This window comes from Eleutherodactylus coqui, chromosome 9 (genome assembly GCF_035609145.1).
Source record: "Eleutherodactylus coqui strain aEleCoq1 chromosome 9, aEleCoq1.hap1, whole genome shotgun sequence".
NCBI lineage: Eukaryota > Metazoa > Chordata > Amphibia > Anura > Eleutherodactylidae > Eleutherodactylus > Eleutherodactylus coqui.
The window spans coordinates 62,301,706-62,373,794 of NC_089845.1; the positions used below are offsets into that span (position 1 = coordinate 62,301,706).

General features: G+C 47.5%; 1 pseudogene; it reads right to left on the reverse strand.

The window, feature by feature from the left end:
- Positions 1–21,724: 21,724 nt before the first annotated feature.
- On the reverse strand, positions 21,725–24,228 carry LOC136578788 (uncharacterized; annotated as a pseudogene).
- Positions 24,229–72,089: the final 47,861 nt, after the last annotated feature.

The window sequence follows — 72,089 nt, forward strand, 5'->3', positions numbered from 1 at the left end:
CAACAAGATGGTGCCTGATGAGCATCTGACAGGAGACTGCACTGCATGGAAGTAGCTGCAATGCACACATTATAGCAGCTACTGTGGGAGGCGCTGTTGCTGCTGGGGGGCCGCTGTGGGGGGCTCTGTGGCTGCTGGGGAGCCACTGTGGGGGGCGCTGTCGCTGCTGGGGGAGGCGCTGTTGCTGCTGGGGGCACTGTCACTGCTGGGGGTCCACTGTTACTGCTGGGGATCCGCTGTCACTGCTGGTGGGTGCTGTCGCTGCTGGGGGCACTGTCACTGCTGGGGGTCCACTGTCTCTGCTGGGGGGCACTGTCGCTGCTGGGGGGCTGCTGTGGGGGCACTGTCACTGCTGGGGACCCGCTGTGGGGGGTGCTGTCGCTGCTGGGGGGCTTGTTGGAGAGACTGATGAATCTCCTATTGGGCCCTTGAGCCAGGATTGGGCTACCTCTCAAGCAACAGGGCCCATAGCATTTCTTGCACATGTGTATATATATATATGATATGGGTGTAATATTTATGTATGTACCATATATCTGTAATATGGGTGTAATATGTACATCCGCATCATTTGCACTATGTGTGAATGTGCCCTACCACTGAGTTTAGTTTAATTGTAGTTACTGCAGTGCAGTGAAATCTATGAAAAAAGTGCAGCATTTCCACACCAACATTTGTAACAAAGAACACACAATTTGGTGTCCTTTTTACTGCTGGATTTTCTATAGATTGGCAGAAAATCCTCTGCAGATGTGCTTCGCGCGGCCGTACCTTATGTGTGAAAATGTATTCAGGTGTGTCAGCTATATGCTGTTTTTGATGGATTGTTTTTTTTTGCCCTACATACTGGTAGTGAATATATTTCTGTTCTGACAGAGAAGCATATGTTATCACATCTATGTAGATTGGTTCTGGTATAATATCTAAGCAGTAAGCTATGTTCTATTACAGTTAGAGATGAGCGAGCACCAAAATGCTCGGGTGCTCATTACTCGGGACGAAATTATCGCGATGCTCGAGGGTTCGTTTCGAGTAACGAACCCCATTGAAGTCAATGGGCGACCCGAGCATTTTTGTATTTCGCCGATGCTCGCTAAGGTTTTCATGTGTGAAAATCTGGGCAATTCAATAAAGTGATGGGAACGACACAGCAATGGACAGGGCAGGCGAGGGGCTACATGTTGGGCTGCATCTCAAGTTCACAGGTCCCACTATTAAGCCACAATACCGGCAAGAGTGGGCCCCCCCCCCCTCCCAACAACTTTTACTTCTGAAAAGCCCTCATTAGCAATGCATACCTTAGCTAAGCACCACACTACCTCCAACAAAGCACAATCACTGCCTGCATGACACTCCGCTGCCACTTCTCCTGGGTTACATGCTGCCCAACCCCCCCCCCCCCCCGCACGACAGTGTCCACAGCGTACACCAAATTGTCCCTGCCCAGCCTTCAGCTGCCCTCATGCCACGCCACCCTCATGTCTATTTATAAGTGCGTCTGCCACAGGAAAAGCAGGCACACACTGCAGAGGGTTGGCATGGCTAGGCAGCGACCCCCCCATAAAAGGGGCGGGCCGATAGTCCACAATGCTGTACAGAAGCAATGAGAAATCCAATCCTGTGCCACCTCCATCTCGAGCTGCACACGTGGGCATAGCAATGGGGAACCTATGTGCCACACACTATTCATTCTGTCAAGGTGTCTGCATGCCCCAGTCAGACTGCGGTTTTTTATAAATAGTCACAGGCAGGTACAACTCCGCAATGGGAATTCCGTGTGCACCCACAGCATGGGTGGCTCCCTGGAACCCACCCGCTGTACATAAATGTATCCCATTGCAGTGCCCTGGACAGCAGAGCTAACGTCAGATGAAATGCAGGTGGGCTTCGGCCCACACTGCATGCCCCAGTCAGACTGGGGTTCTTTACAAGTGGACAGATGTAGTAACAACTCCATGTGGACCCACAGCATGGGTGGGTGCCAGGAAGCCACCGGCGGTACATAAAAATACCCCATTGCATTGCCCAACACAGCTGAGGTAGTAATGTCGTGCTTAATACAGGTGGGCTTCGGCCCACACTGCATGCCCCAGTCTGACTGGGGTTCTTTACAAGTGGACAGATGTAGTAACAACTCCCTGTGGACCCACAGCATGGGTGGGTGCCAGGAAGCCACCGGCGGTACATAAAAATACCCCATTGCATTGCCCAACACAGCTGAGGTAGTAATGTCGTGCTTAATACAGGTGGGCTTCGGCCCACACTGCATGCCCCAGTCTGACTGGGGTTCTTTACAAGTGGACAGATGTAGGTTAAACTCCGTGTGCACCTACAGCATGGGTGGCTCCCTGGAACCCACCGGCGGTACATAAAAATATCCCATTGCATTGCCCAACACAGCTGAGGTAGTAATGTCGTGCTTAATACAGGTGGGCTTCGGCCCACACTGCATGCCCCAGTCTGACTGGGGTTCTTTACAAGTGGACAGATGTAGGTTAAACTCCGTGTGCACCTACAGCATGGGTGGCTCCCTGGAACCCACCGGCGGTACATAAAAATATCCCATTGCATTGCCCAACATAGCTGAGGTAGTAATGTCGTGCTTAATACAGGTGGGCTTCGGCCCACACTGCATGCCCCAGTCTGACTGGGGTTCTTTACAAGTGGACAGATGTAGGTTAAACTCCGTGTGCACCTACAGCATGGGTGGCTCCCTGGAACCCACCGGCGGTACATAAAAATATCCCATTGCATTGCCCAACACAGCTGAGGTAGTAATGTCGTGCTTCATACAGGTGGGCTTCGGCCCACACTGCATGCCCCAGTCAGACTGGGGTTCTTTACAAGTGGACAGATGTAGTAACAACTCCCTGTGGACCCACAGCATGGGTGGGTGCCAGGAAGCCACCGGCGGTACATAAAAATATCCCATTGCATTGCCCAACACAGCTGAGGTAGTAATGTCGTGCTTAATGCAGGTGGGCTTCGGCCCACACTGCATGCCCCAGTCAGACTGGTAATATGTACCTTAACAGTAACCTCGTTGGTGGTAATGTGGTGGTGACTGCGGACCGGGTAGCGCGGTTTTATGTAGTTGGTTTTCGGAATGTGGCCCAGGATTAAGTGGGCCGTGGCGGGGGGATGGTGGTGGTGCTCTCTTGTTGTGTCGTTAAAGGTGAAATTCTTGGACTGCCACCAGACGGACCAATGCAAAGGTATTTGCCAAGAATGTTTTCATTGTTGGAGGAGGAGGGGGATGTTTTGGAGGCACTATGTGTCCTCTACACGTGTCCGTGGTTATATGCACCTTAACAGTAACAGCGTTGGTGGGAAATGGCCTCGCCGCCATCATGTCTTTGTGAAGCCTCTGTTTCCACACCCCAGTGACATACCATTAGCAGCGGTATAGGCAGAGCCCAGAATTATTAACATTTCAGCGGTAGCATTAGGGACAGGCCCCACTAACATATCACTAGCAGCAGTATAGGGGGAGCGCAGTCTTAGTTCCATTTCAGTAATAATAGCACTCAAGACAGGCCCCAGTAACATTCCCATTGCAGCAGTTTAGGGAGATAACAGTCTCTTTCACATTTCAGTAGCTGCAGTATAGACAAGGCCCCAGTTACATTTATGTAGCTAAAGTGTAGGCCAACCCCACACACCTTACTGTACCTTGAGTGCAGGCGAAGAACATAGAAATTACTATGATTACACTGTAGGTGAGGGCCCAAAAAAATTGGTGTACCAACAGTAGTAATGTACCTCAGAAAAAATTGGCCATACCCAACCAAGATGGCAGGTGAAACCCATTAATCGCTTTGGTTAATGTGGCTTAAGTGGTAACTAGGCCTGGAGGCAACCCAGTTTAACGAAAAATTGGTTCAAGTTAAAGTTTCAACGCTTTTAAGAGCATTGAAACGTATAAAAATTGTTTAGAAAAATTATATGAGTGAGCCTTGTGGCCCTAAGAAAAATTGCCCGTTCTGCGTGATTACGTGAGGTTTCAGGAGGAGGAGCAGGAGGAGGAGGAATATTATACACAGATTGATGAAGCAGAAATGTCCCCGTTTTGGATGGTGAGAGAGAGCGATGCTTCCATCCGCGGGTGCAGCCTACGTATTGTTTAGGTATCGCTGCTGTCCGCTGGTGGAGAAGAGAAGTCTGGGGAAATCCAGGCTTTGTTCATCTTGATGAGTGTTAGCCTGTCGGCACTGTCGGTTGACAGGCGGGTACGCTTATCTGTGATGATTCCCCCAGCCGCACTAAACACCCTCTCTGACAAGACGCTAGCCGCAGGACAAGCAAGCACCTCCAGGGCATACAGCGCGAGTTCAGGCCACGTGTCCAGATTCGACACCCAGTAGTTGTAGGTGGCAGAGGCGTCACGGAGGACGGTCGTGCGATCGGCTACGTACTCCCTCACCATCCTTTTACAGTGCTCCCGCCGACTCAGCCTTGACTGGGGAGTGGTGACACAGTCTTGCTGGGGAGCCATGAAGCTGTCCAGGGCCTTAAAGACTGTTGCACTGCCTGTGCTGTACATGCTGCTCGATCTACGCACCTCCCCTGCTACCTGGCCCTCGGAACTGCGCCTTCTGCCACTAGCGCTGTCGGATGGGAATTTTACCATCAGCTTGTCCGCCAGGGTCCTGTGGTATAGCAACACTCTCGAACCCCTTTCCTCTTCGGGAATGAGAGTGGAAAGGTTCTCCTTATACCGTGGGTCGAGCAGTGTGTACACCCTGTAATCCGTAGTGGCCAGAATGCGTGTAACACGAGGGTCACGAGAAAGGCATCCTAACATGAAGTCAGCCATGTGTGCCAGGGTACCTGTACGCAACACATGGCTGTCTTCACTAGGAAGATCACTTTCAGGATCCTCCTCCTCCTCCTCCTCAGGCCATACACGCTGAAAGAATGACAGGCAAGCAGCATGGGTACCGTCAGCAGTGGGCCAAGCTGTCTCTTCCCCCTCCTCCTCATCCTCCTCATGCTCCTCCTCCTCCTCCTCAACGCGCTGAGATATAGACAGGAGGGTGCTCTGACTATCCAGCGACATACTGTCTTCCCCTGCCTCCGTTTCCGAGCGCAAAGCATCTGCCTTTATGCTTTGCAGGGAACTTCTCAAGATGCATAGCAGAGGAATGGTGACGCTAATGATTGCAGCATCGCCGCTCACCACCTGGGTAGACTGCTCAAAGTTTCCAAGGACCTGGCAGATGTCTGCCAAACAGGCCCACTCTTCTGAAAATAATTGAGGAAGCTGACTCCCACTGCGCCGCCCATGTTGGAGTTGGTATTCCACTATAGCTCTACGCTGCTCATAGAGCCTGGCCAACATGTGGAGCGTAGAGTTCCACCGTGTGGGCACGTCGCACAGCAGTCGGTGCACTGGCAGATTAAACCGATGTTGCAGGGTCCGCAGGGTGGCAGCGTCCGTGTGGGACTTGCGGAAATGTGCGCAGAGGCGGCGCACCTTTACGAGCAGGTCTGACAAGCGTGGGTAGCTTTTCAGAAAGCGCTGAACCACCAAATTAAAGACGTGGGCCAGGCATGGCACGTGCGTGAGGCTGCCGAGCTGCAGAGCCGCCACCAGGTTACGGCCATTGTCACACACGACCATGCCCGGTTGGAGGCTCAGCGGCGCAAGCCAGCGGTCGGTCTGCTCTGTCAGACCCTGCAGCAGTTTGTGGGCCGTGTGCCTCTTATCTCCTAAGCTGAGTAGTTTCAGCACAGCCTGCTGACGCTTGCCCACCGCTGTGCTGCCACGACGCGCGACACAGACTGCTGGCGACGCGCTGCTGCTACTGACACATCTTGATTGCGAGACAGAGGTTGCATTGGAGGAGGAGGAGGGTGCTTTAGTGGAGGAAGCATACACCGCCGCAGATACCACCACCGAGCTGGGGCCCGCAATTCTGGTGGTGGGTAGGACGTGAGCAGTCCCAGGCTCTGACTCTGTCCCAGCCTCCACTAAATTCACCCAATGTGCCCTCAGGGAGATGTAGTGGCCCTGCCCGCCTGTGCTTGTCCACGTGTCCGTTGTTAGGTGGACCTTGGCAGTAACCGCGTTGGTGAGGGCGCGTACAATGTTGCGGGAGACGTGGTCGTGCAGGGCTGGGATGGCACATCGGGAAAAGTAGTGGCGACTGGGAACTGAGTAGCGCGGTGCCGCCGCCACCATCATGCTTTTGAAAGCCTCCGTTTCCACAACCCTATACAGCAGCATCTCAAGGCTGATAAATTTGGCTATGTGGACGGTTAACGCTTGAGCGTGCGGGTGCGTGGCGGCGTACTTGCGCTTGCGCTCCAACACTTGCGCTAGCGACGGCTGGACGGTGCGCTGAGAGACATTGGTGGATGGGGCCGAGGACAGCGGAGGTGAGGGTGTGGGTGCAGGCCAGGAGACGGTAGTGCCTGTGTCCTGAGAGGGGGGTTGGATCTCAGTGGCAGGTTGGGGCACAGGGGGAGAGGCAGCGGTGCAAACCGGAGGCGGTGAACGGCCTTCGTCCCACCTTGTGGGGTGCTTGGCCATCATATGTCTGCGCATGCTGGTGGTGGTGAGGCTGTTGGTGGTGGCTCCCCGGCTGATCTTGGCGCGACAAAGGTTGCACACCACTGTTCGTCGGTCGTCAGGCGTCTCTGTGAAAAACTGCCAGACCTTAGAGCACCTTGGCCTCTGCAGGGTGGCATGGCGCGAGGGTGCGCTTTGGGAAACAGTTGGTGGATTATTCGGTCTGGCCCTGCCTCTACCCCTGGCCACCGCACTGCCTCTTGCAACCTGCCCTGCTGCTGCCCTTGCCTCCTCCTCTGAAGACCTGTCCTGAGTAGGCGTTGCAAACCAGGTGGGGTCAGTCACCTCATCGTCCTGCTGCTCTTCCTCAGAATCCTCTGTGCGCTCCTCCCTCGGACTTACTGCCCTTACTACTACCTCACCGATAGACAACTGTGTCTCATCGTCATCGTCCTCCTCACCCACTGAAAGGTCTTGAGACAGTTGCCGGAAGTCCCCAGCCTCATCCCCCGGACCCTGGCACTTTCCAATGGTTGGGCATCAGTGACGATAAACTCCTCTGGTGGGAGAGGAACCACTGCTGCCCAATCTAAGCAGGGGCCCGAGAACAGTTCCTGGGAGTCTTCCCGCTCCTGAGCATGTGTCATTGTAGTGGAGTGAGGAGGCTGGGAGGAAGGAGGAGCAGCAGACAGAGGATTCGGATTTGCAGCAGTGGACGGCGCAGAACTGTGGGTGGACGATAGGTTGCTCGAAGCACTTTCTGCCATCCACGACAGGACCTGCTCACACTGATCATTTTCTAATAAAGGTCTCCCGCGTGGACCCATTAATTGTGCGATGAATGTGGGGACGCCAGAAACGTGCCTCTCTCCTAATCGCGCAGCAGTCGGCTGCGATACACCTGGATCAGGAGTTCGGCCTGTGCCCACACCCTCACTTGGCCCTCCGCATCCTCGGCCGCGTCCACGTCCTCTAGGTCTACCCCTACCCCTCAGCATGCTGTATTACCAGTGATTTGATTTCCCAGCCAGGAAATAAATTGGCGCAAGCCTGCTGTTAAACTTAGCTGGCTGCGTATGATTTTTGTTTAAGTTCTCCACCCAGCACACACGTACCCAGAACGCTGAGGACTGTCAGAGGCAGGCCAAATAGAATTTTTTCCCTTTTTTTTAAAGGAAAGGCCCACTGCGTATATTCAATCAATAATAAATGTGTTGTGGCCCTGCAGTGTGTCACAGAACTGCAGTGTTGCAGAGTTATTAACTACAGCAGAGCGGTGATTTCGCAGGCAGGAAATAAATTGGCGCAAGCCTGCAGGCCAAATAGAATTATTTCCCTTTTTTTTAAAGGAAAGGCCCACTGCGTATATTCAATCAATAATAAATGTGTTGTGGCCCTGCAAATGTGTCACAGAACTGCAGTGTTGCAGAGTTATTAACTACAGCAGAGCGGTGATTTCCCAGGCAGGAAATAAATTGGCGCAAGCCTGCTGTTAAACTTAGCTGGCTGCGTATGATTTTTTTTACGTTCTCCACCCAGCACACACGTACCCAGAATGCTGAGGACTGTCAGAGGCAGGCCAAATAGAATTTTTTTCCTTTTTTTTAAAGGAAAGGCCCACTGACTATATTCAATTAATAATAAATGTGTTGTAGCCCTGCAATGTGTCACAGAACTGCAGTGTTGCAGAGTTATTAACTACAGCAGAGCGGTGATTTCCCAGGCAGGAAATAAATTGGCGCAAGCCTGCAGGCCAAATAGAATTTTTTCCCTTTTTTTTAAAGGAAAGGCCCACTGCGTATATTCAATCAATAATAAATGTGTTGTGGCCCTGCAAATGTGTCACAGAACTGCAGTGTTGCAGAGTTATTAACTACAGCAGAGCGGTGATTTCCCAGGCAGGAAATAAATTGGCGCAAGCCTGCTGTTAAACTTAGCTGGCTGCGTATAATTTTTTTTACGTTCTCCACCCAGCACACACGTACCCAGAACGCTGAGGACTGTCAGAGGCAGGCCAAATAGAATTTTTTCCCTTTTTTTTAAAGGAAAGGCCAACTGACTATATTCAATCAATAATAAATGTGTTGTGGCCCTGCAATGTGTCACAGAACTGCAGTGTTGCAGAGTTATTAACTACAGCAGAGCGGGGATTTCCCAGGCAGGAAATAAATTGGCGCAAGCCTGCAGGCCAAATAGAATTTTTGCCCTTTTTTTTTTAAAGGAAAGGCCCACTGCGTATATTCAATCAATAAAATATGTCTTCTGGCCCTGCCTACACAATTCTGTCCCTGGAGTATTACTGCAGGGCGCAATGCTCTGCACGGCCGATTTGGAAAAAAAAAATGTGCAACACTGCTAACAGCAGCCTCCACAGTACTGCACACTGTTAGATGTGGCCCTAAGAAGGACCGTTGGGGTTCTTGAAGCCTACACTAACTCCTAACGCTCTCCCTATAGCAGCTCCGGCACCAACAGCACTGTCCCTCAGCTATCTCACAAGGCATCTGTGGCGAGCCGCGGGAGGGGCCGACTTTTATACTCGGGTGACATCTGCTCTCCCCAGCCACTCACTGCAGGGGGGTGGTATAGGGCTGGAACATCACAGGGGGAAGTTGTAATGCCTTCCCTGTCTTTCAATTGGCCAGAAAAGCGCGCTAACGTCTCAGAGATGAAAGTGAAAGTAACCCGAACATCGCGTGGTACTCGTTACGAGTAACGAGCATCCCGAACACGCTAATATTCGCCCGAGCATCAAGCTCGGACGAGTACGTTCGCTCATCTCTAATTACAGTATCTCTGCAATATGCTTCATTCTGTTACACCATCTATGTAGTAAGCTTACATTATACAGTTGCCCTAGGAATACTCCAGGATATATATTATTTTGATAGTGCTGACTTATTAATTTCCACATAGGCTTTTGGAAGTTGGCCATCCAGGCTATGTTTAGTGTGTATCTGCACAATTACACACATAATTGATGACTGCTGGTCACATTTTATTGCTACCACCATTTGCCACTTTATTTTAAATATAATTCGATGTTGTCTTTGTCTCTTTTGAATAATAAAGTATTTATATAATATTTTAGGGTATATGACCCATAGGCATTTTTTGCATTTGACAATTAGAATTGTTTGTAGTAAGCTTGGCTCTGATACTGTATTTAGGCAGTAAGCTTGGTTCTGGTACTATATCTATGAAGATATCTTGGTTTTATTACTATATCTACGTAGTAAGCTTGCTTCTCTTACCTTATTGGTGGATATGTGTTTTGCCACCCTCTGCTCTCATTTAAATTTCCTGTTGGCTCTATTGACCAATGTTTAAGTGACATAGAAGAAAAGCTATGCTTTGAGACATTGTGGACTGCTTGCTTTAAAGGGTTTTTTGGGGACTAAAATATTGATGACCTATTCTTAGGATCAGTCATAAATATCAAGTTGAAACTGAGACCTCCGTCAATCAGGTGATTTAAGAGGCCATGCCTTTTCTCATCACATTCATCAGTCACACGACATGAGAGCAGTTAAGGCCATATTTAAAGGGGTTGTCCCGCGCCGAAACGTTTTTCTGGTTTTTTTTGCATAGGCCCCCTGTTCAGCGCAGGACAAACCCAAGGGGTGTGATGAAATAAAAAAAAAATGTTACTTACCCGAATCCCCTATCTGCAGCTTCTTCGTTCTTTTCCTCTAAGATGGCCGCCGGGATCTTCACCCACGATGCACCACGGGTCTTCTCCCATGGTGCACCGTGGGCTCTGTGCGGTCCATTGCCGATTCCAGCCTCCTGATTGGCTGGAATCGGCACAAGTGACAGGGCGGAGCTACGCGACGATGCGTAGAAGGGGGCGGAGCCAGAACTCCGCTCGTGCCCGGACCGACCAGAAGGGAGAAGACCCTTCTGCGCAAGCGCGTCTAATCGGGCGATTAGACGCTGAAATTAGACGGAGCCATGGAGACGAGGACGCCAGCAACGGAGTGGGTAAGTGAATAACTTCTGTATGGCTCATATTTAATGCACGATGTATATTACAAAGTGCATTAATATGGCCATACAGAAGTGTATAACCCCACTTGCTTTCGGGGGACAACCCCTTTAAGGGATTGTTTAGAGAATTAGAGAAAAAAGAGTGGAGCATTTTGTCGTATTTACTGTGTGTTTGTCGCACATGGGTTTACTATAATTCGCCTAAGATTTTCTTCTTTTTTGGCGTTTTCTGATAGTTTATTGATAGCAAATGTGGCAAGAACCAACCACAACTTTTCAAGCAATTTACTCTAACTGTGACTGAGATATCGAAGGTAGCGAAACCATGGAAATAGATCAGCCCAGAATGCTCTCAACTGCCAATTTGGTTTTATAATTTCTGATAATTTGCTGATTTTCAGAACGATTTTCAATTATTGGTACTGCAAGCTCTTCACTCAACTATCTCAAGAAAAGCTGTCTTTGGTTAGTTTTCTTTGGGATCATTTTAGCGTTTTCGTAATAAATAATGTGCGTGGCTTAACTCGCAATGTCGACAATGTTGTAAAAAAAGGCTAATGGTCATGTATTTGTACACTGATGCGTGGTATATCTACCTAACATTGATAAAATTGGAACTATTGTTGGAATATTGAAGACGAATAGACCGTATATTCCCAAAATAAGATAGGTCCCTAAATGCAACCTCCCTTACCAACCTCCCTTACCAACCTCCCTTACTAACCTCCCTTACTAACCTCCCTTACTAACCTCCCTTACCAACCTCCCTTACTAGCCTCCCTTACTAGCCTCCCTTACCAACCTCCCTTACTAGCCTCCCTTACCAACCTCCCTTACTAGCCTCCCTTACCAACCTCCCTTACCAACCTCCCTTACTAACCTCCCTTACTAACCTCCCTTACTTAGTTGTAATATCATAATGAAAAAAGAAAGATTTTAAAAGCTTGTTTCAGTAAAAACGGAAGAAAACTATTACAATAAATACCTGTATTTCTGTCAGAGAACATGTTTTTTTACGCACGAAAATTTGAAATACAATGAATGGCCATTAATCACAGTCCTCTCACAGTGAGAGTGTATGCGTGACCCACGAATTCTGTTTACATGTTCTAGAGCAGCTGTGATGTGCGTGGGTACCCTGGGCGCGAAACAACGTTGCTAAGTCCGGGTGTTTACATAAGGGTTAAAGAAGCATCATGAGTAGAGATGAGCAAGCATACTCGGGAAGAGCAATTACTCAAGCGAGTATTGTCCTTAGCGAGTACCTGCCCGCTCGGAAGAAAAGATTCAGGTGCCGGCAGGGGGCGGGGAGCGGTGGGGGAGAGCGGTGGGGAGATCTTCCTCACACTCCCCCCCCCCCCCCCCCCTGCGCTCACCCCTGCTCACTCCCGCAACTCACTGCTCACCCGCGCCGGCACCCGAATCTTTTCTTCTGAGCGGGCAGGTACTCACTAAGGACAATACTCGCTCGAGTAATTGCCCTTAGCGAGTATGCTTGCTCATCTCTAATCATGAGGTGCACTAGGGGATTGCTATCAGTAAATAGGATGCGGGATGGGACTTTGGATGTGCAGGAGGTTATTTGTTTTTTTCTCTCCTTTACTTTAAAGCCATGGAGTAAATGATTTATTTGTTAATATAGTAACCTGAAATGTAAGAGGTATATCAAATCACAGCAAAAGAGCGAAGATATTAAAATATCTTCAAGACCTTAATATCTGAATGCAAAGGAAAACAAGAAATTAGAGACTAAATGGTTATGAGAAGCAATTAAGAAGGACATTGGAAAACATAAGAGGTTTCATTATGTTTATTAATAACGATTTGTGGTATGAAATTATTTCTAAGGAGCTTGATAAGGAAAATTGGAAAAGAGAGTAATAAAAGAGTATTTAATGAAAGTGGCAGATGAAACCGTCATGATATACAATATCTATGCACCAAACAAAATGGCTAAAAAATGTTCATCGATGATATAATTAACTTGGTAATATAAGATTGTTCAAAACCACATTAAAATCTCCTGCTAATGTTCCGTGTTTATATAAATAACTTAACAGGAGCAAAATGGGACAAGATGACAATGCAGAAGAAAATCTAATTAATCTAATGGATCATATACTGTTGAATGACATACAGAGAATTCTTTCTGAATAATAAACACTATTTTAATATTGAGATGAATACACTACAAATAACTTCAGTTATTTAGACAATACTTTCCTTTTCTCGGAAAGCTGCCAATGTAGTAATTAGGCGGAGAATCATATCCTGTCTTTCCAATAATAAGAAAAGATTTCAGAGGAATTAAACATTAAATTCAGATTATACTGTAGATTAACATATATACTAAACAAGGATCAACGGAGTGCAAAAGGAAAACTAGAATGCTGAATAAAAAGTTTATATGAGTGTTACCTTAATAAAATGGCATCATGTTCTAAAAACAGACAAGCTTAGGGGAATTTTTGATGCTAGCTTTTTTGGCAGCTGTTCTTCCCTTCTCCAGTGTCAAGATGCAACAAATTTACAAAATATTACACAATGTTGGTAAATGTGTTGCCTTTTTAACTATGGCTAGTTATGGAAAGACACTCTGTATGCCACTCATCTACTAGAGTCAGGTTGCGCAGTAGGGTCGCCCAAAAAACCTAACTTTCAACTATAAAGTACAACATTTTTTTTTCCTTTTAACAAACCTTTATTTTTGACAGTTTTAGGTTTTTACGCCTACGACAAGGTTGTGCTAAAAAAACATGACTTTTCAGACTTTTCACTAATGATGAAGAAGAAAAACAACTGTTGCTTCAAGTCGTGGAGGCAAATTGCAAAGCTGTTCCAGAACAGCTTACCAAGAAGTCAGCTGTCCAGTCCTTAAGCACTGACAGACAAGTATGTGTGTCATACTTTTGACGATTTTCATATATTTGGAGGTATTTTTATAAAAACAGCCCAAATGTGTAGATTGCCAGAACAAATGCCATTGTCAATACTTAATGTTTTAAAGTATAGTGGTTCTTTTGCGAAAGCTAATTGTTAATATCAATGCTGTATCTTGTGTAATTGGAAATTTTATGCTTAAGTGCCATTTCTCATAATATACATCAGTTTTGAGCCCCATCTTGAAGTTTGAATTTAACCCCTTGAGTGGCATGCCCGGAAATTTTCCGGGACGAGCTCCACTGCTCATAGCGTCATAGCCCGGAAGATTTCCGGGCTATGTATCACTATGGGAGCTGCAGAGCACAATGCCACAAGCTGTGACAGTGTGCCCTGCCTGCACAGACCCACAGAGAACAAAGCAAGGGCTTTAAAAAACCAGCAGAAGATATTGCCGGCATATCGGCAATGTCCTGCTTTGTTTACAGGTTGCCATAGAGACCATCGGCTTGTCAGAAGCAAGCCGATGGTCTCTGTGACAGGGAGAGCTGGTTCTTGGCTATCAGAGGACAGCTAGGTACCTGCTCTTACAGCAGAGATCAGAGAAAACCTCCGATCTCTGCTGTGTTAACCCTTTACATGCTGCAGTCTATGTGACTGCAGCATGTAAAGGGCTGTCACTGCAGCATGTAAAGGGCTGTCACCATCAGACCCCCGGAATGTGATCAGGGGGTCCTGATGGGTCCCTGTGGAAGTCCCCTAAAGGGACAAAAAAAAAAAAAAAGTTTAAAAAAAAAAAAAGTTAAAAAATTATTTAAAAAAAAAATTATAAAAACACTTGTCTCCCTTTACTTTGTAAAAAAATCAAAAATACAATCACACATGTGGTATCCATGCGTCGTAATGACCCAGAGAAGGAAGTTAATACATTATTTAACCCCTTAATGACATGGCCCCTTTTTTTCTTTTTTCCCCATTTCTTTTTTTCCTCCCTCCTGTTTAAAAAATCACAACTTGTCCCGTAAAAAACAAGCCCTTATATGGCCATGTCAATGGAAAAATGAAAAAGTTATGGCTCTTGAGACGCAACTGCAAAATTAGTTGAAATTCAATGATTAGACCATTTTAAAAAACCTGCCCTGGTGAGCACGACAGGGTGCTAGGAAACCCGCCACTCAAGGGGTTAAAGCTAAAACTTTACTCTAACATTACTATTAGCAGCCGTAACAAATTGGGAAGGTGTTTTGTTGTATAGCTGCCACTTTATATGCCATTTTTGTGGCATATCTCTATGGGCCACCCTATTGCACAGATAGGAATCCAAGAAAAAGATCTATCACCCATAAAATTACGTTGTTTTTGTTTTTTTTGAGACATATTAAAATCCCAACCAAAAGGACATACAATGGGGTGACAAGCTGACATTGTTTCAAATTGTCAAAGCAGCTCTTAGTCATAGCATAAGAACATGGCGCACCTTCTCAGTTTAGGAGGAAACATACAACCAATAAACAAACAAAAAAGTATTCACGTGACTAAGCAGAAAAAATGGGAGAGAAAAGGGAGATTGATTAAAAATTACCAGCATGGAGCAGAAGGGAATAGACATCACTTTGGAATTCAAAATTATACATATCTAAGCACAAAATGTCTAAATCTATCTTTAAAGGAATTATTCAATCGTGGCAAAAAAATAATCAATCTTACCCTCTAATGCAAACCCCAACCCCCCCCCCCATATTTATGCCAACAATTTTACTACCATTGATGGGCTTTGTTGATCCGATAGGAATTTGGCACACGTTTGGATGTATACATGTAGGTGATCTCCTCAGAGTAGAATCTATACCTTCTTTCTAGTCCCTACAAGAATACTTACCATCTATAAAGCTTTCAGCGTTAAATTATCAACATTTTAAATTGATCAGTCTTTCATTTCTGATAGCTTACAAGGTTTCCAGCCACCTAACAAGGTATGAGACTGCCCTTTTATCAAACTCGCCACTCAAAAAATAATAATTTCGGGCTCCAATGCCAAATTCTTATCAAAAGGGGCTACTAAGAAACCATGTTTTATGTCTAAGTGGGAAAGAGAGCTTGATAGGGAATTCTCTGCATATAAAACAAACCAACTCTTATCTAGATCACATGGTTTTTCAAGATGTGGGTCCATCCAAGAAAATTCATACAAAATAATCACTAGCAAAAATGCACCAGGACATCTCAATTGGCGGTGTGGATATGAAAAATAACAATGCTCCATATATGGTGGAGTTGCCCCACCATTAAAAAATTCTGGGCTTAGATTGAACTCAAGGTGAATGAGATTTGTAAAATGCATTTGACTCTCACCCCCGAGCTAGTGCTACTGAACTTATCTAAATTGGACTGCCATTGAGCAAAAAACACCTGTATACGCACCTCATTAGTACAGCAAAACTACTGACACCCATGAAATGGTTAACTAAAGATGCACCCACAATATCAGAGTGGACACTCAGAGTGTCTCAGATTAATCTCTCCCAGAAGAAATGTCCAGCTGGGAGACCTGGTCTCAGGATTCATTGCTTAAATTATGGTCACCTTGGTTGATGTGGAAACATGCAACTCCTTCAGGGTCTGATGGTTCGCAAGGGGAAGCCACACATGGCACAGAGTATAGTAAATAGGATGTAAATCAGCTATGACAATTATTCTTGTTAAAACTTCTTTTTTCCCTGTAAACATCTGTGACGTATGTTTATTGAAGTTTGTGATAGTTTTGTAAAGTCGATTATAATAATTATCTATGTCTGTACAACTATATTGAAAAGTCACGTGATGCACTTTTCTGTTATGTATATCTTTGTTGGTCACTAATAAAATGTGATTTGATAAAAAAAAAATACCAGCATGTATGTGTAAAAAATGCACAAGAACTGCAGAAACATTCCTAGATTCCCCACTTGGTATAGATATGACGTCTGATATGTGTTTTTAAACTGCAAGCTATCCAGCCAACATTCTGACCGTATTGGTCCATCTGCCACCTGGCTCATGCATCCTGGGTCATTTAAATGTCGGCATTCCAAATGTGATGGGTGTCACAAATATAGATTGTGACAAAAAGTTGAAAACTGACCAAAAATTCTAAAGAAATATGCTTAACACAAAAATGTGATTTATATAATAGGTTATTATCTGATGACACATTTCCTATACAACTCCAGATGAGGTAGGCAAGGAGCTGAAATGTGTTGAGTGGATGAATAAGCAATAGTACTGTGCTCAATTACTTCTGCCATATATCTAGATAGCGCTCAATGGGGCTAGCAGAAGGGGTTGACCCATATGTAATATAGGAAGCATAGCTTTTAAGAGATTGGATTGCACAGTACATAGTGAGAGAAGAGGGAAATTTAGTTTATTCTGGATCTTCAGATGTTAATGGGGAAAAAGAGATTACCATAATTTTTTAAGGCCCAGACGAATTATCAAGAACTCCTACTCCCTGTTATATCATTATAGCTTGCCATGATATATGAGTAATGGTGACTATGGTCTTATTTTTGCAATCATTTGTATTTACAATTAGATATTGGCTCAATATTTATAAATAGTTTCAAAAAAGTTCTATTATGGTTTATCTTCATGAGTGATTTGAGAGTATAAATGAAGAAAAGTTTTCTAGTCTGAGTTTTGATGATCAGGTGTCAGAATTAGAAATATGGCAATACAATTGAAGAAACAATTGTTTACAACAGGGAGAAACAATTAGAACTGAGGCCGGTTTCACAAGGCCGAGAATCTTGTATGCGTTTAATGGGTTGTGAGACTCACAAAACTCGAGCGAATATGAATCCCATTCTTTTGGCATACCCTATCTTTTTACATTCCTTGGAATGCATTGCCAATTGTGTTGAATGGGACAGAAAAACATATCACATGCTGAGGTTTCCCTTTGAAAACAATGGCAAACACTTAGTGATCCTCTAACATGCCTGAAAGTCACGCCAGAGGATGGCTGCTCCACAGAACTGATAGCAGGCATTTTTATCAGAACAACGCCTCGCATTGGTGTGAAAACACATGTTGGTGAGCAAGATATTGGGTCGGGTTTTTCAGTATGATCTCGCACTTGCCAGTATGTAGGTAGCCTTAAGCAAATAAAAAGAATGCATGGCCAGATGGCTTCACATGAATTTTACAGAGCTTCATTCTTTTGTATGCCAGATTGACACTTGAAATTATATGATTTCATGTATAATCAATGTTGCTGACTTCAAATGAGTAAGGCTAGGTTCACACAGGGCGGTTTTAGCCCGTATTTGCTGCGGTCTGCCGTTGCATATCCGCATTGCGGCCAAACCGTTGCGATTGCAGTGCAATGCAGCACAAATGAGTTTGACCAAAATGCTGTTCTCACAGGGCTTTTTTTTTTCCGCTGAGCCGCAATGCGGATAAGCAACCGCGGCGCGGTTCTTAAAGACGCAGCATATCCTATCTTTCAGCGTATCCGCCGCGTTTTTTCCTCCATAGGCCACCATGATAGCAGCAGAAACCGCAATAAAATCAGCAACAGCTTATTGTATTGCGGTTTTGGGCGCGGTTCCGCTGCTTAAATTTTGCAGGAAGTGCTACAGCGGCCATTTTAGCACACTGGCGCCATTTCTGGCGGGACCTCGTGGCAAGCAGCAGCAGCAACCGGGAGCTCCTCCATCTTCCACCACCCGCAACGTGGGCCTAGCGGCAGCATCACCCCCGTCATCCCCGGGGGCACCAGCACCCCAGGCACAGCGTGAGCAGCAGCGGCAGCATCACCACTGGGTGCACCAGCACCACCGGCAACGTAAGGTACCAGGGGGGGCAGCACCACCACCGGCGGCCCCGCTGCCACCACCGCTACTGGCGGCCCCGCTGCCACCACCGCTACTGGCGGGCCCCCTGCCACCACCGCTACTGGCGGCCCCCACTGCCACCACCGCTACTGGCGGCCCCGCTACCACCCCCGCTACTGGCGGGCCCCTGGCCACCACCGCTACTGGCGGGCCCCTGGCCACCACCGCTACTGGCGGGCCCCCGGCCACCACCGCTACTGGCGGGCCCCCTGCCACCACCGATACTGGCGGGCCCCATGCCACCACCGCTACTGGCGGCCCCCTGCACCCGCTGCTGCAGTCGGCGCCGCTGCAGTCGGCACCCATCCACCCACCGCTACAGGCGGCACCCCTGGCACCACCTAACGCTACAGGCGGCACCCCTGCCACCACCGCTACAGGCGGCACCCCTGCCACCACCACTACAGGCGGCACCCCTGCCACCACCACTACAGGCGGCACCCCTGGCACCACCTACCGCTACAGGCGGCACCCCTGCCACCACCGCTACAAGCGGCACCCCAGCCACCACTGCTTCTGGCGGCACCCCTGCCACCACCGCCACAGACGTCCCCCCTGCACACACCGTTGCAGGCGGCCCCCCTGTCACCACCTACCGCTACAGGCGGCACCCCTGGCACCACCTACCGCTACAGGCAGCACCCCTGGCACCACCGCTACAGGCGGCACCCCTGCCACCACCTACCGCTACAGGCGGCACCCCTGCCACCACCTACCACTACAGGTGTCCCCCCAGCAACCACCGCTACAGGCGGCACCCATGCAACCACCGCTGCCAGCACCACTACCAACAGCAACGGAGCCCCAACACACGCCTTATGATGATACCAGCGGCCGAAGGTAAACTTATGCGTGTCGTACACTCATTCCCACATTCATCACACAGCCAGTGCTGCAGGTTATGGATCTGCAAACCTAATTTTTTTTTTTTTTTCAGGCAGGAAGTTCATAGTAATCCACCCAACCTCAGACAAATAGAAGAGATGGCGTGGTACCAGCGCATGGGGATTAACGTCTCGAGAATGATTATGCTGGTGAGTTAACCACGTCTTTCATCCTTCGTCACATATCTGAAGGTGGCGGCGGGTGAGTGTAATTTGTGTCCACACCTCTGCGAGCCACGAGCACAAATACGCAATGGTGCCAGCAGCCTGACGATATGAGGCAATGGCCAAGCCGCCTTTTGGATTGGCCTTTGGTCGCTTAACACAGTGGCAATTTGGCGTTACAAAACTACGGGGAATGGACACTCATGTGAAGTGACGTTCTGCTCGACTGCATGTGCTTATATCCCTTTTCTTGTAGGTTGAAAGTAAGCCCCAAATCTGGGACACAGCCGACGAGTGCTACAGTGACAGAGATGTGAAGGCGGACGCATGGTTATCAGTGTGCTCGGGGATGTATCCGGATTGGGACACTGCCACAGCTGCCCGTCAAAGTGAGATATGTAAGTTTACATTTGTATGTACATAAATTGCTGATTCCCTTGCTATTGCAGCGATGATGTGTCTGATTTACCTGCATTGTTCCTTGCAGCAAAGAGGAGAGAATGAAGAAAGGTAAAATTGGATGGCCTTGAATGTAACATTTTTCTTTACCTTGCAGTGAAAGATGTCAAAAATCGATGGCGGTCTGTCCGCGATCGCTACAAAAAGCATGAAAAGGAGTGCGAAAAGAGTGGCTCTTCTCCCTCAAAAAAGAAATGTCCATATGCTGAAGAGCTGGCGTTTATACGAAGCGGCAGACAACTGCGACCGTAAGTTCTAGCGCCACAGCCTTACTCAAAACTGGTTGTCCAGTCCAAGCAAGTGGGCTTATATACTTGTGTATGGCCATATTAATGCACGATGTACTGTATATTACAAAGTGCATTAATATGGCCATACAGAAGTATATAACCCCACTTGCTTTTACGGGACAACCCCTTTAATATTGTTGTCCTCCTCTACATAATTGTTGTTTTATGTTTCACAGAACCAGCGGTAACGTGCAGCCGTCGCAATCCGCGATGCAAGAAACATCAGAAGAATCGGGCCAGCAGGCCACACAATTGTCTGCTGATATTGAAATAAATGCAGGTACCCCAACCTTGGACGACAGCCGACTAAGTGCACCTGATTCAGACACAAATTGCGTTAGCATTGAAGCGTCGGGACAAACAGCGGCGGCTAGCAGGCCAGGGAACCAAAGGGAGCCCAGTTGTGAGCCAGCCGTACGTAACGTTGTTACCCGGGGACGTAAAAAAAAAAAAGAGCTTGATGCAGCCGAAGAAGCAATGGCACTGTTGCGTCGCGCTGACACGGAAGACCAATGGGATACGATGGGTGCGGCAGTGAGTTATCCGCTGAGCGCCAATGGGCAATATCGCCAGTTATTTATGCTGCTCTCGAGGTCTTTGGGTCTCCACGCCCTCTCGCTGACTCATGCGATATTATAAAGGCAATGAAAAATGCCGCATTTGCTGCCAACCCCCCGTCCTCACGAAACTTGTTTCCATCACAATTTTGCCCTGAACAACCAGACAGGGTTGCAAGGACACCAGGCTATCCGATACAGTATGTTTCACACGATAGTGGTTTCACGGAGAACATGACGAGCGGTTCACCATCACAACAGTCGTTCATGTCACTCATGAACAGCCCTTTGTCACAAACATCACAAAACGCTCCCTCAGTATTTAATTCACCACCGGCCAGTTCGCAAAGAAGTGAAGTCACATACAGGACTTATACGGCACTTCAGTGACCCCTCAGTCATTGTCAGATCACTGCAATGTCGTGTATTTGCTAGGTGAAGTTTGCATCTTCTCAAGAGCCGTTATCGTGTGTTACACTGCATGGGATTGCCTGGTGTCCCCGTAATTACTCTGGAATGCTGAGGGGGAAGATTGTTAAAAAACTGTGTCCTCTAACCGGAGCTCCCTGGCCGGCTGCAACGCGCCCAAATGCCACACATTCCTTTGGCTTTCTTGCGTTAATGAGTACATTATTGTGGGAAAGAAAACAAAGGCATGTATCGTGTATCTACATTTGACCGACTGTGTGCCTTACTTATCACATATTGACTGGCTGCTAGCTGGATGGCTGTCCTCCAAGGTTGGGGTACTGCTAAAGTCTCTGTCATTTGTTATTTATTCTTTTTTAATTTGTTCTTAAAAAATGTAAATGTTGGGATTTCACCCCCTAGATACCCAAAACAGGAGATGTGAGTCGTACGTCTGGTTGAAGTTAGTTTATTTTTGTTCCCTTACTTGAGGCTCGCTATCTCACTTCTCATTGTGGTGGCCCAACTCAGCCAAAATAAACCCCACAAAAATGACGAAACTGTTCTGCCAAATAACTTTGTTTTTATTTAGTAACAACTTGAAAAAGCAGTGCATTAGCACAAGAAACACGATTTTTGTATTGTCCATGTTTGTCATGTCATGCCGCAAATAAACATTTTGCTTGAACTTGGTCTTCATCGTTCTTCTGGAGCTGGTTGCCGGGGGATCAAACTGCGATTAGGGCTGCACACCACCCACACAAGAGTACTGCCATGGCACGGCGCCTTCGGGACTATGGAAGTAGTCAGTGAAGTGTTCGCGTACCTGCACAGCGGTTGCAGCAGGACGTCCAGCACCCCAGTTGATGACCGTGTCAAAGGCAGGGTGGAGTTCTTCCATATCTACCTCGGGGCGATATTCCCAGAGGTAGTTGTGAAGAACACAACATGCCTTGACAAGGTCATCAACTGTGGTAGGGTCTACCATTAGGGTAGTCCCTAGAACCCTCCACTGACTAACCATAATCCCGAAGGCACATTCAACCACTCGACGTGCCCGGCTCAGCCTATAATTAAAAATCCTTTTCCGGGCATTCAGTCCTCTTCGCGGGTATGGGCGCAACAGGTTCGGCATCAACGGGAAAGCCTCATCCGATACCATCACGAAGGGGACTGGATGTGTGGTTCCCGGCAAAGGTTGTGGGGCTGGGAGCGTAATGCCATCTCGGAGAATTTGCATCCCAATCTGTGATGTTCGCAGCACCCGAGAATCCCCAGTACTACCATAGGCGCCGACATCGATGCAAACAAATTTAGAATGTGCATCAGCCACCGCCATCAGGACTACAGTGAAATATTTCTTGCAGTTGTAAAACTTTGAGCCTGAGTGCGGTGGCTGAAGCACACGGACATGTTTGCCATCAACCGCGCCTATGCAGTTAGGAAATTTGGCAACAGTTTGAAAGCCTGCTGCAACACGTTGCCAAGTCTCCTCGGATAGTGAAGGCATCACGATGGGCTGCAACTTCTACCAGATGACGCTGCATGTGCACCTCACAATTTCAGTGATGGTAGATTTACCAACACAAAATTGGAGATGCAGGGATGCATAGCTCTCTCCTGTGGCAAGAAAGCTGAAAAGGAAGCAGAGAAAAAAGGGAAAAGGATTAGTAAAATCAAAAGAACAAAAGTAGCATGTCACATACAGATCCACAGATTACATTTTCAGCATTTTCATTAAATGGAAATATGTGGCCAAAGTGACTGGAACTTCCTTGCTATCTGCATTCCATTACAACAATGATGTTGAATGAAGCATAGACTATTTGTCCATTTTTAGTCTTCATTTATCTGCATCGTACCGTTGCACTACATGGGCACAGTAAAATTGTGAAAAATTAATTTCGCGTCGCCATTCCTATACTCAGTGTTGCTTAGTGGGACAGATGCAAAGCGGCTTTTTTTTGGGGGGGGGGGGGGGGGGTTGTCACCTCCGGTAACTCGGCTCTGAGATCGTGTTGCCACAGGGGTTTGTAATTGTGTTGTCAGATTATTGGGTACAGGTGCACTAGCTAGCAAGGGATTTATATGAAAAATTACAGTTTGCTACGACAACCACCAACTCCAGGAGCTGACTGATGCACCGGTAAAGTACGCCTAGGACTCACACATACGCACATCAACGAGACTGAACTGGCAATGAGTTATGGAGGACTGTGCAAGGGATCTAAGTTCCATCGCGCTCCCAGACGGATACGTGCGTGCCAATACCATGTCAGTGTACAATGCCGTTTTAACCGGTCTCCAGTCAGACTCAATCAGTAAGTAATTGTTACAAAAGGCATATTTTGGTTACTTACCGAAGGGTGATGAGCAGCCTTTCCTCTGCAGTGATCGCCTTTCGCATTCAGGTGTCCTGAAATGTGAGATCCCGGCGCACCAGCTCCAGAAGACGCTCGAAAGCCTCCTGCGGCAGGCGGCAGAACAGGATGAACTTCTCCGGATGGCTAGAGAGAGAAATACAGAGAGAGACAGTGTGAGACTGTGTGTGTGGTGGGCACAGAAAGACAGAGAGAGAGAGAGAGAGAGAGAGAAACAGACAGATAGAGAGGGAAATAAAGAGAGAGAGAGGGAAACATTGGGAGAGAGAGATATACAGAAAGGTAGAGAGAGGGAAAGAAAGAGAGAGAGGGAAAAAGAAGGGAGAGAAATATACAAAAAAGTGAGAAAGAGGGAGAGAAAGAGGACAGACCAAGGGAAAGAGAGAGAGGACAGAGAGAGAGAGAGGACAGAGAGAGAGAGAGAAACAGAGAGATAGAGAGGGAAAGAGAGAGAGAGAGTGGGAAAAAGAAGGGAGAGAGAGAGATATACAGAGACACAAAGAGAGGTAGAGAGAGAGGAAACAGAGAGAGAGAGAGAGAGAGAGAGCGAAACAGTGATTAAATAACATTACTGCTTCAGTAGTGGCGAAGCAAATTTCGGGCAATAATATACGTACTTTTTCAAATCTTGGTAAAGGCTTACAAAGTGCCCCTTCGTCCCACGCTCCATCAACAGGGGATGCACCCAATAGCGCCTGGATCCCCATCCGGTCTGCAACATAAAATTTTCAGCAATACATTAGCCCACTATTCGCAAGTTTAGCAAGTGAAACACACATTTTCATTTCACATATATAGCTGACCTTGTTGGATTTTCCGGCGTGCATCAGCAGTACACATATGAGATATTTTCACCGGTAATATTTCCGGAGATGTATACTGCGGCCACTTTCCATCTTGCTATGTTCTTAGCTCTGCTGCTTTCTGTTCACCACAGTAGCTGCTTTCCCTGAACAAGGGGTCAGTGCTGCTCTGAGTTGGCACAGGGTGTTCCCACTTCCTTCCCTGTTGTGGGGAGGGATCATGACATCACAGGAAGCAGTCGAAATCTGCAGCAAAATCTGCAAGAAAATACGCGACTACACAGCAAATTCCGCTGCGGTATTTTCCGCAGCTTCTTCGAGGCGGATTTTGAGGCGGTTAAACTGCAATAAAATACGCGTATAAAACCGCAACAAAATTAAGGCTGAAAATGCGGATTTGCCGCAGATGCGTCTGGGTTGCGGCAAATACGCAACGGAAAATACGCAGGACTTCCGCAGCAAATCCGCCCAGTGTGAACCTAGGCTAAAACTGCATATTTAAAGATAATATCTAAAAAGGACAAATATCTCACTAATCCTGGGTCTTATCACCTAACTGTATATTGCTCATAAGTGTCAATATAAAAATACAGTATATAGAATAATTCTGGCTACCAAATTAGCTTAATTTCTACCTAACCTGATAGTGGGCCAGCAAAATGAATTTGTTAATGGAGTCAGAAATATAAGGAAGGTTGTGTCAATTCTGGACTGAGTCAGGGTCATGCTGCATTCTTGAACAGGAGCAGGTATATAATAGCTTCTGACACCAAGAAAGCATTTAATAGCTTGGTATACCCCTGGCTCAAGCTAGTATCTGGCAGAACATGGAATAACAGGCAATGTCTGTAATAAAATATCTGCATTGTTCAATAAAGTTGACTTTGATATTCATTAGTTTACTAGATTTTATCTAATAAACAAACTGTTAGTTCAAAGGCAGAAGACAATGTTACCCAATGTCTCCGCTTCCATTTAATCTATTGTAGACATGTGTAAGGGAGAGTACTGGAGGGAGGGTACATTTCACCCAAATGCTTAGCCTGGATGAGATAAAACTCCAGTACAGGACTTCCTTCTGGATCCAACCCTGGTGGACTTCTGCTGTTTTCTGACCATTACTGTTCATTAGTAGAGATGAGCGAGCACCAAAATGGTTGGGTGCTAGTTATTCGGGACGAAATTTTCGCGATGCTCGAGGGTTCTTTTCGAGTAACGAACCCCATTGAAGTCAATGGGCGACCCGAGCATTTTTGTATATCGCCGATGCTCGCTAAGGTTTCCATTTGTGAAAATCTGGGCAATTCAAGAAAGTGATGGGAACGACACAGCAAAGGATAGGGCAGGCGAGGGGCTACATGTTGGGCTGCATCTCAAGTTCCCAGGTCCCACTATTAAGCCACAATAGCGGCAAGAGTGCCCCCCCCCCCTCCCAACAACTTTTACTTCTGAAAAGCCCTCATTAGCAATGCATACCTTAGCTAACCACCACACTACCTCCAACAAAGCACAATTACTGCCTGCATGACACTCTGCTGCCACTTCTCCTGGGTTACATGCTGCCCAACCCCACCCCACCCCCCCGCACGACCCAGTGTCCACAGCGCACACAAAAGTGTCCCTGCGCAGCCTTCAGCTGCCCTCATGCCACATCACCCTCAAGTCTATTTATAAGTGCATCTGCCATGAGGAGGAACCACAGGCACACACTGCAGAGGGTTGGCATGGCTAGGCAGCGACCCTCTGTAAAAGGGGCGGGGCGATAGCCCACAATGCTGTACAGAAGCAATGAGAAATATAATCCTGTGCCACCGCCATCAGGAGCTGCACACGTGGGCATAGCAATGGGGAACCTATGTGCCACACACTATTCATTCTGTCAAGGTGTCTGCATGCCCCAGTCAGACCGCGGTTTTTTATAAATAGTCACAGGCAGGTACAACTCCGCAATGGGAATTCCGTGTGCACCCACAGCATGGGTGGCTCCCTGGAACCCACCGGCTGTACATAAATGTATCCCATTGCAGTGCCCTGGACAGCAGAGCTAACGTCAGATTAAATGCAGGTGGGCTTCGGCCCACACTGCATGCCCCAACCTGCCCGGGGTTTTTAATTCATAGACACAGGCAGGTACAACTCCCTATGGTGAAGTCCCTGTGGACCGACAGCATGGGTGGGTGCCAGGAAGCCACTGGCGGTACATAAATATATCCCATTGCATTGCCCAGCACAGCTGAGGTAATGTCATGTTTAATGCAGGTGGGCTTCGGCCCACACTGCATGCCCCAGTAAGACTGGGGTTCTTTAGAAGTGGACACATGCAGTTACAACTCCCTGTGGACCGACAGCATGGGTGGGTGCCAGGAAGCCACCGGCAGTACATAAATATATCCCATTGCATTGCCCATCACAGCTGAGGTAATGTCATGTTTAATGCAGGTGGGCTTCGGCCCACACTGCATGCCCCAGTCAGACTGGGGTTCTTTAGAAGTGGACACATGCAGTTACAATTCCGTGTGGACCGACAGCATGGGTGGCTCCCTGGAACCCACCGGTGGTACATAAATATATCCCATTGCATTGCCCATCACAGCTGAGGTAATGTCATGTTTAATGCAGGTGGGCTTCGGCCCACACTGCATGCCCCAGTCAGACTGGGGTTCTTTAGAAGTGGACACATGCAGTTACAACTCCCTGTGGACCGACAGCATGGGTGGGTGCCAGGAAGCCACCGGCAGTACATAAATATATCCCATTGCAGTGCCCAGCACAGCTGATGTAACGTCAGCTTTAATGCAGGTGGGCAAAAAATTTATTGGATTACACTGTAGGCGAGGGCCTCAAAAAATTAGTGTACCAACAGTACTAATGTACGTCAGAAAAATTGCCCATGCCCAACCAAGAGGGCAGGTGAAACCCATTATTCGCTTTGGTTAATGTGGCTTAATTTGTAACTAGGCCTGGAGGCAGCCCAGTTAAAATAAAAATTGGTTCAGGTGCAAGTTTCAACGCTTTAATGAGCATTGAAACGTATAAAAATTGTTTACAAAAATTATATGACTGAGCCTTGTGGTCCTAAGAAAAATTGCCCGTGCGGCGTGATTACATGAGGTTTCAGGAGGAGGAGCAGGAGGAGGAGGATGAATATTATACACAGATTGATGAAGCTAAAAGGTCCACGTTTTTGATGGTGATAGAGAACAATGCTTCCATCCGCGGGTGCAGCCTACGTATTGTTTAGGTAACGCTGCTGTCCGCTGGTGGAGAAGAGAAGTCTGGGGAAATCCAGGCTTTGTTCATCTTGATGAGTGTAAGCCTGTCGGCACTGTCGGTTGACAGGCGGGTACGCTTATCTGTGATGATTCCCCCAGCCGCACTAAACACCCTCTCTGACAAGACGCTAGCCGCAGGACAAGCAAGCACCTTCAGGGCATACAGTGCGAGTTCAGGCCATGTGTCCAGCTTCGACACCCAGTAGTTGTAGGGGGCAGAGGCGTCACCGAGGACGGTCGTGCGATCGGCTACGTACTCCCTCACCATCCTTTTACAGTGCTCCCGCCGACTCAGCCTTGACTGGGGAGCGGTGACACAGTCTTGCTGGGGAGCCAGAAAGCTGTCAAAGGCCTTAGAGAGTGTTCCCCTGCCTGTGCTGTACATGCTGCCTGATCTCCGCGCCTCCCCTGCTACCTGGCCCTCGGAACTGCGACTTCGGCCACTAGCGCTGTCGGATGGGAATTTTACCATCAGTTTGTCCGCCAGGGTCCTGTGGTATAGCATCACTCTCGAACCCCTTTCCTCTTCGGGTATGAGAGTGGAAAGTTTCTCCTTATACCGTGGGTCGAGCAGTGTGTACACGCAGTAATCCGTAGTGGCCAGAATGCGTGTAATGCGAGGGTCACGAGAAAGGCATCCTAACATGAAGTCAGCCATGTGTGCCAGGGTACCTGTACGCAACACATGGCTGTCCTCACTAGGAAGATCACTTTCAGGATCCTCCTCCTCCTCAGGCCATACACGCTGAAAGGATGACAGGAAAGCAGCATGGGTACCCTCAGCAGTGGGCCAAGCTGTCTCTTCCCCCTGGCAGATGTCTGCCAACCAGGCCCACTCTTCTGTAAAGAATTGAGGAGGCTGACTCCCACTGCGCCGCCCATGTTGGAGTTGGTATTCCACTAAGGCTCTACCCTGCTCATAGAGCCTGGCCAACATATGGAGCGTAGAGTTCCACCGTGTGGGCACGTCGCACAGCAGCCGGTGCACTGGCAGATGAAACCGATGTTGCAGGGTGCGCAGGGTGGCAGCGTCCGTGTGGGACATGCGGAAATGTGCGCAGAGCCGGCGCACCTTTCCGAGCAGGTCTGACAAGCGTGGGTAGCTTTTCAGAAAGCGCTGAACCACCAAATTAAAGACGTGGGCCAGGCATGGCATGTGCGTGAGGCTGCCGAACTGCAGAGCCGCCACCAGGTTACGGCCGTTGTCACACCTGACCATGCCCGGTTGGAGGCTCAGCGGCGCAAGCCAGCGGTCGGTCTGCTCTGTCAGACCCTGCAGCAGTTCGTGGGCCGTGTGCCTCTTCTCTCCTAAGCTGAGTAGTTTCAGCACGGCCTACTGATGCTTGCCCATCGCTGTGCTGCCGTGCCGCGCGACACCGACTGCTGGCGACGTGCTGCTGCTGTCACATCTTGATTGCGAGACAGAGGTTGCGTAGGAGGAGGAGGAGGAGGGTGGTTTAGTGGAGGAACCATACACCGCCGCAGATACCACCACCAAGCTGGGGCCCGCAATTCTGGGGATGGGTAGGATGTGAGCGGTCCCAGGCTCTGACTCTGTCCCAGCCTCCACTAAATTCACCCAGTGCGCCGTCAGGGAGATATAGTGGCCCTGCCCGCCTGTGCTTGTCCACGTGTCCGTTGTTAAGTGGACCTTGGCAGTAACCGCGTTGGTAACGGCGCGTACAATGTTGCGGGAGACGTGGTCGTGCAGGGCTGGGACGGCACATCGGGAAAAGTAGTGGCGACTGGGAACTGAGTAGCGCGGGGCCGCCACCGCCATCATACCTTTGAAAGCCTCCGTTTCCACAACCCTATACGGCAGCATTTCCAGGCTGATAAATTTGGCTATGTGCACGTTTAACGCTTGAGCGTGCGGGTGCGTGGCGGCGTACTTGCGCTTGCACTCCAACACTTGCGCTAGTGACGGCTGGACGGTGCGCTGAGAGACATTGGTGGATGGGGCCGAGGTGAGCGGAGTTGAGGGTGTGGGTGCAGGCAGGAGACGGTAGTGCCTGTGTCCTGAGAGGGGGGTTGGATCTCAGTGGCAGGTTGGGGCACAGGGGGAGAGGCAGCGGTGCAAACCGGACGCGGTGAACAGCCTTCGTCCCACCTTGTGGGGTGCTTGGCCATCATATGTCTGCGCATGCTGGTGGTGGTGAGGCTGGTGGTGGTGGCTCCCCGGCTGATCTTGGCGCGACAAAGGTTGCACACCACTGTTCGTCGGTCGTCTGCACTCTCAGTGAAAAACAGCCAAACCTTTGAGCACCTCGGCCTCTGCAGGGTGGCATGGCGCGAGGGGGCGCTTTGGGAAACAGTTGGTGGATTATTCGGTCTGGCCCTGCCTCTACCCCTGGCCATCGCACTGCCTCTTCCAACCTGCCCTGCTGCTGCACTTGCCTCCCCCTCTGAAGACCTGTCCTCAGTAGGCGTAGCAAATCAGGTGGGGTCAGTCACCTCATCGTCCTGCTGCTCTTCCTCCGAATCCTCTGTGTGCTCCTCCCTCGGACTTACTCCAATTACTACTACCTGAGTGATAGACAACTGTGTCTCATCGTCATCGTCCTCCTCACCCACTGAAAGCTCTTGAGACAGTTGCCGGAAGTCCCCAGCCTCATCCCCCGGACCCCGGGAACTTTCCAAAGGTTGGGCATCGGTCACGACAAACTCCTCCAGTGGGAGAGGATTCGGAACCATTGCTGCCCATTCTGGGCAGGGGCCCGAGAACAGTTCCTGGGAGTCTGCCTGCTCCTCAGAATGTGTCATTGTAATGGCGTGAGGAGGCTGGGAGGAAGGAGGAGCAGCAGCCAGAGGATTCAGAGTTGCAGCAGTGGACGGCGCAGAATTCTGGGTGGTCGTTAGATTGCTGGATGCACTTTCTGCCATCCACGACAGGACCTGCTCACACTGCTCATTTTCTAATAAAGGTCTACCGCGTGGACCCATTAATTGTGAGATGAATGTGGGGACGCCAGAAACGTGCCTCTCTCCTAATCCCGCAGCAGTCGGCTGCGATACACCTGGATCAGGAGCTCGGCCTGTGCCCACACCCTGACTTGGGCCTCCGCGTCCTCACCCGCGTCCACGTCCTCTAGGCCTACCCCTACCCCTCAGCATGCTGTATTACCAGTAGTGCAGAAACAGAATGCTGTAATTAAATGTGCCGCTTATTGGCCTGTGGTTGGAGGCTGACTTCGCTTATGGAACGCACAGCAGAGGCAGGAAAGAATTTTGCGCAAGCCTGCTGTAACACTTAGCCGGCTGCGTATGAATTAGGACAACTACCCCCAGCAGAGACGCAGTACAGTCAGGACGGTCACAGGCAGCCCAAATAGATTTTTTCTCCCAAATTTTTTTGGAAAAGCCCACTGCCTATATAGACTGGATATGTCTTTCACTGTCCCTGCCTCACCACTACTACTGGCCGTGGACTATGTAAAATTACTGCAGGACGCAATGCTCTGGACGCAATGCTCTGTACGGCCGATATACAAAAAAAAAAAAAAAAAGTGCAACACTTCAAAAAGCAGCCTCAACAGTACTGCACACGGTCAGATGTGGCCCTAAGAAGGACCGTTGTGGTTCTTGAATCCTAAAATCAATCCTAACACTCTCCCTATAGCAGCTCCGGCATCAGCAGCACTTTCCCTGATCTCTGTCAGAATGCATCTGTGGCGAGCCGCGGGAGGGGCCGCTTTATATACTCGGGTGACACCTGATCTCGCGAGCCACTCACTGCAGGGGGGTGGTATAGGGCTTGAACGTCGCAGGGGGAAGTTGTAATGCCTTCCCTGTCTTTCTATTGGCCAGAAAAGCGCACTAGAGATGAGCGAGCGTACTCGGAAAAGCACTACTCGCTCGAGTAATTTGCTTTATCCGAGTATCGCTGTGCTCGTCCCTGAAGATTCGGATGCCGCTGCGGCTGACAGGTGAGTCGCAGCGGGGAGCAGGGGAGAGCGGGCGGGAGAGAGGGAAAGAAAGATCTCCCCTCCGTTCCTCCCCGCTCTCCCCTGCAGCTCCCCACTCCGTGCCGGCTCCCGAATTTTCAGGGACAAGCACAGCGATACTCGGATAAAGCAAATTACTCGAGCGAGTAGTGCTTTTCCGAGTACGCTCGCTCATCTCTAGCGCTAACGTCTCAGAGATGAAAGTGAAAGTAACTCGAACATCTCGTGGTACTCGCCTCTAGTAACGAGCATCTCGAACACGCTAATACTTGAACGAGTGCGTTCGCTCATCTCTATTCATTAGTAGTAAGTGGGAAAACTGCTGTTTAGTTAGTGCCTTGATGGGCCAGTGTTTGTTTTGCTGATTGGACGAAGGGTATTTACTGCCAGTGGCTGTTGATTTCTACTGAGTTTTCTGCTATTTCTGAACATTCAAGAAAATAAAGTGATTCACACTGGTACATGGACTGAGTGTGCCGCTGTGTCAGCGCTGACCCCACCCCCCATGCAGACATTGCCACACTATGTATAGAACCACTGGCCCTTGCATTAATGCACATTAAAAACATTAGGAGTATTAAGATTAACAATTGTGAAGCAACATCTGCAATGTTTGCTGATGTTTTTAGACAATGCCTACAGTAATCTTCCAATCAAGCAATACTTTATATGAATCAGTGTTAGGATTTAAAATGTACAAAAATAAGTTCAAAGTGTGAGGGCTCGAACCCAGGACCCCCTGCGCTCCAGGGAACAGCTATCCCTGATGAGCTATCCAACCATCTGGACATCTCCCCTGCAAACTGTGATCTACCATTACTGACTCTTGACTAATCCTGACTACGCTATCTGTCTGCATCTCTAGAATTATCAAACATAAAAGTCTTCCCCTGCATCACAACTCTCAGCCATGCAGGACATAAATTAACCTAAATCAGCTGTAAACCCCGTAACCTTCTCTTTACATGTTGAAACTGCATCCATGTTTTTTGTATATCCACTAAATAACTGAGACTCCAAACCAGATCCAGACCGCTTACACAAAGTGTAAAATCCATGCAAGATGATTGAAAATAGCAAAAAATCTGATTAAATATCTGGACGTACATTTTGGATATACAATGCAGATAATTTACAGAAATAGTTTTTTGTCCACTTTTTGCCATGGTTAAAAAAAAGGTGTAGAGGAGGAAGAACAGGAGGAGGAGAAGAAAGAGGAGTGGATAATATAGGAAGAGGAGGTAGAAGATGATGAGGTGCTTGACCTAACACGAACAGGCAGGGAGAATCATCATAGCAATTCTCAGGGGAATGAGAAAAAAATGGACATTGCCGGGCAGCACCCTGGGAAAACAGGGAAAAGGGTGGTACAGAAAAACAAAAGGGAGGTACTGCCTCCATCGGCTACTCCGGGTCGCAGCAGTACCAACATCAAGCCCACAGCTGGGTCTGCGGACAGGATTTGTGCAGCCTGCGCATTTTTTAAAAGAGCACGTGATGACTCCCCATAGGGGGGCCTAACTATGAACGGTCATCCTATAGCTGTCTTTCCGGATTGTTCAGTGAATATACAAAAAACATGCCGGTGGTTTCATGATGTTAAGAGAAGGTTACGGAATTTACAGCTGCCTTAGGCTACTTTATATCCTGCATGGCTGAGAGTTGTGATGCAGGGGAGATTTTTATCTTTGATAATTCTAGAGATGCCGCCTCCTAGATTGATAAACATGAACAATATTTATATAACAGTAATAAGTAGTCCTTCATTAGTGGATTATTGCTAGAGTATTTGACCACTCGAAATCAGATAATTTGCTAGATCGGTGGGAGGTTCTTGGGTACTGCTCCTTATTATTAGAAACATTAGTGTGCTATTTTTTATACCATTATCATTACACTTATGTGATTAGAGCCCCATGGGATATGGGAATGTGTCATGGGGTTGGGTGTGGCAGGCATTTTTTTTTCTCTCCACTCCTTTTTATTGTGGATTGGAGAGATTGTGATTTGTTTAAATATAGTTATGATTAATTGTGTTCTATGTATATTATGCTTCTACATGTATAAATGTGCATAAATTAATGGGTGATTGTATTGAAAAATATAACACATAAAAATCATCTGATTTAAAAAAATGGATGGTTGCTGTGTAATCTTTTGCATTAAGTTGTATGCTATATATTTTAATTGCTTTGCATCAAGTTTGTTGTGCGTTATAACGTATATATTCAGTCTTTTGCATCAAATTGGTTGTTTGCTTTTTGTTACGCCTATTGTTTTGCAAACATCATATGTTGTTGCTTAGCCCTTTTGGCTTTGGCATAGTTTTCCTAATATTAGGATGGAAAAAATAGGCAAAAACGATATAAAATTTTAAGACAGTGTAAAATGTGTTACATCTGTGACTTCCTTTATTAGTTCCAATTGAGAAATCTGATGCAAAACATTTATATAGGAGTTGGTTATGCACACCTTTGGATTTGTACAAAATGTTTCCTGAAGAAGGCAAACAATTATCAATCTGTCACATTTATCAAATAATCCATTACCAGGAACAACACAGTTAAATTCCTCTTATTATATCAAATGGATAAAAGATTTAGCACAAACAACTCACATTTAATTTATATGGAAAAGAAAATACTAAAGAGTTTGGTATTATCCATTCTTGCATTAAATCACAATTTATGATTTGGAAAATGCTTTTTAGAGTCTGCCAGGCTAATAACATTAAGTTAAAAAACTGTGACTAATGTCAATGTCAATGGTATTAGATTTACAAATGTCAAGAACAGATGCTCCAAATGTAATTGGATCAATGCTGGTTTGTGGAATTTAAGTGGTTGAGGCCTGCCATTCAAAAATTGTTGCATGACATCTATAGCTTTATTTTCAAAATGGGCCTAAGACTTGAGCGTTATCCCTGGATGTTGGTCCTTAGTGCAGACCTAGAAAGCTACTCTTGTAGCTTGAATGATAAAAGCATAATACATCCTATATTGTTGGCAGCTAAAGAAAGCCATAAGGAACGATTTGATCTCTAAAAACCCACCTATATCATCTTAATTTATGAAGATATTGTAACTTTTCTTCACAATGGAGTGTTGAATGTACACATGCGAAGTCATCAAAAAAGGAAAAGATGGGATAAAATCATTAGTTGCTTATTTGAGAGACATGAAATGAATCATTTAATTTTTAGCTCTATGCAGGGGTTGGATGGGAAATTAGATAATGATTAGAAACAATGCATATTATCACCTGGCTGTGATGGTTTTAATGGGTTTGCATCTTTAAAAGTCTGTAAATGATGGTAATAATAACAGTAATGTCTACTGTGTCATAAACATAATATACATTTGTAAGCCTACTATAGAATATATTCTTCATGGAAGTTGGTTTAATGTGAGTCAACATTTTTTGCAGGTTTTGAATAATTCATTTTAAGACTTTCCTTTGAAAAAATACTGAAAGTTCTTAAGTACTTAGAAAGGTCTCTTTGGCAGCACATTAGGTGGATCAAGATAATTCCACTATTACAGATGAATATTATCTCAATTTTTGCTAATAAGAGACATTTCGAATATGTGACTTCTAATAATCTTGGAATGAAAGGTATGTCAATGAAGGTTAAGTATGTAACAATAGATTTTACTTTTGCAATATCGAGTTATAAAAAAGTCCCATTTATAGCTGAGTGTTGCCAAGCAAATACTAGAGCATGGAAAAATAGCACTTAAATGAAAAGAACATTTCGACATACACAATATCACAATGGGTAATCCTCAAAGAGGCAAGAAAGAACCTGTCAGGAACTCTGTCCATTCGGACTTGACTCTGAACTTTCCAACCGTGCATTGCAGCCTTGGCCATTATGGGACTCATTCTTGTCTGTTCTAGCCTTGCTCTAACATCTGTTTTCTGCATCCAGTAATTGGCTGATTGATTTCAATTGCTCTGTGGCCAATTACAGTAATTTCTGGACTATTTAACCCCTTAAGAACATGGCCTATTTTGTGCAAGAGGAAATGATTTATGGGGGATTTACATCCCCACTTTTCAAAAGCAATAACTTTTTTTAAAAATTTCCCATCGATATGGCCATGAATGCAAATGGGTAGTTTTTATTGGTACCATATTTTAGGTTCATGCAATGTTTTATAAAACATTCCTTAATTTTTTTTAGAGGGTGGGGAGAAAAAACACCAATTTCGTCATTTTTTTTAGCAGCGTTAGGCCTCATTCAGATGAATGTTTGCTTGCAGCTATTTAGCCAAGAGAAAAACTTGCGACTAAAAATCGCCAAATCGCCAGAAATTTTCAGCATCAAAATATAGGCCATGACTTAGGGAGCTCTCATAGATTACTATGGGAGCTGAAAAAAGGGTGGGAGATGGAGTGTACCTGAGTTCAGCATGCGTTGAAAAAGAACGCTGGCTCTATTTAGCTATTTAAACTAAAAAGAGCCATTCTGACGACCGGCGCTGCAGCATCTTTTTTGCACGATGCGTCTGTGTAAATGGATAAGAAAACGGTAATTCGTATTGAAATTAGATCATGGTAATGCAACATTGCTACGATTTTTCGATGTGATGCAACCTGCATGAAAACGCATCACTGGTGTAAAAGAAGTCCTAATCATACAGCTTAAGGGCTTAGTCACACGGGCGCATCGGCGCCCGTGTTACTGCAGGAGGAAGACGGCTGCACTTCAGGATGGACGTCTCTCTGCAGCGCCGGAAGAAAGAACATGTGACCGGCTTCATTGGCAGTCATGTGTTCTTTCTTCGACGCTGCAGGGAGTCGTGCGTCCTGAAGTGCGGCCGTCTTCTTCCTGCAGTAAGTTCTCAATCACTCGGGTGCGTCGGTGCGCCTGTGTGACTAAGCCCTTAATGACATGATACATGTGTGCTGCAGATTCGCGCATTTACTATGATACCAAAATTATATACTTTTTCAGTTTTTACTCAATAAAAACCTTTTTATTTTAGAAAAATTTTTTTGTATTGCTGCATTAAAACTCCCAGAATTTTTTTTAGAATTTTCTATCAATGGAGCTCCAAAAGGGCTTGTTTTTTTAACATGTAGAGCTGTAGTTTTTTTGGTACCATGTTTAGGCGCATATGGCTTTTTTGATCACTTTTATTGAAGTTCTGGAAGGCAAGATGAACAAAATGAGCATTCTGGCTCCTTTTTTTACTTAGTTTTTTTTTTAGTTTTTGCATTGCAGGATAAATAGTGTGTACAATTAAGGCCCAATGTTCATGGATGGATTTTTGCTATGGAATTCGCAACTAGACACTCGCTGCGAACTCCATAGCAGTGTTCGTCCGTAGCATGCTATGTTAAAAGATTCTTCCATGCCAACGAGCAGAAGTCAACTGCAATTTTCCACTCGCAGGGGAAATCGCAGCATGCTCTATTTGGTGTGGAAAATCACCCGGACAGCTTTACCCGAAGGTCGTTTCATGTAAAAGGTGCAAATGGACCCTTAGCCATGAAGAAGGAGGTGGAACATTAGTAGGAAAAAGGTTTAACACTAGAACCGCCATGGGGACAGATCTGTCCCCTTTCAAATTTGTTCTTCTCGGCGTTTGTTTAATATTTGATGCAGCAGGCTAGTTTTTTTGTGACTTTTCATCATTTAGCATCTACATCACTTTCCCCAGAAATTTTAGTCAGGGGGTCAACCCCCCTTGAAAAAAATCTGCTTTTACCTAGAACCGCCATGGGGACACTTTTGTCCTCTTGACAGTAATATCGCATTGTTTGGGATTTAATCTTGGTTTTAACTACATTTTTTGTTAGATTTCATTGTTTTTTGATGCTATGATAACTTTTGGTCTCAAATACCACTAATTGGAAGAACAAGCAAGGTGCAAGTTAGGCAAACCATACAGCATAAACATTTTTTTCTATGAACTATAATAACTTTTGTCATTTGTATGGTTTCTCTAGCTGAGCGATGGGTGTGTTGTGTGTTACACTATAGCTTATCAACAGAGAGGACTGACATTCACAGAGATTGTTGCTGCATTGAATAACCTCTCTGCAAATGAATCTGAGGATGAGCTAGTTGACTCTTCTAGTGACGATGAAGAACTATAGTTGCTCATCTCAAGTTTTGACACAAGGGGCAGCAAGGCCCTCAAGTGGGATACCAGTGCCTGTTTGGGGATGCCGCAGTCACAGACATGCCGAAGATGACACAACTTCCCTCAAGCAGCAGCCTACTGTGACTACATGTGATCACGGGCAGGTCCAGATCTGTGGGCAAGGTGTCAGTCATGGCTGGAGGTGCACTCGCCAAGCCAGTAGTATGGAGGAGAAAGAGGGCTCAGTCCACCACCTTGGTGATGATGCAGATAAAGATGGAGCAGTAGGCGAGCAACCTGACTGTGATGCTGTCGTTCCATGTGGACACCTGTTTAAACTCCCTGTTTGTGAAATAATCGTGGCACCGGATGGCACTCAGTAGACTGTTCAAGCTGTAGTGATGCTTCATCTAGCCAACGGGGTGAACAGAATGTTTTCAGAGATCCCCCTGGCCCCACCCCTCAGGCAAAGCGTTATTTTGACAACACACCTGTCAGTGCTTGGAGGTTGATATCTGAAAATATCCTGAAACATATTGTGACATGTACTCAATTAAAAGCACGCCGTGTTTTAGAAAGTAATGATTGGTCAATCACCATTGAGGAACTAGAAGCATTTCTATGAATAATGTACATTAGGAGAGCCATTGGTGCAAAGGGTCTGGAGGTGGATTCTCTGTGGTCTGAAAAATGGGGAACTCCATGTGTCAGAGAGATTTTTACGATTTGAAGTTCGATCAACCAGATCTCAGAGAATGACTGATGATAAGTTTGCCTTGATATCTGAAGTTTGGTATGATTTTCTTTTCCAATGCTCAATGTTGCTACATACCAGGTCCTTATGTTACCATTCATGAGCAACTTTTTCCATCTAAATGTCGATGTAGATTTACATAATTCATGGCATCCAAGCCAGATAAGTATGGCCAAAAATTTTGGATGGCTGTAGACAAAGATTCTGAGTATCTACTAAATGCATTCCCTTATCTCGGGAAGGGCACGACTTGGGTTGACAATGAGCATCTTGCCAACTTCTTTGTAAAGACGTTGATTAGCCCTTACTTTGGTAAACTAAGAACAGAAAAAAGGTCTGGCGCTCCCAGGAAACAATCCGTATGGAACAATGCAGTGAACTTTCAAAGTTGAAAAATTCTTTATTGCAAACTATGTCCGACGCGTTTCGTTGCGTTACCGCGACTTCTTCAGGTTACAAGCATGCTGACAATCATGATTTAAATACAGATATTAGGTAAGACTTACCCTAACTAAAACCAATGGTATGCGGCTAATCATGTTGGTGAATGAGCTCCATTGTCCTTCCGGAGCAGCAGAGGGAAACATCTGCACATCCGGGTCCGATGACTTCCGGGACTCTCAGTGTGTCGTACTTCCGGCGGAGGAATGTTCCGCTGTATAGATCATGTGACGGTTATCATCACCTGATCCCCCGCTGTTTCTGGGTTCCGAGTGTGACGTATAACGTCACGACGTTCTATTGGAACGCAGATAGCCAAGGCAATGGAGCGCATATTTATCTCCGGCGTTATACGTCACACTCTGAACCCAGAAACAGCGGGGGATCAGGTGATGATAACCGTCACATGATCTATACAGCGGAACATTTCTCCGCCAGAAGTACGACACACCGAGAGTCCCGGAAGTCATCTTCGGACCCGGATGTGCAGATGTTTCCCTCTGCAGCTCCGGAAGGACAATGGAGCCCATTCACCAACATGATTAGCCGCATACCATTGGTTTTAGTTAGGGTAAGTCTTACCTAATATCTGTATTTAAATCATGATTGTCAGCGTGCTTGTAATCTGAAGAAGTCGCGGTAACGCAACGAAACGCGTCAGACATAGTTTGCAATAAAGAATTTTTCAACTTTGAAAGTTCACTGCATTGTTCCATATGGATTGTTTCCTGGGAGCGCCAGACATTTTTCTGTTCTTAGTTTACCATTTATGGTCGCATCCCCTCCCAGGGATATGACAAGTCGTGGCCCGCTCCCCTCCTTCCCGCCATAGGACAAAGGTCAGAAAACCAGAACGTGGACCTCAATTTTTGGATTCAAAGCCCACTAGGATGTAAAGGTGGAAGGTGCGTGGCCCTTCACCAGGGCTTTCCCACCTACACCGGGTAAGTCCCATTTCATACCAAATTAGGTACTTATTGTCTGAATATAAGTTATAGTGGGCTGGAGCGCTGTCCTTCACCAGTTCTTCCTTACTTTGGTAAAGGTAGAAATGTAACTTGTGATAATTTCTTCATGTCTGTTGCCATTGCTGAGTATTTAAAGGAGAAGTCTGTAAGTATAGTTGGCAATATGAATAGAGCTCGTAGGGAAGTACCTGTAGTCATAAAGAAGGCAAAGGAAACATTGTATAGTACAGTAATGCTAAAAAAAGATGATGATATCACTTACTGTATACAAAGGTAAACGAAATAAGAATGTCTTACTCCTAAGTACCATGCACCCGTATAAATTGACGCAGGTGAAAAAAACCCTGACATTGTATTATAACAGTGGTAACTGTGGTGTAAAAACATAAAACACAAAAAAGTTCTAGTAAAACTGCAGTAATGTAAAAAAATATAGCGATGGGGACAGATGTGTCCCCTTGGTGGTTGGGGGGGGGGGGGGGGGGGTCCAACCCTGGCAGTTCTAGTGTTAACAATCAAGTGATCACTACAGTGAGATACTCATTGAATACCTAAAGCCTAAAATTCAAGAAAACGCTGATGATTGCTATCCAACGGTATTGTGCTGTTGCATGACAATGTACATCTGCACACCACTTGTCATACTGTCGATACTTTCCAAAAACTTTATTTTGAGGTGTCAAAGCATCCTCCTATAATCCTGATCTTGCTGCATCGGACTATCACCTCTTTGTTCCCCTGAAAGAAACTCTAAGAGGATGAAGATTCACATCTGTTGATGAGGACAGCAGTACATTTGCGATTTGCAGCTCAACCTAAGAATATTTTTAATTAGGAAAAGTAAAAGCTTGTTGACAGATGGACAAAGTGTATTGAAAAGCAGGGAAATTGTCAAACATTAAGGGTATTTCTCATTCTGAAAGTTGATAAAAACAAATTCTACGTCAAGAGTGCAAATAATTTTTGACCCACCCTTGTGTATTTTATGCCACATGCTTTCACAATACTGCATAATAAATGTATCCAATTCATTCAATACAAGTGAAATTGTGTGGTGACTGGCTCACACTTTTTAGAATATTACTTTACTTCCCTTACTTTCATATTTCAATAGGAATTATGGTTTATTATTCTGCTGGAGTACATAACACGGTAGCATAGAAAGACTTAATAGACACATAGAACATAGAAGTAGACAAAGGTCACTATAATTAAAACACATATAATTTGCATATTTATTAGCTTAGGTTATATTCTCTAAAAAACAGAAATGGCATCATACAAATCTGAAGAATGATGTGACCATCTATGAAAATAATATGGAATAGTTTGTCTAATAAAAGGATTAGCTATGGACTAGACTGAATACCATTTCATTGCAAATTGATTTTATGGTTCAAAGCACATTAGTATTAAAAGTAACTTTAACATTTCTGTGATGTTTTTTTTTTTTTTTATTTTCAATAAAGTCTATCCTGTCAAAAATGTTTTTGTAAAGCCCCATATTCCAGTTCTGTAAGCTAAACAACCTATCATTTGGTCTTTGCTTTCCATAAAACTCAAATATTTCGTTTTTATTCTATTTTTTAATCCCTCCACAATCCTAATGGAAAATAAGTGAGAAATTCTTAACCCCTTAGTAACAGCCCCATTGCGTTTTTGCGTCCTGGCTTTGTGGGCTTTAATCCTCAGGGATGTAAAACAGCTCCGTGGGCTGTTGACGTGACAGCTCCATGCTGTCAGTTCTCAGAGGTAGGTGACAACCTGAGCTGTCATAGGGGGCCGCAGGAAGCCTCCCTCCGGTCATGCGATTGGCGCTATCCAATGGAGCTCATCACATTAAATTAAATAAAAAGCGAAAAAAAAGTTCAGCTCCCCTCACAGATCGCATCCATGAGGGTCACTGAAACTACTCACCCCCACCCTCATGATGTCCCATGATGATCTGGTCTGAAATGGACCTTCGGCTGTCTTCTGCACAGGTGCACGAAAGACAAAATGGTGACGCACGCGCAGAAGATTGGATCGTCGCGGGACACTTGAAATCTCCTGCTTCCCAGCTACTAAAGGTTGCCAATGGCTAACAGCGTGCACGGAGAAGTTCCAAAAAGTAAAATATAGTTAAAGTTTCACCTCCGTTAATTGATCCAATGAAGAGAGGTACAAAATACTCATCCCTGTCCCCCATAATGCCTCGCGGTGATATGGCATTTCCAGGACCTTACGTCGCCTTCTGCGCATGCATTTCCATCGGGCGTGAGTGCAGTGGGGCCCATGCGCCAGGAGGTTTGAAATCCCTCTGCTCCCAGCCAGCATGTGTAGCAGGGAGCAGAGAGCTATTACCGAGGACCTCTATATGCGGTTCCCGGTCACATGATCACTGTTATCTAAAGGATCCAAAGGATAACAGTGATCATGTAAAGTTAAAAAAAAAAAAAGTTTAAAACAGTTTTTTGTAATGACTCTTACATAAAATTACAAGTTAATTTTTCATAATATATGGGACAAAATAGTGTTAACCAATACTGAAACTACAGGGGAAGGAGATGCAACAGCACCATATGTGATGAGAGGATCACTGAGAGCAGGATGATGTGTGTTAGGGCATGGACAAACAGGTAAGGTGCACTGGGAGCCAGTCAGGCCATGCTGCAGATTGCCTCGCGTGAAAGGACAGCGGTCATAAAATTTGATCCAGGATGGTTGGGGGATGTGTGTGTGTGTCGGGGATTTCCTTTGTGGAACCACGGCTTACTCAATTTGGAATGTTTACACCCTTCCAGATTAACTCTGAATTGATTATATGCGCATAAGAAGATTTCACACTGACACAGGTTCAGCATGTATAAGCTTCCTCAATTCTGCCTTAATGTTGGGCGCGCAGCCTCTTTTAAAAGAGTTTAACATATCTGCCCATCTGGGCAGGTCAAAGATTACATAGATACAACGTATTGTTTAATTATTGGATAAGCATCTTACAATTCTTCCAACCTCCGGTCATCTGTGATCGGCCATCAGGTGGTGGATGAGACGAGTGGGTTGTCTTGGACCCACGTGTGGTTCCTTCGATTTGATTGGATATTACATCATGATTTATTAATTGCACAAACCTCCCATGTTATTTGCATAAGTTTCCAGTAAAACTGCTTGGGTTATTATTGCGGTAGCTGTTTTCAGACTGCGGTTATCTATGTCTGATTTCTACTTCTCCTAAAATTACAAAACAGATGGAAAATGTAACGTGTTTATACTATATATTATCTTGTCAGCAAAGTTAAGGGAATAGAAGTTTCATCACAGGAAGTAGAGATATTGCATAGATGTAAGAACATATATCTATATCTGTATCAGAACAGAAGGCAAACATGACATTTTGTTATACAAGAATACAGGTTCATTGTCCATTACCAAAGGCCCACAATCCAATATAGATATATTGAATTTCCACTACATGTGTGTGTCTGGAATTGAACCAGAGTCAACATACAATGTCACAGGCAGTCCAGATCTGTTGCATATGCATGGGCATTTCAATTATAAAACACCTGATTTCTGAAGTACATGCACTGATTGCCTGTCTAGTAGCACTTTTTTACAGTACAGTACTACAGTTTACCTGTGCCAGGAGGAGTTTAACCTTTGGACACCAGGTGAAGGCAGCTCTACTATACAGGGCATCTGAAGAAGCTCCTATCTTCAATATAAAGAATGATTGATAGCTTCCAGTAGCTCTTTCTGACTATTATACTATATGCAAGGACTTACTTTATCTTTATTAGCATATTTCTTTTTAAAGTATAACTGCTTTCTAAAAGTTTGAGACCCCTATCAATCACTAGAACAAGCCAGCTGAAACGCTTGTCAGAGCACTGTCACTGCTCGCTAGCTGAAGGCAGGTCAACAGAAAGTCTTCAGTGATTCAGTTGGCTCATTCTAGCAATTGATGAGGGTCTCAGCAGACTGACCCCAGTGATCAAAACTTTTGACATGTCTTTATTATAAGTCTAACGTTTCTGGAAACCTCAGTTATATTTTAATCTTCACTTTCTATTACTTTTGGTTGACATTTTGGCTTCTGAAGCAGCTTTCCATAGAGTTATGGTTTCAACATACAATATTTTCAAGTTACAATTGTTCTCTCATAACTAGAGATGAACGAGCATACTCGTTAGGGGCAGATACTCGAGCGAGTATTGTTCTTTTCGAGTACCTGCCTGCTCGTCAAAAAAATTTTTGGTGCAGGCGGGGGCGGCGGGGGAGAGTAGGGGTAACGGGGGGAGATCTCTCTCTCCCTCCAGCTACCCCCTGCACACTCACGCAAACCCCCGCTGGCACCCGAATCTTTTCTAACAAGCAGGCATGTACTTGAAAAGGACGATACTCGCTCAAGTATCTGCCCTTAACGAGTATGCTCACTCATCACTACTCATAACTAGAGATGAGCGAACGTACTCGTCCGAGCTTGATGCTTGTTCGAGTAGTAGGGTGTTCGAGATGCTCGTTACTCGAGACGAGCACCACGCGATGTTCGAGTTACTTTCACTTTCATCTCTGAGACATTAGCGCGCTTTTCTGGCCAATAGATAGACAGGGAAGGCATTACAACTTCCTCCTGTGATGTTCCAGCCCTATACCACCCCCCTGCAGTGAGTGGCTGGGGAGATCAGGTGTCACCCGAGTATTTAAATCTGCCCCGCCCGCGGCTCGCCACAGATGCATTCTGACAGAGATCAGGGAAAGTGCTGCTGATGCTGGAGCTACTATAGGGAGAGTGTTAGGAGTGATTTTAGGCTTCAAGAACCCCAACGGTCCTTCTTAGGGCCACATCTGACCGTGTGCAGTACTGTTGAGGCTGCTTTTAGCAGTGTTGCACAATTTTTTTTTTTTTGTATATTGGCCGTGCAGAGCATTGCGTCCCCAGTCTGCAGTCATTGTACAGAGTATAGGGCCAGAACTGGTGAGGCAGGGACAGTGGGAAAGGTGAAAGAGATATACTGTCTATATAGGCAGTGGGCTTTTTCAAACAAATTTGGGAAAAATACTATCTTTGGGCTGCCTGTGACCGTCTTGAGTGTACTGCGTCTCTGCTGGGGGTAGTAGTCCTAATTATTACGCAGCTAAGTGTTACAGCAGGCTTGCGCAAAATTGTTTCCTGGCTCTGCGTTGCCCGTTACATCACCGCTGTCATCCCGTCCAGAGGGAAACAGTATACATATATACGCTGCCTACAGTATCTGTCTGCTGTCTCAGCTCAGCCTTTAAAAAAATAGAAGCAAAATACTTAAGGCCTACTAGTGGCCTTTGGACACTTGACTGCTTCTGCGCTGTAAATTCCAATAGCTCAGTCATACGCACCTACGTCTCACTACAGGCTTGCACAAAATTCTTTCCTGGCTCTGCTGTGCGTTCTGTAAGCGAAGTCAGCCTCCAACCACAGGCCAATAAGCGGCACATTTAATTACAGCGTTCTCTGTTTCTGCACTACTGGTAATATACCATGCTGAGGGGTAGGGGTAGGCCTAGAGGACGTGGACGCGGGCGAGGACGGGGAGGCCCAAGTCAGGGTGTGGGCACAGGCCGAGCTCCTGATCCAGGTGTATCGCAGCCGACTGCTGCGAGATTAGGAGAGAGGCAAGTTTCTGGCATCCCCAGATTAATCTCACAATTAATGGGTCCACGCAGTAGACCTTTATTACAAAATGAGCAGTGTGAGCAGGTCCTGTCGTGGATGGCAGAAACTGCATCCAGCAATCTATCAACCACCCAGAGTTCTACGCCGTCCACTGCTGCAACTCTGAATCCTCTGGCTGCTGCTCCTCCTTCCTCCCAGCATCCTCACTCCATTACAATGACACATTCTGAGGAGCAGGCAGACTCCCAGGAACTGTTCTCGGGCCCCTGCCCAGAATGGGCAGCAATGGTTCCTATCCCACCGGAGGAGTTTGTCGTGACCGATGCCCAACCTTTGGAAAGTTCCCGGTGTCCGGGGGATGAGGCTGGGGACTTCCGGCAACTGTCTCAAGAGCTTTCAGTGGGTGAGGAGGACGACGACGATGAGACACAGTTGTCTATCACTCAGGTAGTAGTAATTGCAGTAAGTCCGAGGTAGGAGCACACAGAGGATTCGGAGGAAGAGCAGCAGGACGATGAGGTGACTGACCCCACCTGGTTTGCTAAGCCTACTGAGGACAGGTCTTCAGAGGCGGAGGCAAGTGCAGCAGCAGGGCAGGTTGGAAGAGGCAGTGCGGTGGCCAGGGGTAGAGGCAGGGCCTGACCAAATAATCCACCAACTGTTTGCCAAAGCGCCCCCTTGCGCCATGCCACCGTGCAGAGGCTGAGGTGCTCAAAGGTGTGGCAGTTTTTCACTGAGAGTGCAGACGACCGACGAACAGTGGTGTGCAAGGTTTGTCGCGCCAAGACAGCCGTGGAGCCACCACCACCAGCCTCACCACCACCAGCATGCGCAGACATATGATGGCCAAGCACCCCACAAGGTGGGACGAAGGCCGTTCACCGCCTCCGGTTTGCACCACTGCCTCTCCCCCTGTGCCCCAACCTGCCACGGAGATCCAACCCCCCTCTCAGGACACAGGCACTACCGTCTCCCGGCCTGCACCCACACCCTCACCTCCTCTGTCCTTGGCCCCATCCAGCAATGTCTCTCAGCGCACCGTCCAGCCGTCGCTAGCGCAAGTGTTTGAGCGCAAGCGCAAGTACGCAGCCACGCACCCGCATGCTCAAGCGTTAAACGTGCACATAGCCAAATTGATCAGCCTGGAGATGCTGCCGTATAGGCTTGTGGAAACGGAGGCTTTCAAAAACATGGCGGCGGCGGCCCCGCACTACTCGGTTTCCAGTCGCCACTACTTTTCCCGATGTGCCGTCCCAGTCCTGCACGACCACGTCTCCCGCAACATTGTACGCGCCCTCACCAACGCGGTTACTGCCAAGGTCCACTTAAAGGGGTTGTCCCGCGAAAGAAAGTGGGGTTCAGCACTTCTGTATGGCCATATTAATGCACTTTGTAATGTACATCGTGCATTAATTATGAGCCATACAGAAGTTATTCACTTACCCACTCCGTTGCTGGCGTCCCCGTCGCCATGGTGCCGTCTAATTTCAGCGTCTAATCGCCCGATTAGACGCGCTTGCGCAGTCCGGTCTTCTCCCTGGTGAATGGGGCCGCTCGTGCCGGAGAGCTGGTCCTCGTAGCTCCGCCCCATCACGTGTGCCGATTCCAGCCAATCAGGAGTCTGGAATCGGCAATGGACCGCACAGAGCCCACGGTGCACCATGGGAGAAGACCCGCAGTGCATCGTGGGTGAAGATCCTGGTGGCCATCTTGCTAAGGTAAGAAAGAAGTCGCCGCAGAGCGGGGATTCGGGTAAGCATTAAACTTTTTTTTTTTTTAACCCATCCCTTGTGTTTGTCTCGCGCCGAATGGGGGGGTCTATTGAAAAAAAAAAAACCCGTTTTGGCGCGGGACAACCCCTTTAACAACGGACACGTGGACAAGCACAGGCGGGCAGGGCCACTATATCTCCCTGATGGCACATTGGGTGAATTTAATGGAGGCTGGGACCGAGTCAGAGCCTGGGACCGCTCACGTCCTACCCACCCCCAGAATTGCGGGCCCCAGCTCGGTGCTGGTATCTCCAGCGGTGTATGCTTCCTCCACTAAACCACCCTCCTCCTCCTCCTCCTACGCAACCTCTGTCTCGCAATCAAGATGTGTCAGCAGCAGCACGTTGCCAGCAGTCGGTGTCGCGCGGCGTGGCAGCACAGCGGTGGCCAAGCGTCAGCAGGCTGTGCTGAAACTACTCAGCTTAGGAGAGAAGAAGCACACGGCCCACAAACTGCTGCAGGGTCTGACAGAGTAGACCAACCGCTGGCTTTTGCCGCTGAGCCTCCAACCGGGCATGGTCGTGTGTGACAACGGCCGTAACCTGGTGGCGGCTCTGCAGCTCGGCAGCCTCACGCACGTGTCATGCCTGGCCCACGTCTTTAATTTGGTGGTTCAGAGCTTTCTGAAAAGCTACCCACGCTTGTCAGACCTGCTCGGAAAGGTGCGCCGTCTCAGCGCACATTTCCGCAAGTCCAAGACGGACGCTGCCACCCTGCGCACCCTGCAACATCGGTTTCATCTGCCAGTGCACCGACTGCTGTGCGACGTGCCCACACGGTGGAACTCTACGCTCCACATGTTGGTCAGGCTCTATGAGCAGCGTAGAGCTATAGTGGAATACCAACTCCAACATGGGCGGCGCAGTGGGAGTCAGCCTCCTCAATTCTTTACAGAAGAGTGGGCCTCGTTGGCAGACATCTGCCAGGTCCTTTGAAACTTTGAGGAGTCTACCCAGATGGTGAGCAGCGATGCTGCAATTATTAGCGTCACCATTCCTCTGCTATGCCTCTTGAGAAGTTCCCTGCAAAGCATAAAGGCAGACGCTTTGCGCTCGGAAACGGAGGCGGGGGAAGACAGTATGTCGCTGGATAGTCAGAGCACCCTCATGTCTATATCTCAGCGCGTTGAGGAGGAGGAGGAGGAGCATGAGAAGGATGAGGAAGTGGGGGAAGAGACAGCTTGGCCCACTGCTGAGGGTACCCATGCTGCTTGCCTGTCATCCTTTCAGCGTGTATTGCCTGAGGAGGAGGAGGAGGATCCTGAAAGTGATCTTCCGAGTGAGGACAGCCATGTGTTGTGTACAGGTACCCTGGCACACATGGCTGACTTCATGTTAGGATGCCTTTCTCGTGACCCTCGCGTTACACGCATTCTGGCCACTACGGATTACTGGGTGTACACACTGCTCGACCCACGGTATAAGGAGAACCTTTCCACTCTCATACCCGAAGAGGAAAGGGGTTCGAGAGTGATGCTATACCACAGGACCCTGGCGGACAAACTGATGGTAAAATTCCCATCCGACAGCGCTAGTGGCAGAAGGCGCAGTTCCGAGGGACAGGTAGCAGGGGAGGCGCAGAGATCAGGCAGCATGTACAGCACAGGCAGGAGAACACTGTCCAAGGCCTTTGACAGCTTTATGGCTCCCCAGCAAGACTGTGTCACCGCTCCCCAGTCAAGGCTGAGTTGGCGGGAGCACTGTAAAAGGATGGTGAGGGAGTACGTAGCCGATCGCACGACCGTCCTCCGTGACGCCTCTGCCCCCTACAACTACTGGGTGTCGAAGCTGGACACATGGCCTGAACTCGCGCTGTATGCCCTGGAGGTGCTTGCTTGTCCTGCGGCTAGCGTCTTGTTAGAGAGGGTGTTTAGGGCGGCTGGGAGAATCATCACGGATAAGCGTACCCGCCTGTCAACCGACAGTGCCGACAGGCTTGCACTCATCAAGATGAACAAAGCCTGGATTTCCCCAGACTTCTCTTCTCCATCAGCGGAGAGCAGCGATACCTAAACAATACGTCGGCTGCACCCGCGGATGGAAGCATCGTTCTCTATCACTATAAAAAACAGGGACCTTTTAGCTTCATCAATCTGTGTATAATATTCATCCTCCTCCTCCTGCTCCTCCTCCTGAAACCTCACGTAATCACGCCGCACAGGCAATTTTTCTTAGGCCCACAAGGCTCAGTCATATAACTTTTGTAAACAATGTTTATACGTTTCAATTCTCAATTCAATAAAGCGTTGAAACTTGCACCTGAACCAATTTTTACTTTAACTGGGCTGCCTCCAGGCCTAGTTATAAATTAAGCCACATTAACCAAAGCGATTAATGGGTTTCACCTGCCCTCTTGGTTGGGCATGGGCAATTTTTCTGAGGTACATTAGTACTGTTGGTACACCAATTTTTTTGGGCCCTCGCCTACATTGTAATCCTAGTAATTTTTAGCCCACCTGCATTAAAGCTGACGTTACCTCAGCTGTGCTGGGCACTGCAATGGGATATATTTATGTACCATCGGTGGGTTCCAGGGAGCCGCTCATGCTGTCGGTCCACACGGAGTTGTAACTGCATGTGTCCACTTCTAAAGAACGCCAGTCTGACTGGGGCATGCAGTGTGGGTTGAAGCCCACCTGCATTAAACCTGACGTTACCTCAGCTGTGATGGGCACTGCAATGGGATATATTTATGTACCGCCAGTGGGTTCCAGGGAGCCACCCATGCTGTGGGTCTACAGGGACATCACATTAGGGATTTGTACCTGCCAGTGTCTATGTATTAAAAACCCCGGTCAAACTGGGGCATGCAGTGTGGGCCAAAGACCACCTACATTTAAACGGACGTTACCTCAGCTGTGATAGGCAATGCAATGGGATATATTTATGTACCGCCGGTGGCTTCCTGGGACCCACGCATGCTGTCGGTCCACACAGAGTTGTAACTCCATGTGTCCACTTCTAAAGAACCCCAGTCTGACTGGGGCATGCAGTGTTGGCCGAAGTCCACCTGCATTAAACCTGACGTTACCTCAGCTGTGATCGGCAATACAATGGGATATATTTATGTACCGCCGGTGGCTTCCTGGGACCCACCCATGCTGTCGGTCCACACGGAGTTGTAACTCCATGTGTCCACTTCTAAAGAACCCCAGTCTGACTGGGGCATGCAGTGTGGGCCGAAGCCCACTTGCATTAAACCTGACGTTACTTCAGCTGTGCTGGGCACTGCAATGGGATACATTTATGTACAGCCGGTGAGTTCCAGGGAGCCACCCATGCTGTGGGTGCACACGGAATTCCCATTGCGGAGTTGTACCTGCCTGTGACTATTTATAAAAAACCCCGGTCTGACTGGGGCATGCAGACACCTTTACAGAATGAATAGTGTGTGGCACATGGGTTCCCCATTGCTTTGCCCACGTTTGCAGCTCCTGATGGAGGTGGCACAGGATTGGATTTCTCATTGCTTCTGTACAGCATTATGGGCTATCGCCCCGCCCCTTTTAAAGATGATCGCTGCCTGGCCGTGCCAACCCTCTGCAGTGTGTGCCTGCGGTTCCTCCTCATGGAAGACGCACTTATAAATAGACATGAGCGTGGTGTGGCTATGAGGCCAGCGTGTGGCATGAGGGCAGCTGAAGGCTGCGCAGGGACACTTTGGTGTGCGCTGTGGACACTGGGTCGTGCGGAGCGGTTGGGCAGCATGTAACCCAGGAGAAGTGGCAGCAGAGTGTCATGCAGGCAGTGATTGTGCTTTGTTGGAGGTAGTGTGGTGCTTAGGTAAGGTATGCCTTGCTAATGAGGGTTTTTCAGAAGTAAAAATTGTTGGGGGGGGGGGGCCACTCTTGCCACTACTGTGGCTTAATAGTGGGACCTGGGAACTTGAGATGCAGCCCAACATGTAGCCCCTCGCCTGCCCTATCCGTTGCTGTGTCGTTCCCATCACTTTCTTGAATTGCCCAGATTTTCACAAATGAAAACCTTCGGCGATATACAAAAATGCTCGAGTCGCCCATTGACTTCAATGGGGTTCGTTACTCGAAACGAACCCTCGAGCATCGCGAAAATTTCGTCTCGAGTAACGAGCACCCGAGCATTTTGGTGCTCGCTCATCTCTACTCAATTAATATTGTATGATAAGGGACACTTATATTAAGATAGATAGATAAATAGATAGGTAGATAGATAGATCACCCAAATTCTAAGAAAGTTGGGACACTATATAAAATGTAAAGAAAAAAAAGGTGATGATTTTCAAATCTCATATAACCATATTTTATTTACAATGGAACATAAAGCACGTATCAAAAGTTGAAAGTTAGGAATTTTTCCTGATTTAAGAATTGACGGAAGCAACATCTCAAAAAGTTAGGGCAGGGTTAACAAAAGACTGGAGAAGTAAGTGGTACTAATGACAAAAACAGCTGGAGGGTCATTTTTCTACTATGTTAAATGACTATGTATAAAAAGAGCATGTTAGAGAGGCAGAGTCTCTCAGAAGCAAAGATGGTCAGAGGCTCACCAATCTGTGAAAAACGTCATCTAAAAATTATGGAATAATTTCTGAAAAATCTTCATCAACGTAAAATTGGGAAGATTTTAAATATCCCACCATCTACAGTACATATTATCAAAAGATTAAGAGAATCTGGGCAAATTCATGTGCCCAAGGTACAAAGCAGACGGTCAAATTGGATGCTGGAGATCTATGGGCTCCCAGGGGCACTTGTAATTTTATTTAGGAGTCATTACAAAATCAAAATATTCACTTTATTTTGTGTTTGTAACTCTTAATAGAGATGAGCGAACGTACTCGGTAAAGCACTACTCGTCCGAGTAATGTGCTTTATCCGAGTACCTCCCCGCTCGTCCTGAAAGATTCGGGGAGCGCCGCTGCTGACAGGTGAGTTGCGGCGGGGAGCGGGGGAGAGCGGGCGGGAGAGAAGGAGAGAGAGATCTCCCCTCCGTTCCCCCCCCGCTCTCCCCTGCAGCTCCCCGCTCCGCGGCGTTCCCCGAATCTTTCAGGACGAGCGGGGAGGTACTCGGATAAAGCACATTACTCGGACGAGTAGTGCTTTACCGAGTACGTTTGCTCATCTCTAACTCTTAACCCATTAAGGACCAAGCACTGTAATTTTACGGCGCTTGGTCCCGGGCTTAAAGCCCAGCTGTATGTAAAATTACGGCAGAGATTAAAGCCTCCTGCGTCTGCGATCAAGTCAGAAGCAGGACAGGTTGTCAGCTTTTAGTCACAGCTGATAACCCAGAGGAAGAGGGAGAAGTGGGTTTTAACCCTTTCTGCCTCCTCCTTTATTAAATACACCGCTTAATTAGCGCGATGTACCAACAAGTAAAAGTGGAAGTATAACTTCCACTACACAAGCCAGCAGTCAGTAAATGCTGGGTGCCCTCTGGCACAGCAGACCCTAATTAGCTCTGCCAATGACTAATGTTACTACAGGGGTTGTGTTCCCTATGAATGCCTCAGGTATAGTGAAAAATGTCAAATAAAAAAAAAAACCAAAATATGTGAATGTCTCCCAGAGGTCTTATATGACATCATGGGGGACATAGTAAAAAGAATAATTACATACATAATTTTAAAAAAATTACAGAATAAAACATCAATATATATATACAAGAAAGAAAATAACCCAAAGCCGACGCCAACCAAAACCGTCACTGTATGCGCTCTGTAAACCAAAACCATACATATTATTATATCAAAACATTCAGAACAAAATGAGGAACCCGTTCCCATACTTTATTTTAGTGTAAATATACAAATTTTAAAAAATATAACTATTAATTTAAAAAAAAAATTCTTTCTAGCTTTTTATCCCCAATAAAACTAAAAAACTGAAAAAAAAAGTCAGTGAGAAAGATATTTAAAAAATCGCCCTATATGTCACGGAAAAAAATGCAGCAAAAATAATTTTGGTAGCTGAAGGAAAAAAAATAGGGCAGTAAAACTACCACGTCGGTAAAATCTCTAAAAAGTGTCCTTAAGGTACAAAACAGTCTGGTCCTTAAGGGGTTAAAACAGGAACTATGATCATTTAACATTTCAGCTTTTACTTTTAAGATTCATTTTACATTACTTTTTGAAGGCATGGAAGATATATGTATACATTTATACAATTCACTTTAGGGGAGAAGTCAACTGCAACACAGAACAACTTCTCCTGACACAGAGCGCTCATGGGCACAGCCATAGAAGAAGGATGGGATTTATAGCATACCTGCAGTGGTGGAACACTAGACAGGGCACTGTTACTTCCTGGGTTGATGAGGGGATATTGCTACCTTTGTGGGGCACAGAGGTGGGACTGTTATTTTGTGGGTGCACAGAGGGGGACTATTACTTTGTGAAGCAAAAAAGAGACATTACTTTATGGGGCATTATAACTTCACAGAGGAACACGAAGAGCGGACTCTATTATTTTGTGGAAACAAAGAAGGGGCATTATTACTTTAGGGGCAGAGTGGGAGATTTATGTTTCTGGGACACAAAGTGTGCATTATTACTTTCTGTGGTAGCAAAGAAGGGAACTATTTATGTAGCTTATATAGGAGTCACAGAAAAGGTAAAGTCTCCTGGTGCAAGTACTGAATCATGACTGACTCCTAGGATGACGTCACCTTGTGAGTTTTCTAGGCAGACTGTTTTTTTGCAGGTTGGTTTGCCATTGCCTTTCCCTCAGTCATCTTTATACCCCCCAGCAAGCTGGGTACTCATATTACTGACCTCAGAAGGATGGAAAGCTGAGTCAACCTTGAGCCGGCTACCTGAACCATGCGGGGATTGAACTCGCAACCTTCAGGTCCTGAGCAAGAGCTTAGCACTGCATTTCTGCACCACACAGGGCTCATTCACAGAAAAAGGATATATCAATTAAAAAATACAAAAGGTGCCCATACTTATTGGAATTCTGCCACAAAATACAAGGGCAGCTATAGAGACCTCATCCTTCAGCATGCAGACAACCAAATATAGAGGAGCATTGCACAGGTGCAATATAATGCTGAACAACCACTCACCGGCCTATCAAGTATTGAAGGAGTAGCTGTCTAGTATTATACTTGTACATAGATAAGCTATACAAAATGTGCCAGTCCTACTGATATATGTAGTGTACCATGCAGTCTTATTTTGTATCAGTATAATAGTAAGTATGGCTGCCTTCTTCTTTTTAATTGATATGTCTTTTTTCTGTGACTTATGATATTGGTGTAGGGACTGGCAAGAAAACAAGGACCCTTAGCGTGGGTTGCGAGCTTATGTATTTTTGCCAAAATATTAACTAATATCTCATATATATTGGTATTATTATTTTTGCAGCAAGCAAGCAGTCTGGCATTAAATTCTGGGTAGCCCAGGGTGTTAGAGCCAGTGTGGTTTACTACTGAGGTGCAGGGAATCTCAATTTCATTTACCAAAAACATAAACGGTTTGATAATGTCGTCAATGAATAAGTCCAAGATATATCTCAAGCCTTTTTTTAGACCATAATGCTAGTTGGATATCTGGAATGAAATATTCTAGGGTGCCAATGGGAATTTTTTCCTGTTTGAAGGACAGCATTTTATTTGCAGTTTGTGCTAACCTGGTCCAGGCCTCTATAGTTGCCTGCATGGGTAGGGATAGGGAGGGAAGGTGTAGCAGAGAACATAAGGGAGGTGATATTGAGGTGAGGGTTTTTGCATAAACCATCAAAATTAGAGGTCTGGAATAGAGATGAGCGAACCTACTCGTTTCAAGTAATTACTCGATCGAGCACCGCGATTTTCGAGTACTTCCGTACTCGGGTGAAGATTCGGGGGGCGCCGGGGGGCGGGGGGAGGCGTGGCTGAGCGGGGGGTAGCAGCGGGGAACAGGGGGGAGCCCTCTCTCTCTTCTTCTCCCCCCCCCACTCCCCACTGCAACCCCCCACTCACCCACGGCGCACCCCGAATCTTTTCACCCGAGTACGGAAGTACTCGAAAATCGCGGTGCTCGGGCGAAAAAGGGGCGTGGCCGAGTAGGTTCGCTCATCTCTAGTCTGGAACCAATCAGTTCTGCTTCTAAACTAGGCCAACTTGCTGACGAGGTTTTTGTAAACCATGCCAAGGATTGATTTAAAGTGATGGAGCAGTGATGTGCTTCAAGATTAGGGAGGGCAACACCTCCTTGAGACTTACGAAGAGCTAGAGTTGAAGGTGAGATTCTAGGCAGCTTTCCATCCCAGACATAGTCGCTCAATTGTTTTTGGAATTTTGACATTATTTATTTAGGGACCAATATTGGGAGTGTTTGGAAACAGTAAATTAGTTTCAGAAGGATCATCATCACATATAGTGTAATGCAGCCTAGCCAAGAAAGTTGTTGTTTTTGTAATTGTCTAATTCATCTTGAAATTCTTTTAATAGGGGAAAGTTGTTTGTGGAGGCCAAATCAATAAGGGGAAATATATTCCTAGATATAGGATACTTTTCTTTTGCCACTGAAAGGGAAATTCCTTTTGTAGCTCTTTTCTTAGATTCTCATTAACATGTAGGCTTAATATTTGTGATTTAGAAACATTTAGTTTGTAGTAGGAGACTTCTGAAAACTGAGAGAGTGTAGTATATGCTGTCCGAAGGGAATCCTCAGGTTTTGTTAGTATTAACAATATGTCATCGGCAAAGAGGCTTATTTTATGTTGTCGAATGCCGGCATATATGGGGATTCAATCTAACATGTTCCGACAGAGGTTCTATCACTAGGGTAAAAGTCAGCGTTGAAAGTGGGAATCCCCACTAATATAAAAGGGTTTGGACAATGTACCATCAACTAACACCCTAGCTTTGGGGGATGTGTAGAGTGCCTTGATAGCTTGGACTATATTGCCTGTGAAGCCAAATTTTTCGAGAACTGAAAAAGCAAAGCCACAATGAAGCCTATCAAAAGCTTTTTCAGTGTCTAGGGCTAATAAGACAGAGGGGGAGTGTGAGGTGTCCATTTTATTTAGGAGATTCAGAATCCTTCTTGGGCCGTCTGGGGCCTGTCTTCCCTTCGTGAAGCTGACTTGGTCCGAGTGGACTATGCTGAGTAGGATCTTTAGAAGTCTTTGGGCCAAGATTTTTGAGTATATTTTTACACAACAGTTTAAGGCCTCGGTCACACGGGCGTTTTTTGCCGCGATTTGCGGATTCATGAATGGGTGAGTGAGAGCTGCCTCTGATTGGTGAGGGCTGTGACCAATCAGAGGCAGCCCATTCAACAGGCGGGGATTTTAAATCCCCGGCTGCTGAATACTACTCAGAGCAGTTCAGGAGAACTGCCAGCCGGCCGCGGCTGGACTCCGTCTGCCGGGACAAGGTGAGTATATATTTTTTTTTACTTTTTACACATTTTTGGATGATTTTCAGGGAAGGGCTTATATTTTTAAGCCCTTCCCGAAAATTCATCCTGAGATCGCCCGCAGCCCATTGCTTTCAATGGAGCCGACTGTATCGCCGGCTCCATTGAATTCAATGGGCAAACATCATTCTTCTCTGCCACAGCTGTTACAGCTGTGGCAGAGGAGAATGATTTGTGTTGTATATGTTCTCAATGGGGTCGGAGCTGCTGCCGCTGGCCCCATTGAGCGCATATAGAGAAGACCAGGAATCGCAGATCGCAGATAGGCGCGATCTGCGATTTCTGTTCTATAATTAATCAGACAAGCACATAAAAAGCGCTCATGTGTCCGATACCATTGCAAATCGCACGAAAAATCGCCTGTGTGACCAAGGCCTAACAGGGAAATTGGTCGGAAGTTTGCTGGTGAGAATGGATCTTTGCCGGGCTTAAGGATTATAACCACTGTAGCCTTAAGCATCTCTTTAGGGAGTTTGCTTTGTAATATAGCTTGATTAAATATAAGGCCAAAGTGAGGTGCGAGGGAGGGTGCAAATTGTTTGTAATATTTATTGAAGAATCCATCTGGTCCTGGTGATTTTTGTAATTTTAGCATTTTAATTGTCTCTAGTATTTCTGTTGTTGAAATAGGCTCATTTAGAAAAGCAGTTTGGGATTCTGAAAGGGATGGGAGGTTCAGGTCTCGGAGAAAGCATGACATTTTTCGCAAGGACGGTTGAGGAGTGGAGCAATTGTCTTTAGGATTATATAATTTTTCATAAAATTTACGAAAAGTCTCAGCTATTCATTTTGGATGGGAAACCTTTTCATTTCGACCATCTAGACTAGTTATAAACAGGATTTTTGTTTTTGTTATTCTATTTTTAACCAGATTTGCCATTAAATGGGAGGGTTTATTGACTGAGGCATAAATTTTTTTTCGAGAGAATTTCATTACCCTGTCAAAATCTTCCATAAGTAGGGTGCGCAGTTTTTGTCTTAAGCAGAAGAGTTGCTTGTGGGTGTCATCTGTGGAAAGGTCTCGGAGTAGCATTTTTAGGATTTGTGATTTGTGAAAGAATATCAGTCAGTTGGGCTGTTCTTTCCCTTTTATGTCTAGCGTTTATCTTAATAAGGCCCCCCCTAATGAAAGCCTTGTATGCATTCCATACAGACATCATTGCGTTGAAGTCAAAGTACTCCTTCAAGGCATTTAAGATAGATTTGGAGTTTTGGAGCATTGTCATCAAAAAGAGATTGTTTCTCCATGACCTAGTTCCCCCCCAGGGCATCCCCATAAAAAGGTAGCAGAGACCGATTCGTGGTCAGACCATGTTGCTGTGTTGATATTTGCGTCCGTAACAGATGGTGGGGTCCATCTATCCACCAGCACCTGGTCTATTCGTGAGAAAGTCCTGTGGTGAGAGGAGTAGAAAGTGTATTTTCTGGCTGAGACGTTTAAACATCGAAACGTGTCATAAAACGCCTCTTTTTGGAGCCAGGGATGCAAGGAAGGGGCATTTCTTGTTAGCTGGGCCGAGGAATCTATGAGTCTGGTGTGAGATTAAAGTCCCCGCATATAATTAGTTTACCCACTTCGTGCCTCTGCAATTTCTTAATAGTTTTATTTAATAAACGGACTTGTGCAAACTAAACATTCAGTATTGTGAAAGGAGCGCAGTTTAATTTCCCTGAAAGGATTATATATCTTTCTTTTGGGTCAAGCTCCAGAAAAGATATTTCTAGATGAACAGTATCTCAGTAAGCAATCAATTAACCTGTTTTTCTATTAGGTGCACAGGCCAGATAAATGTTAGGAAATTTTTTATGTGACAATTTTGAGCACGCAGAGGCAGCAAAGTGGGTCTCCTAAACACGTAAAATATCAGTTTTATTGGTTAAATCCTCCTTCTATAAGGATAAGCGTTTAAATGGGGAGTTCAGCCCATTAACATTCATGGAAAGAAGCTTAACCGCCATTTAAAATACACATTTTGCTAAAAGGTGGTGTGGAATCTGATGGATATCTTCTCAAAACAGTGGTGATGAAAAGCATATGTAGTAACTTAATCATTAGCATTAACGGATAAGTAATGCAAGAAAAATAGAACAACAAGTCCTTACAGTCTTGTGGGCTTGTTCATCGGGGGTTGGAAAGTTCACTTAGGTGAGAGCGACACCCAGGCTCTCGTCTTTAATTGTTGTGGCCTCAGTGGTTTGGGTTGTTTGCTGATCGGTTCTTTTCCAGAACTCTGGGTCTCCTGGATGGAAACATTGGTATCTCGTCAGCAGGATTGATGCTCCATGCTTTTAAGAAGGGAACTGCCTCGACTGGTTTGGAGAAGATGTGGGTAACGCCTTCTTTTTGTATCAAAGCTTTGGAGGGAAGTCCCACTTATAGGGGATTTTTTCCTGGCGAAGTGTGCTGGTGATTGTCGAGAATTTCTTTCTTGCCTGTAAAATAGTCTGAGAGAGGTCGATATAAAGACGAATATCTGTGTAAGGTACTGGTAGCTGGTTTAGTTTGCAGACTGTCTGCATAACAGTTTCTTTAATATGAAAGAAGTGGATTCTTCCTAATATGTCTCTAGTAGAGATGAGCGAACGCGTTCGTCCGAGCTTGATATTCGTGCGAATATTAGGGTGTTCGGGATGTTCGTTATTCGTAACGAACACCATGCGGTGTTCTGGTTACTTTCACTTCCTTCCCTGAGACGTTAGCGCGCTTTTCTGGCCAATTGAAAGACAGGGAAGGCATTACAACTTCCCCCTGTGACGTTCAAGCCCTATACCACCCCCCTGCTGTGAGTGGCTGGGGAGATCAGGTGTCACCCGAACATAAAAGTCGGCCCCTCCCGCGGTTCGCCTCAGATGCGGTGTGAGTTAGATGAGGGACAGTGCTGTTTGTACCGGAGCTGCTGTAGGGAAAGAATTGGTAGTTAGTGTAGGCTTCAAGACCCCCCAAAGGTCCTTATTAGGGCCACTGATAGCTGTGTGTTGGCTGCTGTTAGCAGTGGCAAATTTTTTTTTTCTCAAAATCGCCTCTGCAGACCGTTGCACCTGGCATTAGGGACAGAAGTGCTGCATAGGCAGGGAGAGTGTTAGGAGTGAGTGTAGCCTTCAAGAACCTCAACGGTCCTTTCTAGGGCCATATTTATCCGTGTGCAGTACTGTCCAGGCTGCTGTTAGCTGTGCTGCATTTTTTTTTGCTTCTCAAAATCGCCTCTGCAGACCATTGCACCCTCCATTGATACTGCAGGGAAAGAATTGTATAGGCAGGGCCACAACACAGTTATTATTCATAGAATATACTCAGTGCTGCCTTTTGGTGGAAAAAAACTGAAAACAAATCTATTTGTCCAGCCTCTGTCCGTCCTTACGGGCGGTGGACACGTGTGAGCTGCTTGAACAACATTGCTAAATCAGACGCACCCAGCTACGCTTTACTGCTGGCTTCGCCATTTGCTTTCCTTAATTGGGAAAAAAATACCTGCTCTCCAAGAGTTATAATAACTCTGCTACCCTCACGTTCTGTGACACATAAGCAGGGACACAGCACAGTTATTAAACTTCTCATGTTCATTGAATATACGCAGTGCTGCCTTTTGGTGGAAAAAAACTGAAAACAAATCTATTTGTCCAGCCTCTGTCCGTCCTTACGGGCGGTGGACACGTGTGAGCTGCTTGAACAACATTGCTAAATCAGACGCACCCAGCTACGCTTTACTGCTGGCTTCGCCATTTGCTTTCCTTAATTGGGAAAAAAATACCTGCTCTCCAAGAGTTATAATAACTCTGCTACCCTCACGTTCTGTGACACATAAGCAGGGACACAGCACAGTTATTAAACTTAGATAATTCATTCACTAGAGGCAGTGGGGCCTTTCGTTTTCCAAAAAGGGCAAAAATTATATTTGGCCTGCAGTCTTGCGCCAATTTATTTCCTGCCTGTGAAATCAAATCACTGGTAATACAGCATGCTGAGGGGTAGGGGTAGGCCTAGAGGACGTGGACGCGGCCGAGGACGCGGAGGGCCAAGTCAGGGTGTGGGCACAGCCCGAGCTCCTGATCCCGGTGTGTCGCAGCCGACTGCTGCGCGATTAGGAGAGAGGCACGTTTCTGGCGTCCCCACATTCATCGCCCAATTAATGGGTCCACGCGGGAGACGGTTATTAGAAAATGAGCAGTGTGAGCAGGTCCTGTCCTGGATGGCAGAAAGTGCTTCGAGCAACCTATCGTCAACACGCAGTTCTGCGCCGTCCACTGCTGCAAATCCGAATCCTCTGTCTGCTGCTCCTCCTTCCTCCCAGCCTCCTCACTCCACTACAATGACACCTGCTCAGGAGCGGGAACACTCCCAGGAACTGTTCTCGGGCCCCTGCTTAGATTGGGCAGCAGCGGTTCCTCTCCCACCAGAGGAGTTTATCGTCACTGATGCCCAACCATTCGAAAGTTCCCGGGGTCCGAGGGAAGAGGCTGGGGACTTCCGCCAACTGTCTCAACAACTTTCTGTGGGTGAGGAGGATGATGACGATCAGACACAGTTGTCTTGCAGTGAGGTAGTAGTAAGGGCAGTAAGTCCAAGGGAGCAGCGCACAGAGGATTCGGAGGAAGAGCAGCAGGACGATGAGGTGACTGACCCCACCTGGTGTGCAACGCTTACTCAGGAGGACAGGTCTTCAGAGGGGGAGTCAAGGGCATCAGCAGGGCAGGTTGCAAGAGGCAGTGCGGTGGCCAGGGCCAGGGGTAGAGGCAGGGCCAGACCGAATAATCCACCAAGTGTTTCCCAAAGCGCCCCCTCGCGCCATGCCACCCTGCAGAGGCCGAGGTGCTCTAAGGTCTGGCAGTTTTTCACAGAGACGCCTGACGACCGACGAACAGTGGTGTGCAACCTTTGTTGCGCAAAGCTCAGCCGGGGAGCCAACACCAACAGCCTCACCACCACCACCATGCGCAGACATATGATGGCCAAGCACCCCACAAGGTGGGACGAAGGCCGTTCACCGCCTCCGGTTTGCACCCCTGCCTCTCCCCCTGTGCCCCAACCTGCCACTGAGATGCAACCCCCCTCTCAGGACACAGGCACTACCGCCTCATGGCCTGCACCCACACCCTCATCTCCGCTGTCCTCGGCCCCATCCAGCAGTGTAGTTCAGCGCACCGTTCAGCCGTCGCTTGCGCAAGTGTTCGAGCGCAAGCGCAAGTACGCCGCCACGCACCCGCACGCTCAAACGTTAACCGTCCGCATAGCAAAATTCATCAGCCTTGAGATGCTGCCGTATAGGGTTGTGGAAACTGAGTCCTTCAAAAGTATCATGGAGGCGGCGGCCCCGCGCTACTCAGTTCCCAGTCGCCACTACTTTTCCCGATGTGCCGTCCCAGCCCTGCACGACCACGTCTCCCGCAACATTGTGCGCGCCCTCACCAACGCGGTTACTGCCACGGTCCACTTAACTACGGACACGTGGACAAGCACAGGCGGGCAGGGCCACTACATCTCCCTGACGGCACATTGGGTGAATTTAGTGGAGGCTGGGACAGAGTCAGAGCCTGGGACCGCTCACGTCCTACCCACCCCCAGAATTGCGGGCCCCAGCTCAGTGCTGGTATCTGCGGAGGTGTATGCTTCCTCCACTAAAGCACCCTCCTCCTCCTCCTCCTCCTCCTCTGTCTCGCAATCAAGATGTGTTAGCAGCAGCATGTCGCCAGCAGTCGGTGTCGCGCGGTGTGGCAGCACAGCGGTGGGCAAGCGTCAGCAGGCCGTGCTGAAACTACTCAGCTTAGGCGATAAGAGGCACACGGCCCACGAACTGCTGCAGGGTCTGACACAGCAGACCGACCGCTGGCTTGCGCCGCTGAGCCTCCAACCGGGCATGGTCGTGTGTGACAACGGCCGTAACCTGGTGGCGGCTCTGCAGCTTGGCAGCCTCACGCACGTGCCATGCCTGGCCCACGTCTTTAATTTGGTGGTTCAGCGGTTTCTGAAAAGCTACCCACGCTTGTCAGACCTGCTCGTAAAGGCGCGCCGGCTCTGCGCACATTTCCGCAAGTCCCACACGGACGCTGCCACCCTGCGCACCCTGCAACATCACTTTAAGCTGCCAGTGCACCGACTGCTGTGCGACGTGCCCACACGGTGGAACTCTACGCTCCACATGTTGGCCAGGCTCTATGAACAACGTAGAGCTATAGTCGAATACCAACTCCAACGTGGGCGGCGCAGTGGGAGTCAGCCTCCTCAATTCCTTTCAGAAGAGTGGGTCTGGTTGGCAGACATCTGCCATGTCCTTGGTAATTTTGAGGAGTCTACCCAGGTGGTGAGCGGCGATGCTACAATCATTAGCGTCCCCATTCCTCTGCTATGCATCTTGAGAAATTCCCTGCAAACCATAAAGGCAGCTGCTTTGCGCTCGGAAACGGGGGCGGGGGAAGACAGTATGCCGCTGGATAGTCAGGGCACCCTCCTGTCTATTTCTCAGCGCGTACAGGAGGAGGAGGAGGAGCATGAGGAGGATGAGGAGGAGGGGGAAGAGACAGCTTGGGCCGCTGCTGACGGTACACCAGCTGATTGCCTGTCATCCTTTCAGCGTGTATAGCCTGAGGAGGAGGAGGAGGAGGAGGAGGAGGAGGAGGAGGATCCTGAAAGTGATCTTCCTAGTGAAGACAGCCATGTGTTGCGTACAGGTACCCTGGCACACATGGCTGACTTCATGTTAGGATGCCTTTCTCGTGACCCTCGCGTTGCACGCATTCTGGCCACTACGGATTACTGGGTGTACACACTGCTCGATCCACGGTATAAGGAGAACCTGCCCACTCTGATTCCCGAAGAGGAAAGGGGTTCGAGAGTGTTGCTATACCACAGGACCCTTACGGACAAGCTGATGGTAAAATTCCCAGCCGACAGCGCTAGTGGCAGAAGGCGCAGTACCGAGGGCAAGGTAGCAGGGGATGTGCGTAGATCGAGCAGCATGTACATCCCAGGCAGTGCAACAGTCTTTAAGGGCCTGGCCAGCTTTATGGCTCCCCACCAAGACTGTGTCACCGCTCCCCAGTCACGGCTGAGTCGGCGGGAGCACTGTAAAAGGATGGTGAGGGAGTACGTAGCGGATCGCACGACCATCCTTGGTGACGCCTCTGCCCCCTACAACTACTGGGTGTCGAAGCTGGACATGTGGCCTGAACTAGCGCTGTATGCCCTGGAGGTGCTTGCTTGTTCTGCGGCTAGCGTCTTGTCGGAGAGGGTGTTTAGTGCGGCTGGGGGAATCATCACAGATAAGCGTAGCCGCTTGTCAACCGACAGTGCCGACAGGCTAACACTCATCAAGATGAACAAAGGCTGGATTTCCCCAGACTTCTGTTCTCCACCAGCGGACAGCAGCAATACGTAAGCAATACGTAGGCTGCACCCGCGGATGGAAGCTACGTTCTCTCTCACCATCCAAAACGGGGACATTTCTGCTTCATCAATCTGTGTCTAATATTCCTCCTCCTCCTCCTCCTGCTCCTCCTCCTGAAACCTCACGTAATCACGCTGAACGGGCAATTTTTCTTAGGGCCACAAGGCTCACTCAAATAATTTTTCAGAACAATTTTTATAAGTTTCAATGCGCTTAAAAGCATTGGAACTTTAACTTGAACCAATTTTTCGTTACACTGGGCTGCCTCCAGGCCTAGTTACCACTTAAGCCACATTAACCAAAGCGATTAATGGGTTTCACCTGCCCTCTTGGCTGGCCATGGCCAATTTTTGGGATGTACATTAGTACTGTTGATACAGCAATTTTTGTGGGCCCTCGCCTACAGTGTAATCAAATTAATTTTTAGGCCACCTGCATTACAGCTGACGTTACCTCAGCTGTGTTGGGCAATGCAATGGGATATTTTTATGTACCGCCGGTGGGTTCCAGGGAGCCACCCATGCTGTAGGTGCACACTGAGTTTTTAATACATCTGTACACTTCTAAAGAACCCGTCTGACTGGGGCATGCAGTGTGGGCCGAAGCCCACCTGTATTACGCACGACATTACTACCTCAGCTGTGTTGGGCAATGCAATGGGATATTTCTATGTACCGCCGGTGGCTTCCTGGCACCCACCCAGGCAGTGGGTCCACAGGGAGTTTAACCTACATGTGTCCACTTGTAAAGAACCCCAGTCTGACTGGGGCATGCAGTGTGGGCCGAAGCCCACCTGCATTAAGCACGACATTACTACCTCAGCTGTGTTGGGCAATGCAATGGGATATTTTTGTGTACCGCCGGTGGGTTCCAGGGAGCCACCCATGCTGTAGGTGCACACTGAGTTTTTAATACATCTGTACACTTCTAAAGAACCCGTCTGACTGTGGCATGCAGTGTGGGCCGAAGCCCACCTGTATTACGCACGACATTACTACCTCAGCTGTGTTGGGCAATGCAATGGGATATTTCTATGTACCGCCGGTGGCTTCCTGGCACCCACCCAGGCAGTGGGTCCACAGGGAGTTTAACCTACATGTGTCCACTTGTAAAGAACCCCAGTCTGACTGGGGCATGCAGTGTGGGCCGAAACCCACCTGCATTAACCCTTTCCAGTCCACTGTGTGACCTGTGAAGACATTAGGGTTTAAGGCTGTACAGCTCCGTTGTTGGTAGACGTCCGTCGGGGTTCTCTTACTGTATATTGCCAGCCTCTCTGCTGTCGGAGCCTATCCTACGTGTCAGCTCATGCAGTACTGGCTTTAGCCAGCATATAGCGCCGTTGTATAACAGCAGAAAAAGAGTAAGCCCCCTAGGAAAACCATATACAAATTGGATTGGAAAGGGTTAAGCACAACATTACTACCTCAGCTGTGTTGGGCAATGCAATGGGATATTTCTATGTACCGCCGGTGGCTTCCTGGCACCCACCCATGCTGTAGGTGCACACGGAGTTTTTACTACATCTGTACACTTATAAAGAACCCCAGTCAGACTGGGGCATGCAGTGTGGGCCGAAGCCCACCTGCATTAAGCACGACATTACTACCTCAGCTGTGTTGGGCAATGCAATGGGATATTTCTGTGTACCGCCGGTGGGTTCCAGGGAGCCACCCATGCTGTGGGTCGACAGGGACTTCACAATAGGGAGTTGTACCTGCCTGTGTCTATGAATTAAAAAGCCCGGTCTGACTGGGGCATGCAGACACCTTGACAGAATGAATAGTGTGTGGCACATAGGTTCCCCATTGCTATGCCCACGTGTGCAGCTCCTGATGGCGGTGGCACAGGATTCTATTTCTCATTGCTTCTGTACAGCATTGTGGGCTATCGCTCCGCCACTTTTAAAGAGGGTCGCTGCCTAGCCGTGCCAACCTCTGCAGTGTGTGCCTGCGGTCCCTCGTCATGGCAGACGCAATTCTAAATAGACATGAGCGTGGTGTGGCATGAGGGCAGCTGAAGGCTGCCCAGGGACACTTTGGTGTGCACTGTGGGGGGGGAGGGGGGGCGGTTGGGCAGCATGTAACCCAGGAGAAGTGTCAGTGGAGTGTCATGCAGGCAGTGATTGTGCTTTGTTGGAGGTAGTGTGGTGCTTAGCAAAGGTATGCCATGCTAATGAGGGCTTTTCAGAAGTAAAAGTTGTTGGGAGGGGGGGGGGCCCACTCTTGCCGGTATTGTGGCTTAATAGTGGGACCTGTGAACTTGAGATGCAGCCCAACACGTAGACCCTCGCCTGCCCTATCCGTCACTGTGTCATTCCCATCACTTTCCTGAATTGCCCAGATTTTCACACATGAAAACCTTAGCGAGCATCGGCGAAATACAAAAATGTTCTGGTCGCCCATTGACTTCAATGGGGTTCGTTGTTCGAAACGAACCCTCGAGCATCACGGGAAGTTCGTTCCGAATAACGAACACCCGAACATTTTGGTGTTCGCTCATCTCTGGTCTCTAGGCACTGCGTCTGGTATGAATTTGGACTTGGGCAGCCTGTAAGCTCGATCAATTGTTAGGTCTATAGGGGAAGCATCGGGTAACATGGTTTGTATTAATTTTTGGAGATATTTGATAATTCCCGTTTGCAGGGATAGATTCTGGAATTCCCCTGAACTTAATGTTGTTGCGGCGGTTTCTGCCTTCCACGTCTGCTAATTTAGTTTTACATAGTCTACTTCTTCTGAAAGAGCGTAATGGGAGTCAATGAGATCGTTGTGTGAGTGAGTGATTTCTCCCATTTTACTTTCGGTATACGTGATCCTTTCATCGAGCTCCTCTAGATTATTTTTCAGGGCAGCTGGCAAAGAATCAAAATTAGATTAGAGAGCGTCTCTTAGGGCAACCATCCCTTTTATAAAAGCCTTCTGTTGCTGGTTGTTCTGATGTAGGCATGGAGGAGATGAAGTCATTTGCAATAGGAATTATGGACCTTCAGTTTGCTCCTCTATTAGCTTAGGACGCTACTTAAGCGGGCTGGCAGAGGGGGAAGCATGAGAGTAATTCTGGTACTGCAGAGCCAACGCCATTTTGGTAGCCTGCTGTGCTTCTCTGGTGGAGTTTTTCCTTTCAGCAGCCATTTTAGACAGAACTAAAGGGGAGAACCTCCTGACGACTCATCTCAGGGTTTTCTTCTTGGGGGGTGCCAGGGCTTGCGGTGATGAGCTGCCTGAGGACGGAGAGTACCTTTCTTCTCCTGGCAGGGAGGTTGGTGATATCGGACTTCGGCTGCAGTGTCGCGCGGCCGGCTGTGCGCTGAGAAGAAGTCCTCCAAGCACCAAGTATGGGCACAGGACAACCTGAGGCAGGACATCACAGAGTTGCTGGGCCTGAGGTGCTGTCAGTGTGGGGAGTATTGTATGCTGTGGTAACTTCTGGGTTGCTTTTAGAGAGCCTAGAGTAATGGAGCTCCGGACTAAGCAGCTATTCCGTTATTCGGCTAGGCCACGCCCCCAAAAAGATTTGTCTTTTGTATTACAGTCTGCAGATTGCCAGATAAGTTTGGCCTTCCTTTCTTGCATAGCTCTCTGGGTGTAAGCAGGTCTGATGGCCACCAGCCTTGTAGTGACAGCACAGCAACTGTAGGAGCCATTTTTCCTGAGGGCTATGTTGCAATTGGTCCTTTCAACAAGATGGGCATGGCTATATTGTCTTAATATCCTTCTTATGTCTCTATCCTTACATTTCTCTGTATGATTTCTGTGCATTCAGGTTCTGCCTCTCTCTACCCTAACCTTTGCTGCCATCTAGAGGTTATGTATTTCAATACACTGTAAGTCATTTCTTTCCCACAAAACTTATTATTCTGTGAAGTTTTCTAAAGTTGTTGTTGTTTTTTCTTTGAACTCATGAACTCAGCTTAGAAGAATTTAAGGAAAAAAATACCACCTCACATGTATGAATGTGATACCTTTTACTAGATGGAAGCAGTTTGCTGTATTGTAGGAGCTACACACCTCAAAACACTTACTCTAGTGCCTCTACTAGGAAAGTTATTGTTTGGGAAAATGAAAGATGAGTCCCAAGGACAGTTATTTTTTAAGGATTCATGGCCCATAATGTTCCACAGAGAGTTAGCTGTTTATCAGAGCCTATGTCTATTCCTTTTCTTCTGAAGAGCATGATGCCAAATAAGCATAACATTTTGACATGGATAAAACTTCACAACTAGAGATGAGCGAACGTACTCGTCCGAGCTTGATACTCGTTTGAGTATTAGCGTGTTTGAGATGCTCGTTACTCGAGGCGAGTACCACGCGATGTTCGAGTTACTTTCACTTTCATCTCTGAGACGTTAGCGCGCTTTTCTGGCCAATAGAAAGACAGGGAAGGCATTACAACTTCCCCCTGCGACGTTCAAGCCCTATACCACCCCCCTGCGGTGAGTGGCTGGCGAGATCAGGTGTCACCCGAGTATATAAATCGGCCCCTCCCGTGGCTCGCCACAGATGCATTCTGACATAGCTCAGGGAAAGTGCTGCTGATGCTGGAGCTGCTAAAGGGAGAGTGTTAGGAATGATTTTAGGCTTCAAGAACCCCAACGGTCCTTCTTAGGGCCACATCTGACCGTGTGCAGTACTGTTGAGGCTGCTTTTTGCAGTGTTGCACATTTTTTTTTTTTGTATATCGGCCGTGCAGAGCATTGCGTCCTCAATCTGCAGTAATTTTACATAGTATAGGGCCAGTAGTGCTGAGGCAGGGACAGTGAAAAACGTGAAAGACATATACTGTCTATATAGGCAGTGGGCTTTTCCAAAAAAATTTGGGACAAAAAAATATATTTGGGCTACCTGTGACCGTCCTGACTGTACTGCGTCTCTGCTGGGGGTAGTAGTCCTAATTAATACGCAGCCAGCTAAGTGTTACAGCAGGCTTGCGCAAAATTCTTTCCTGGCTCTGCGTTGCCCGTTACATCATTGCTGTCATCCTGTCCAGAGGCAAACAGTCTGCAGTAATTTTACATAGTATAGGGGCAGTAGTGCTGAGGCAGGGACAGTGAAAAACGTGAAAGACATATAATGTCTATATAGGCAGTGGGCTTTTCCCAAAAAATTTGGGACAAAAAAATATATTTGGGCTGCCTGTGACCGTCCTGACTGTACTGCGTCTCTGCTGGGGGTAGTAGTCCTAATTAATACGCAGCCAGCTAAGTGTTACAGCGGGCTTGCGCAAAATTCTTTCCTGGCTCTGCGTTGCCCGTTACATCATTGCTGTCATCCTGTCCAGAGGCAAACAGTCTGCAGTAATTTTACATAGTATAGGGCCAGTAGTGCTGAGGCAGGGACAGTGAAAAATGTGAAAGACATATACTGTCTACATAGGCAGTGGGCTTTTCCCAAAAAATTTGGGACAAAAAAATATATTTGGGCTGCCTGTGACCGTCCTGACTGTACTGCGTCTCTGCTGGGGGTAGTAGTTCTAATTAATACGCAGCCAGCTAAGTGTTACAGTGGGCTTGCGCAAAATTCTTTCCTGGCTCTGCGTTGCCCGTTACATCATTGCTGTCATCCTGTTCAGAGGGAAACAGTCTGCAGTAATTTTACATAGTATAGGGCCAGTAGTGCTGAGGCAGGGACAGTGAAAAACGTGAAAGACATATAATGTCTATATAGGCAGTGGGCTTTTCCAAAAAAATTTGGGACGAAAAAATATATTTGGGCTGCCTGTGACCGTCCTGACTGTACTGCGTCTCTGCTGGGGGTAGTAGTCCTAATTAATACGCAGCCAGCTAAGTGTTACAGCGGGCTTGCGCAAAATTCTTTCCTGGCTCTGCTGTGCGTTCCGTAAGGGAAGTCAGCCTCCAACCACAGGCCAATAAGCGGCACATTTAATTACAGCGTTCTGTTTCTGCACTACTGGTAATACACCATGCTGAGGGGTAGGGGTAGGCCTAGAGGACGTGGACGCGGGCGAGGACGCGGAGGCCCAAGTCAGGGTGTGGGCACAGACCGAGCTCCTGATCCAGGTGTATCGCAGCCGACTGCTGCGGGATTAGGAGAAAGGCACGTTTCTGTCGTCCCCACTTTCATCTCACAATTAATGGGTCCACGGGGTAGACCTTTATTAGAAAATAAGCAGCGTGAGCAGGTCCTGTCGTGGATGGCAGAAGGTGCATCCAGCAATCTATCGACCACCCAGAGTTCTGCGCCGTCCACTGCTGCAACTCTGAATCCTCTGTCTGCTGCTCCTCCTTCCTCCCAGCCTCCTCACTCCATTACAATGACACATTCTGAGGAGCGGGCAGACTCCCAGGAACTGTTCTCGGGCCCCTGCCCAGAATGGCCAGCAATGGTTCCTATCCCACCGGAGGAGTTTGTCGTGACCGATGCCCAACCTTTGGAAAGTTCCTGGGGTCCGGGGGATGAGGCTGGGGACTTCCGGCAACTGTCTCAAGAGCTTTCAGTGGGTGAGGAGGACGATGACGATGAGACACAGTTGTCTATCACTCAGGTAGTAGTAATTGGAGTAAGTCCGAAGGAGGAGCGCACAGAGGATTCGGAGGAAGAGCAGCAGGACGATGAGGTGACTGACCCCACCTGGTTTGCTAAGCCTACTGAGGACAGGTCTTCAGAGGGGAAGGCAAGTGCGGCAGCAGGGCAGGTTGGAAGAGGCAGTGCGGTGGCCAGGGGTAGAGGCAGGGCCAGACCGAATAATCCACCAACTGTTTCCCAAAGCGTCCCCTCGCGCCATGCCACCCTGCAGAGGCCGAGGTGCTCAAAGCTCTGGCAGTTTTTCACTGAGAGTGCAGACGACCGACGAACAGTGGTGTGCAACCTTTGTCGTGCCAAGATCAGCCGGGGAGCCACCACCACCAGCCTCACCACCACCAGCATGCGCAGACATATGACGGCCAAGCACCACACAAGGTGGGACGAAGGCCGTTCACCACCTCCGGTTTGCACCACTGCCTCTCCCCCTGTGCCCCAACCTGCCACTGAGATCCAGCCCCCCTCTCAGGACACAGGCACTACCGTCTCCTGGCCTGCACCCACACCCTCACCTCCGCTGTCCTCGGCCCCATCCAGCAATGTCTCTCAGCGCAGCGTCCAGCCGTCGTTAGCGCAAGTGTTTGAGCGCAAGCGCAAGTACGCCGCCACGCACCCGCACGCTCAAGCGTTAAACGTGCACATAGCCAAATTTATCAGCCTGGAGATGCTGCCGTATAGGCTTGTGGAAACGGAGGCTTTCAAAAGCATGATGGCGGCGGCTGCCCCGCGCTACTCGGTTCCCAGTCGCCACTATTTTTCCCGATGTGCCGTCCCAGCTCTGCACGACCACGTCTCCCGCAACATTGTACGCGCCCTCACCAACGCGGTTACTGCCAAGGTCCACTTAACAACGGACACGTGGACAAGCAGAGGCGGGCAGGGCCACTATATCTCCCTGACGGCACATTGGGTGAATTTAGTGGAGGCTGGGACAGAGTCAGAGCCTGGGACCGCTCACGTCCTACCCACCCCCAGAATTGCGGGCCCCAGCTCGGTGGTGGTATCTGCGGCGGTGCATGCTTCCTCCACTAAACCACCCTCCTCCTCCTCCTACGCAACCTCTGTCTCGCAATCAAGATGTGTCAGCAGCAGCACGTCGCCAGCAGTCGGTGTCGCACGTCGTGGCAGCACAGCGGTGGGCAAGCGTCAGCAGGCCGTGCTGAAACTTCTCAGCTTAGGAGAGAAGAGGCACACGGCCCACGAACTGCTGCAGGGTCTGACAGAGCAGACCGACCGCTGGCTTGCGCCGCTGAGCCTCCAACCGGGCATGGTCGTGTGTGACAACGGCCGTAACCTGGTGGCGGCTCGGCAGCTCGGCAGCCTCACGCACGTGTCATGCTTGGCCCACGTCTTTAATTTGGTGGTTCAGCGCTTTCTGAAAAGCTACCCACGCTTGTCAGACCTGCTCGGAAAGGTGCGCCGGCTCTGCGCACATTTCCGCAAGTCGCACACGGACGCTGCCACCCTGCGCACCCTGCAACATCGGTTTAATCTGCCAGTGCACCGGCTGCTGTGCGACGTGCCCACACGGTGGAACTCTACGCTCCACATGTTGGCCCGGCTCTATGAGCAGCGTAGAGCTATAGTGGAATACCAACTCCAACATGGGCGGCGCAGTGGGAGTCAGCCTCCTCAATTCTTTACAGAAGAGTGGGCCTGGTTGGCAGACATCTGCCAGGTCCTTGGAAACTTTGAGGA